This window comes from Papaver somniferum, chromosome 8, assembly GCF_003573695.1.
Source record: "Papaver somniferum cultivar HN1 chromosome 8, ASM357369v1, whole genome shotgun sequence".
NCBI lineage: Eukaryota > Viridiplantae > Streptophyta > Magnoliopsida > Ranunculales > Papaveraceae > Papaver > Papaver somniferum.
In genome coordinates this window covers 75,339,560-75,411,648 of record NC_039365.1, presented here as the reverse complement: position 1 = coordinate 75,411,648, position 72,089 = coordinate 75,339,560, and the positions used below count along the sequence as shown (strand labels likewise).

The window sequence follows — 72,089 nt, the reverse complement described above, 5'->3', positions numbered from 1 at the left end:
TCTACAGTTTTAGGTCCTATTTTGGTTTTCTTGGAACGAGGAGTGGCCACCTTGGCCAAACACCCCCACACTTTAAAGTATGCATAGGACGGTTGTCTTCCTTTCCATAACTCATATGGAGTTTTGTCGGATTTCTTAAATGGAACTCGGTTCAAGATATAGCAAGCAGAGAGAATTGCTTCCCCCCACAGGTTCGAAGGTAGCCCTGAACTAGCTAACATAGCGTTCACCATATCTATGAGTGTTCGGTTTTTCCTTTCAGCTACTCCATTCGACTCAGGTGAAGAAGGTGCAGTAGTTTCATGAATGATGCCATTAAGTTTGCAGAATTCTCCTATAGGTATCACATACTCACCGCCTCGGTCCGACCTAAGAGTTTTAATAGTAACACCTCTTTGGTTTTCTACTTCAAGTTTATATAATTTGAAAGCGTCTAAGGCTTCATCTTTACTTCTAAGAAGATAAACCTGACAGTATCTTGAGTGATCATCTATAAAAGTGATGTACCATTTTTTACCTCCTCTAGTTGGTGTTGATTTCAAATCTCCCAAATCGAGTGGATTAGTTCTAGGGGAGTTGTACTACGTTCAACCTTTTTGTTAAAGGGTTTTCTAGCATATTTAGATTCAACACAAATTTCACATTTATGACCTCTGTCAAAGTTTATTTTAGGAATGCAGCCTAATTTAGCAAGTCTTTCAATAGATTTGAAATTAACATGTCCTAGTCTATCATGCCAAACATGTGAGGAGTCACAAACATAAGCAGAAGAAGATGCATTATCATTCAAGTTCAAAGAAAGTACACTAAGCTTAATCATGTTATCAGTGACATATCCTTTTCCTACGAAGTCACCACCTTTAGAGATTACAACTTTGTTAGACTCAGCTACAAATTTAAAACCTTTCCCAAGTAAGATGGTTTCTGAGATAAGATTCTTGCATATGTCCGGGACGTGATACACGTCATTCAATGCGAGAGTTTTTCCTGAGTGAGTGAGTTCATTCAACCTTGCCTTTTCCTACCACTTTAGAGGTAGAAGAGTTTCCCATAAACAATTTCTCATCGTCTCCTACTTTGTTATAGGAGGAGAAAGCATTTCTGAACTTACAGACATGCCTAGTGGCTCCAGAATCAAGCCACCAGTCTCTCACATTGGTCACATTAGAGACAAGGTTGACTTCAGACACCATGCCAGTAAAATATCCAGAATCATCTACTACGTTTGCCTTATTTTTCTGTTTAGGATCATTTTTGGTCTTTTTAGGTGCCCTACAGTCTTTGGCCATATGACCAGTTTTCCCACAGTTATAGCAGTCGCCTTTGATGGTGTTTTTGGAGACACCACCCTTTGGCTTAAGATGGTTACCTTTGGAGTTACGTTGTTTGTTACGTTTACCATTTTTGCTGGATTCTCCTTGCCTTTTATTTGACGCAGCATTATCGTCCAGGACATGAGCTTTGTTGGACATGTCTTTGCTCAGCATCAGGCTTTTGTCCTTGCAGCACAGAAGTTCCTCCACCTGGATCTTTTTCCCCAGCTCCACCATGGTGATTTCGCGATTCTTGTGTCGCAGCCTCCTCTTGTACTCGTTCCATGAGGGTGGTAGCTTTTCAATTACTGCAGATACTTGTAGAGATTCATCAATATGCATTCCTTCAGCAAGAATTTCGTTGATGAGTAGCTGGAGTTCGACGAATTGTTCTACAACAGGCTTTTCATCAGTCATCTTATATTCCAGGAACCTAGCTACCAAGAACTTCTTGCTTCCAGCAGCCTCTGCAAGATATTTTTCTTCTAGGGATTCCCATAAATCAAAAGTAGTAAAATTCTCTTTTGCATTATAAAAGTCGTACAAGGAGTCATCCAGACAGTTAAGAATGTGGTTTTTGCACTTGTAATTCTTCCTAGTCCACCTATCCAGTCTATCTTCATAGCCACGGTCATGAAGTCTTCTTGAGGGTCTTTCTAAGGCAACTTCATCTAGCCTTTGGTCTTTTAAGAAGAATAACATTTTGGACTGCCATCGTTTAAAGTCTTTGCCACTAAACTTTGAGGGTTTGTCTACAGTACTCTTTCCCATGTTGTTACAAAATATAGTAAAGAGGATATTGCCTTTAGATTGTTGGGTAAATTACTAATAATGTAACTGAGAAGAAGATACTTAGCTCAAACCGATGTTGCTGGAGATGCACAGAAAATGTAGAGGCACGTATACGATACGCTGTCCTAAATGCAATATCGCCTGCCACTCCTCTGAGATGCTACAGCAGTTGGCGAGTCACCTCCAGGATACAACTACAGTTAGTACCCCTCAATGTAGCATACAATGAGGGTACCCTTAGAGCTTGGAAGAACTTAAAACAGTAGAAGAGATGTTTACAGAAAAACAAAGGGAGAGTAGAAGAGATGTTTCTCTGTGGTGTGTTTTCTCAGCTTACAACTACTCTCTTATATAGTGTTTGTGTAGTTACAAACAAGAAAGAAAACCCATGCTTATGACAGAAATACTGGTAATGTTGGGTTAAAGATAGTGCAAGAAAAGTTGTTTTGTCAGGCATGGAGCAGTGTGTTGCTGCCAAGCCAAATACGTACAGACAAGGGAGCCAGGACAAAACACGTACAGACAAAGAAGCCAAGACAAGCACGTTCAGACAAAGAAGTCAGGACAAAACACGTACAGACAAAGAAAAGATTCTTCTACTTGTGTGGAAAACACGTACCAAAAATTTCAGCAAAAAGATAGGATCTAATGAACCCACACCCGAACCCGACCCGACCGACCCAACCACCGGATGGGTGCGGCGTGCGAAGCACCGCGCGTACGAGAAAGGCAACCTTGCCCTAGTATAGGCCTTCCCTCCAAGCACAAAAGTCTAATGACCCAAGGGCCATGCCCTTATAGCCAATTCTATGGTATTTAAGTCTAAAACTCTTTAGATTTTAGTCAATGTGGGACTATTGTTTTATCTATTCAAATGGAAAAACAATTAATGAGTTATAGGTTTAGGGATCAAAACATAGTCCATGGAAAAATTGGTATTTTTAAAGCGTTTTTTTTAACAAAAATTACACCATAAGGCGGGAGAGGTTCAAATTTCCTAATAAGTTGTTTAGGAATATCCCCATATAACTGACAATGTCGTCACTGTCATTATCTATCGTATAGACGTAGTTCATGGAAGGAGCATTGTTTATATTATCATCTATAATCAAGAGATCTAAGCTGGTGACATCATTGGTCCCCATAAAGTCGACTTCGTTCCATGTTTCTCATGACTCAAGTCATCCATCCTTCCCCTTCCACCATTTCATTTAGTTGGTTGAACGTCTTGCAGTACTATACTGGGACAGATTTGGAAGTGCAACATGTAATTTGGTCAGCCGTTGGTGGTTTCCGCATTAGTCTGTAAACGCCATATTAGTGAGACATATACATCGAAATAAAATTTGAGAATAGGATAAAGATCACTCGCAATATTTACTGACCATATTATAATAACGAAATCAAAACAGTTAATCCAAAATAGCTAGGGTGGAGATCAAACAAAATATATATACATATTTAAAGCAAGGTTAGAAAAAAAATACCTGAATAGTTTTGACAATAACACGATGAGTAAGGATACGCACCAAGTTATAGGGTCCTAATTTTCCAACAAAATTTCGGATAGGTTTTTTCTTGTTTATGACCTATTATGATTAGTCATATAGGTTCAAGGGTAAGGCTTCTTCTGGTTGAGTAAGGAGAGGGTTTGGTGTTAGTGAAGCTTTTACGCGACATGCTAATGGTGTGGAGAGATGAAGCTCTATATATAAAAAAGATTGTGCTGTGAGCATACCTCTCAATAAATCTGTATCCATTAAAATTAAAATTAGCATATAACTAAAACCCAAAATTTGGAGAAAGATATAAGAACCCCAACTCTAGATTCCCAAATGAGTCATGCCTGAGATTGATCAACCTGTTAAAAACAGACTTATTGATGCTTGTGGGGTACACTATTCCATTCCTTTGATTGCAAAGAAGAGGTATAAGTTTCAATTCCATTAATTGCGAAGAATATGAAACGTCTGAGACATTTAGACCCCTGGGAGTGGTTAAGAATTGGAAGATGATATTAGGGTGGTTTTCATATCTGTAACGGCTGCATCATCTTCTGTTGAAGATGATATTTAGGGATAGATCATTAACATAAAGAAAAAAATATATTTGTTAACATTTTTCATTAAGTGTCTAAACCGTAACCGTTCTTTAAATGCCTAAATTGTACATTCCAAACCATTGGAAACCACAATAGCTTCTGATCTGGATCGTTCTTTATGTGTCCAAACTATAGAGAGTCATCGATGTAGTAAAACACCATTGTTCCTAAATAGCTGCTCGATCTGGACCGTCTTTTATGTGTCCAAACTGTAGAGAGTCGTCGATGTAGTAAAACACCACTGTCCCTTATAATATAGAAATGTCCTTCTAAACTTGTTTTTAAAATAAAAAAGACACTATGAAAAATACCGAAAATATCAAAAGAATAGAATAAGTTATATGTTAGAAAACAATTTACTAAAGTTGAAATATATACATAAATTTAAAAAGTTATCTAACAAAATGTCTTAACTAGTCATTCCCTCAGACTTTATTATCAAAGAACTTCTGAATATACATATGCTTTCTTATTCTATTGAATTACATTTGGAACAACATTATCTTTGTTTTACCATGTTATTTTAAATATGTCTGGATACTAGAAGTAGAAATGCTTCCATGAAATGAGAAGTAAAATGTTTTTTACTTGGTGCTTTTTGGGGCGACTAATTTTATTCCCATTCAGTAAAGGTGGCTATGGGGTGTCTTAAAAATATAAATTGTCTATACTGTCCTTCACCTTTGTACCAAATCTAAACCTATATCCTTTATTTTCATAATCATAATATTCATCTTCTCGCTCTCTATTCTACCTGTTGAATTTTTTTTTATCGTTCTCATTTTGATTGAAACCGTTCAAATAAATTTTAGGATTAATTGGATAAAATTAAAACTCAAAATTCATTAACCTTAAAGTTGAAACTTAGAACGCAAAAAAAAATTGATTTAAACAAACAAAATGGATCAATGATAATAATTGTGATCCAAATTTAGGATTTGATTGCTTAAAATCAAAAAATTGATCGGAATTTTTTGTAGGATTCACAGTTGCAGAAACATAATCAGTAGGTATAAAGTTGAGCTTATCCATCAATTATGGTTGATCTTCTTAAGAAATGAAGAACAACAACCATAATCGGTAGGTAAAATAGATTATTATCTATCGATTGCAAAGTAATGAAATCCGAAATTTTATTAGGTTTTGCAAAAATTATTTTTGGGGATACTATCATAATCGGTAGATATAGAACGTCACGAAAATATCGATTGTGAAGTGTTACTGATTAAGAAGAACCAAAGACCAATTTCAACTCATTCAAATCAAAGGGTTTCTTATGATCATCTTGTAGACAATTCAAATATAAAGTGAACGCAAAAAGAATGAGTTATTTCCGAGTTTGGACAAAGAAGTTGTTGGCAAAACAGTCGAAATAAAAAGCGAAACACACCGTAGACAATCGATAGATAATGGGGAACTCGAGCCTACCGATTATAGGCAGTTTCATACATAAAAAAAAAATCCGTTTTAGAGGTATTTCAATCTCTAGATATGATGGGTATCGATCCTACCGATTATGGGCATTTTTGGGTACAAAAAACTTGAGTTTTTGGGACATTTCAACCGGGAGAAAGATGAGGAACGAGATTACCGATTATGGCTAGTGAAAAGAGACGTCTTGGATGCATTTTGGACTACTAATAGGAGGAAACTTGGTCACAATGGATTTCCTAACCCCAGCAGAGAGGAGACTTGAAGGCCAAGCGTTGAAGACTATAGGTAGATAATGAGCATCACGAAACTACCAATTATGAAAACAGAGAAATTCAAAAGTGTATTAGTTTTGAAAAATTAGATTTGAGGATACTATCACAATCGGTGGATATGAATATCACGAAACTACCCATTGTGAAAATAGAGCAATTCAGAATTTTATTAGTTTTAAAAAAATTGAATTTGGGGCTACTATCACAATCGGTAGATAATGAACATCATGAACTACAGATTGTACAATCGTTAGTTAGAGAACATCACGAAACTACTGATTGTGAAAATTGAAAAATTCGAAATTTTATTAGTTTTGAAAAAATTGAATTTGAGGTTATTATGACAATTGGTAGACAATGAACACCATGAAACTACAGATTGCACAATCGGTAGATAGCGAAGATCACGAAACTATCGATTGTGTTTTTCTTTTGGAACAGGAGGGTATAGTCAGGAGATAACGTACTCCATAATTTACCGATTCTGACATGTTAATGACACTGAGTGTATTCAGTCATCATATCTAATCGTTATTACACCTTTAACATGATATTCTTCCTGATGATTCCCAGCCATTATGAAATATATATGAATACGGGATATATTAATATAAGCTATTTTGTTTTATTAATCGCCCCAAATTATTTTTGTGCCGCCTCTAAAAATGTTGGATTTTTTTACTTATATAAATCAATTTAAAGTAAAAACTTCTCACTTTTTAATTTTTAGTAGTCAAGACTCCAAATATGACTTCTGAGAATGTACCAACTGGCTGCAGAGATACAGTAAAAGAAAAAGAAGGAAGGAATGGAACATGCTTATTGATTTTTTTTCTTTACAAAATTAATAATTAAAAATCTGTGAAAATCCCTTTCAAAAGAAAAACACAAGTCCGTGTCTTTTCCCACCGACCACCGTCATAGCTGCCGCCACCTTCCTTTGTGTCAGCCCAACACCCCCACTAAGGTTTCTCTCTTTTATTTTCTTTCCTTGAAAGGAAGGACCCAAAATAAAAAGAAATAATGATTCCCTCCTTTTAATTTGCATCTGCATTGAATTTCATTTTAATTTGCATTTCATTTGTAATAAGATTTTAGGGAATTTCTCTTTTTAAGTTTTAACTTAAACCCCCATCTCCCATTCTCTTCTCTCTCTCAGAAAAACAAACAACCTTTTCACTCTATATATTCTCTTGCGTTTCTTCTTCTCTTTCAGTAGAGAAGAGAAAACCCAGAGGAGAAACCGTTCTCTTCTCACAAATTCAGCCTCTCCCTCTATAACTCTAGAAGGTAAGCTTTCTTAGTCTTCCTACTTTATATTTCTTGGTTTTCTCTTACGATTCGTTTGATCATGTAGTACTTTGATTTTTAATAACTGATGGATCTATTATGATGATGATCAACCTGGTAAAGTATCCAGTGAACCAGATCTATGTGTAGTCTTTTGTTTTGATCGTTAGATCAACTCTACGTACTGATGCTGACTGTGATTTATTGTGGTACTAGGTTTTTGTTAATTACCTTTTATGTGTATGTTGTAGATATATAGAGATAATTGCATGTACTGTTTATAAGTCAGTGGATTATGATGTATTGAACTAGATCTACTTTTTCTGTAACTAGTTAAAACGTTATACTGGTGTATTTATTGTCTAGGATTCATTTAGAGAGTTTTTGTTGTGTTTGAGCTAAACTTGAAATTTTTAGTTTGCTTGAAGTTTCTATTTAGGTGCTTGTTACAGATTGGTTTTGATCATGTATTTGACAATAATGCATGGTATTCGGATTAGCGTATAACTTGTTGCTGGATTGGTTGTTGGATATGGTTTAGAGTTCTTTTGTGCTTATTTTCTCAATCAGTTCATGACAACTGAGGATATGCTTGATTTTGGTAGTTCAATTATCCATTCATAATTTTCTTCATTGTCAAATTTGAACATTTGATTGCTTGTTTTGTTGTTCTTATAATTCACTTCAGGCACGCATTAAGCAATGGCAGACGGTGAGGATATTCAGCCCCTTGTATGTGACAATGGAACAGGAATGGTGAAGGTGAGGAAAACTGTTCTAAAACAATTTGTGTTCTACATCTCTCTTCATGAGATTAATGTTTTATTGACATCTCTTGTGCTAATTTCCTTCTCTATTTGACAGGCTGGATTTGCTGGAGATGATGCTCCAAGAGCCGTATTCCCTAGTATCGTTGGTCGACCTAGACATACCGGTGTTATGGTTGGAATGGGACAGAAAGATGCATATGTTGGTGACGAGGCTCAGTCTAAAAGAGGTATTCTTACGTTAAAATACCCAATTGAGCATGGTATTGTAAGCAACTGGGATGATATGGAGAAGATCTGGCATCACACCTTTTACAACGAGCTTCGGGTGGCTCCCGAAGAACATCCAGTTCTCCTTACTGAAGCCCCTCTCAATCCTAAAGCCAACAGAGAGAAGATGACACAGATTATGTTTGAAACTTTCAATGTCCCTGCCATGTACGTCGCCATTCAAGCTGTGCTTTCTCTTTATGCCAGTGGTCGTACCACAGGTTTGTATTCTTAAATTTTGTACTCCTGATTATTTTTATTGAAAGCTTTGGTTTCTGAAACATAACATGTTTGTAATTTGATTTCTGAGCGATTTTCCTCCCTCAGGTATTGTGCTAGATTCTGGTGATGGTGTCAGTCACACAGTCCCCATCTATGAAGGTTATGCCCTCCCACATGCGATCCTCCGTCTGGACCTTGCTGGACGGGATCTGACTGATTCACTCATGAAGATCTTGACTGAAAGAGGGTACATGTTCACGACTACTGCTGAACGGGAAATTGTCCGCGACATTAAGGAAAAACTTGCCTATGTAGCTCTTGACTACGAACAGGAGCTGGAGACAGCAAAAAGCAGCTCATCGATTGAGAAGAATTATGAGCTTCCTGATGGTCAGGTTATTACCATTGGAGCAGAGAGATTCCGTTGTCCAGAGGTTCTTTTCCAACCTTCAATTATCGGAATGGAGGCACCTGGAATTCACGAGACCACATATAACTCGATCATGAAGTGTGATGTTGATATCAGAAAGGACTTGTACGGGAACATCGTGCTCAGTGGTGGGTCTACTATGTTTCCTGGAATTGCCGATCGTATGAGCAAGGAGATAACTGCTCTTGCCCCAAGTAGCATGAAAATCAAAGTCGTGGCACCGCCAGAGAGGAAGTACAGTGTTTGGATTGGAGGCTCCATCTTGGCTTCTCTCAGCACCTTCCAGCAGGTAAACGTTGCACTTTTAACTGAACATAAGAGTGCCTTATACTCGTGGAACTACCTGAATTTAGTTATCTGTCCCCCACCCATGGATTCTGCCATGGCCACCTTACCTAACATACGCCAAAGCATCACAGCGTATGGACTTAGTAGCACTCTTTGTGATTGCCTGAATTCATCATTGATAGGAGCGGTGTGAGAGCTGTTCGGTAGTAGGGCTTTAGTCCCAATGTCACTACCAAAACCCTACCCTAACTTGATATATGAAAACTTAGTTGCAAAATCTGGATCTTCATTCAGGGCTAATTTCTTTCAACTTTTTTAACTTTTTCAAGTCATGTTATATGTCATTATAATGTCATCTTCATATTTTGGTTGCAGATGTGGATCTCAAAAGGAGAATACGATGAGTCCGGTCCATCAATTGTCCACCGTAAGTGCTTCTAGATTTGCAGGGAGTTTTGGTTTTGTTTGTTGTGAGTTTACAAGGGTCAGACTCCATGGTTTGATTTTATGTTTGAGTTGTTTCCTTCATTTTATTTGGTTCTTTTTTCCTAGCCCCGTGTATGAATATATTGTCAAAAGAGATACTTACAGGTTTTATGTGTACTTAAGATAAGAGCATTGTAGGTAAGATATGTGGTTCGATTTCATTGTTATTGTTTGGGATGTACCAGTGAATTTTATATTGGCTTTCTTATACTTGTAGTCTAGTGGTATGATCTGCATTCACTGTTCCATCTTAGTGTCTTGAAATTTCCTTTGGCCCCCCATTGTGTAGCAGGAGCAACAGCTACAGTAACCTGTCAGTTAAGCAGCCCATATGGATACTCGGTTTCTGCCCAGTGTTTGGCGGAAACTAAGTTTCCGTCTACCGATTATTATTTGTTTGACCTTTTTATTCTCATACTAGGTACTCGAACTGTTACGGTCCTATTTTCTAGGCTGTTAGATTTTAATGGGCTTTTTTATTTTATTTTTGGAAGACTAGCTGTTATTCTTTTCATCTCAAATACAAGAACCCACATTTGGGGGATACCTCCAGAAAAACCTAAAATTTAAATCTAAAGAAGTATCACCATTCTCTCTTCTCCATCGGTACCAATTCTTCCTCTCATGGTCCTTTTTTTCTTTCTTTCACCACTTATTCAATTTGAACAGGGTCTTAGTCGGCATTGCGTGTGTGATGAATGCAATGCCGGCAGTTGCATCGGTATAGTAATTTAGGTTGAATACAACTTTTATCATTGGCGTGTGTGATGAATGCAATGCCGGCAGTTGCGTCGGTATAGTAATTTAGGTTTAATACGACGATTCCACTGCAAGATTTTGAATTTTTTGCATGTCGAATTGATTTTATATTTGAATGTTATGTAGACAGAAATACCGATTTTCTGATGTAAAATTGTGGTGCCGTCATACTCGAACCAAATTTTAGCTATACGGATTTCAAATTTTAAGACAGTCGGGCATTTTGGTATTTCATCGATTATGCCGATTGTTTCCTGAAACTGGGAAATGCCTACTGTCGGCATAGCTGGATGATGAACATTATATCGATCTTTACAGTCGGCATAGCATTCTTCATTCGGCAATACCTATTGTGGGTCTATTTCACTTATATACCGTGCGAATCAAATAAAAAATTTCACATTTAACTGCATTTGGACCTGTAATTGATAGTTCATTCCTTGCTAGGGCTGCACATGGGCGGGTATAAGCTAAAACCAACCTCGCACCCATAGACTGCGGGTTTTTATTTTTATAACCAACCCCGCACCCACGAACAGCGGGCGGATGTTAATACCCGCCCGCTGCGGATTGGGCGGGTATGGGTTTAAGTGGATTTAACCCGCTTTATATTCAATGATCATCTAGTTAACTAAATTTTCTCTCACCTTGCTGCCGATGGCTCTGTTATTGAAAGCCATGTCCAGTAACGTGTGTTGTCCCCCCATGCGATATTGAAACTCCTTGAAAACAACATGAAGCAGTTGCGGCCAGAACTATCAATCCAGCGTTTCTGTGTATAGATTTATAGGTTATACATACAAGTTCATTCCAGTACCGAAATAAATAATAAAAATTTAGTTTGGACTTGCCTCTTTGTTTTGATTTGAGAAGATCCCAGACCTCCTACGTGCAAGAAGCTCTAGGTACATGTACGGATTCCGTGGTATGAGGCTCAGCGGTAAGGTAGAAGATCCATTAGCTGAAATCCCAATGTAAAATATGGAGGGAAATAGTTAGGCAAGTAATAATTTTCTGAAGTCAGTCATATATAGAGAGAGAAACGAGAAAAACCTATTAGGAGGGGGGTCAGGCGTTGCATCTGTTTGTCAGAAGGATGATACTCCAGCCTGCTGCAATTTTGAATCTCCAAATTCTTAGGGTTTCATAATGGATCGGACGACTAGGATTAATTTTATCTAAAGGTATATATTTTGCGGGTTTTTCGGGCGGGTATGGGCGGGTATGAGCTAAAACCAACCTCGCACCCACAGACAGCGGGTATTTTTTTTCATAACCAACCCCGCACCCACAACGGACGGGTATGGACTAAAAACCCACGGGTTTAGCGGGTACGGGTGGGTATGGGTATCGTGGGCGGGTCTTGTGCAGCCCTATTCCTTGCTGTAATCTCCCGTTTCCCTTAAACCTGTCAAAATGCTCCCTTTTCCTCTTTTTATTCTATAACCAACCCTTAAAACAATAAAATCAAAATAACTCAAAATCTTAAATTTAATCTTAATGTAGCTACACATTTCATCTTCCGCCACGTGCCCACAAAGACACACGTGGAGGACATGCGGCTAAGGGCATCAAGATATGATATCACGCGTGGACAACCAAGAGTCACTTTATCCTATCCCTAGAAAGATCTAAGATCTACGGCTGGGGATAGTCAGACTGACGCAGACAAGACAGGGGCAGAGGACAGCTGTCTACCGCGGACAAACATCTCAACTACCCGCATTAAAAACCCTCAAACAGCATACGTGTCAGTCAGCCAGTATTGGAAGCGCAGATAATACTGCGTATCTTGACAGAACACGCAGATGCAGCCGAGAACACGAAGACTTCTGCGTGAGTGGCACAAAACACAAGAGGATAAGGTTATAACGGGCTTCAGAAGTGGACCCCACGTAACCTCCCTATAAATACCCCTCTCTCCCAAGTGAAGAAGGAGGCCGAAAAACATTGAGAGGAGAATAGGAGAGAGACAAAGAGATAGAGAAAGTGTAAGTGAAGTTCCTCCTGCTACGCAGGCTTATATTAGTCTCAAAGTCATTCGACTATTTCTGTAACCTTCATACATATAATGAAAAACCCAAACCCGTAGACAGAGATCTGAGTGATGAATCATATAAGTTAATCGTTTCATCTATATTCATGCATTTACACTTTATATGTTCAATTCGATACTTATGGTATATCATGTTCGTACATTTTATATTTCATACGCTATTTATCTTATTGTATGAGCCAAGAACAATGATTGTAGTTGATGAGACGAGGAAGACTATTAGAACTCTGAGTCAAGGATTCGACATAACCTATCCATTCCCCTCAGGCGCAGCTTATTTACTGTATTGTCATGAGTCTGCGCGCATTATTTGTGAATACTCAGATGACACCAGATCTTTGTGTTCACAATATGGCGCTAGGAACAGGGATCTTCATCCCGGTAAAAGATGTATCTTCTCCTGTGACTTGTTTCAGGCTTCGTTTTCTGAAAATAACGATGTATGGAACACTACGGTTTTTTCCGTTCATGATTTCAAAAACCAAATTTTTTAACAGATCCGCGTTTATCTAAGTAGATCTGATTCTTCATGCATTTTCTAAGTTTTCACGTCTTTGAAAATCAAAATTATGAACAGATCCGCCTTTATCTAAGTAGATATGATTCTTCATGCATTTTCTAAGTTTTTAGGTCTTTGAAAATCAAAACTTCGAACAGATATGCGGTCATCTACACAGATGGACGCCTTAAGTATTTTCAATATTTTACACCTTTGAGGACTCAAAACGCTAATAGATATCACGTGGGGCCCATTGTCTTCGTGATTTTTTCTTTCTCTTTCAGGAAAATATTAAAATATGGAGAGAAGCAAAGAGGTCGGGAAGATAAAGCTCCTTCAAAAGAGATGCCAAGGACAACCCCAGTGTAACTGAGAAGCAGAGAGGTGAAAATCTAAAGGCAGGGATAGGCGCAGGAGATAATGCAGAAAGCATGGCCCCCATCATGCCAACATCATCGCAGCAAATGCAGTAAATGCCGCGGCAGCCCAAAGCAGGAGCTTCAATAGCTGGCGGATCCAAAGTTGGAGCTCCCAGAGTAAAAATGTCACTACAGGAACATCAGGAAAGTCGTGTCAGAGTCAGGAATACAACAACCCCTCTATGGGATGCCCTTAACCAACGAACAGAACATACCCTTTCCAGCCAAGCAACCGCTTCTAATAGCAGGCCAACCCTCACAACAACCGTCGAGGTCCCAAGGTGCACAGTTAGACCCACCAGAACCAGTAATACAGATCGTGGATGAGGAACAAACCATAGCCGCTGATGAGCAATTGCGGGCAGGAACACCAAATCAAGGGTCAAATCATTCCGCTCAGATGATGGCCGAGCTGACAGAATTAAGGAAGAACCAGAAGGCATACGCAGATGCTGTGGCGATATTAGCACAAGAGAACCAAACACTAAAGGAAAGAATCATTCATAGCGCAGAGGTAGAAAACCAACGCGACGAAGCCAACTCCAAGGTGTAGCACCTAATCAAGATAGAAGAATGGTGATCGCAAACAACCCACTTCCATTGAATCGAAGAGGAGCAAGGAGCAGCCAAAGATCAGACCCTGATTACAATCCCGAGAACTCGGACTACTACGACGGTACCACCTTCCCACGAGCAAAATCTACCATTCATGAGGAACACCAGATCGCAATGGAAAGTCTGCGTGCTGAGATGCTGGCAGAAATCAAGGAGCTAAAGACTAGGCAGGGAGGCGGAAGGCTAGAGCAAGTGATGAAGGAAAAACTACCCCGCTGACACCACACTTGGCCAGGGCTTCCATACCGCAGAAGTGTTCGGTTCCTGCTTTCGATTGCTATGACGGATCAACTGATCCTGCGGCTCATCTTCGATATTATAATCGAATGATGGCCCGTTGGGATAACGAAGACTCCATACTGTGCAGATACTTCCCATCAAGTTTAAAAGGGTCCGCGTTGTCATGGTTTGATAACTTGCCATCAAACTCCATCGACTCCTACGACCAACTCACAGAAAAATTTCTAGCAACATACATGTACAACAAGGTTGTCAATACCGGCATGGACAAACTATTCTCGCTGGAGATGAAATACAAAGAGACCATCAGAGAATATACTAATAGATGGCACAAGATTTCCAAGCTATTGGCAACGTAGATCCCGTGGTTAGTATCAACTGCTACAAATGGGGGATGGACAGATGAGTCCTTTATTTGTCGAGATCCACGGAACCATCCCTACCACCGAAGGAGATCTCCGGATAATCATAGAAAAGCATGCAAGGTTAGAAGAAATTCAGCGTGAAAATCCCAGAGCTCATACTCAACGTCCCACACGCACAAATTCCGTGGATCAAGCCAGCGGGTCCAAAAGAGGAATCACAGAAGAACGTCCCAACGAAGAAAGAAAAGAACGAAGGGATGATAGACGAAGAGGTGATCGAAAATTTGAAGATCAAATCTATACCAAGCTGAATACCAGTTATTCGCGCATCCTGAGAGAGATCAAAGGGAGGGAGAACTTCGATTGGCCATGGTCCAAGGGAAAGCAGCCTCCTAGATCAGAAAAATCCAAGGAATACTGTGAATACCACTGTTTCAACGGTCATCAAACAGAAAAGTGCAAAAATCTCAAGATAATGATTCAAAAACTAATCGACGCAGGAGACCTGAAGCAATATATACAGAAGATTGATAACGAAGATAGAACCAAGAGAGGCAAGCAGGTTCAATTACCAGAAGGCAACCGCACCCTCAACACGATTTCATGTTCAGAGATTCAAGGACCATCCCTAACCGCCCAGATTGGGAAGAGATTGAGAAAACAATTCGAAGATTATTGTGAGCTTTATAAGATCGATGGGAAAGAGGTAAACGAGCACGAACAATGGATGGACGCGCCCATGACTTTCGATGCAGACGATGTGGAAGAAGACATGGAAGACCATAATGATCCTCTAGTCCTCACACTCCCAATAGCAGGGTGCAATGTCAAGAAAATTCTCATCGATGGAGGAAGCTCAGTCAACGTCCTGTTCTATGACACGTTCAAACGTATGGAACTCAACGACGAGCAACTGCTGTCATCTTACTACACCATCTACGGATTCAACGGCGCAGCTACAAAGCCCCTAGGGGACATTGTCTTACAAGTAGACGCAGGGCCCATGAAAGTGGACACTCGATTCAGCGTCGTAGATGCACCTTCACCTTACAACGCCATCATCGGAAGAAGATGGGTTCACAAGCTCAAGGGAGTAGCGGCAACCTACCATCAATATCTCAGATTCCCAACACCCCAGGGAGTCATGGAAATTAAAGGAGACCAAGTAACTGCGCGGGAATGTCAGACCTTACAGAATCAGATCAATAATGAGCGGGAAGAAAAGCACCAGTCCCGAAGAGCCAAAAATAAGGAGATAACCATAGATACATATCTGGAAGAAATCTCCGGAAAAAGCCTTCTGAACGTAAGCACCACTGGCAGCGCAGAAGCAAGCACCTCCGCGACAAAAGAAGACGGAGAGCCCACCAAATAGCAATCAAAGAATGTTCCTCTCTTGGGGGAACCAAAACCCACGTTTACACCTGTCGAAGCAGCTAAAGAAGTCAACATAGGTACTGAGAGAAACCCGAAGATTATCAGAATAGGCACCTTGATGGATGAAGAAAGAGAAGCCTCGCTAATCAAACTTCTAAAGGAATACGCGGACATCTTTGCTTGGGAATTGGGGGACATCATCACGAACTTCGAATAAAACCAGGTACCCCCCCTTTTAGGCAGAAGGTGCGCAAAGTAGATCCAGAATACCATCGAGCAGTTGAAGTGGAACTCCGAAAACTACTGGACGCATGATTCATCAAAGAAGTTAAGTACCCAACATGGATCTCTAACATGGTCATCGTACCGAAGAAAAATGGCGGAGTAAGGATATGCATCGACTTCACCAACCTCAATAAGGCTTTCCCTAAAGATAGCTATCCACTACCAAGCATTGACCAACTTGTCGAGGCAGTTGAAGGATACGAAGAAATGTCATTCATGGATGGATACTCTGGATATAATCAATTATTCCTAGCAGAAGAAGATCAGCAACATACAACATTCTATACACCACACGGCCTCTATTGCTATGTAAGAATGCCCTTTGGACTGCGAAACGCAGGGGCAACCTACCAAAGAATGGTGGATGCAATTTTCAAACCATGGATTGGAAGTACGCTGGAAGTATATGTGGATGATATGCTCGTTAAAAGCAAGCTGCGCAAAGATCATCACCAAGACCTAAAAGATATTTTCCAAGCAATGAGAGTGCACAACATGAAGGTAAACCCAGAGAAGTGCACTTTTGGTGTCACTTCCGAAGTTCCTCGGATATTTGGTGACGAAGAGGGGCATTGAGGTCGATCCCGCTAAAATTGAAGCCATCGTAAGAATTCCATCCCCAAAGAATTTAAAAGAGGTTCAGAAACTCAATGGTTCGCTGGCTGCGCTGAGGAGGTTCATATCCAGGTCCTCGGACAGATGTAAGCACTTTTTTAACATTCTCAAAAAAGGAAGCAAATTCGAATGGACGGCAGAGTGCGAGGAAGCTTTTTGAAATATCAAAGAATACCTGGCTGAGATCCCTATATTACAAAAACCAGACCCTTATGAAGTGTTGGCACTATACATAGCAGCAACAGAAGATGCAGTCAGCGCAGTATTGGTTAAAACCAACACGAAGATAGAGCATCCCATCTATTACATCAGCAAGACTCTGAACGCAGCAGAAAATAACTAAACGAAGATCGAGTATCTCATCTTGGCATTAATATGGGCAACCTTGAAACTCAGTACTTATTTTTTGACTCACTACGTCCGCGTCCCATGCAAAGCTCCGCTAGAAGCAGTCCTTAAAAACGCAGGAAAAGTAGGCAGAATTGCAAAATGGAATACTCACCTAGATCAATTCAATATCATCCATGAGCTATAGCACTCTCAGAAGTCACAAGTATTAGCAGATTTCCTAGCAGACTTACCATTGGATAACTGCGAAGAAGTCATCATCGAAGGACGAAAGGCAGCAGGACTACCAGAAATGGACGAAGGTAAAGACCCTATAGACATCTTGGAACCAAAAAATCCTAGGCAATGGGAAGTCTTCGTAGATGGGTCGAAAAATAAAGATGGGGCGGGGATAGACATCGTAATCACCACCCCAACAGGAGACAGGATCATACATGCATTCAGGTTAGAATTCAAGGGCATACCAACAACATAGTTGAATATGAAGCAGTGGTGCATGCCCTTCAGTTGATAATAGAAATGGGCATAACGGACGTGCATCTGACAAGAGATTCACAGATGGTCATTCGACAAATAGGGTTGCAATATAATGTTTATGACAGAACATTGTCAGCATACATGGAATTGGTGCAAACACTGGCATCACAAATCCCAAACATCAAATTACGACACCTGGCAAAAAGGAACTAAGGCACGCGGATGCCCTGGCCTACATATCATCGATGCTCAGAAACGAGGACGTCAAAGCAATCAAAGTAACCAGGATTTACGAGCCTTCAATTGATATTCAAGAACTCTGCGCTGCACAGCAGAGGAACCACGCAGAAGAAGATATTGCATATGATGACGTGGGAGAATTCATTGCGGATGATTTACAAGAATTAGACATCATGGCTAAGGAAAATCAAGATGAAGACTTCAGCAAAGAAGAAATTGGAGACCTGAGATTCATCTTTTCCTAAAAGAAAGAATTTTACCCTCGGATCTAAAGCAAGCCAGAAAAATACAGTCAAAGGCAGGAAGATATGATCTGAGAAAAGAAATTTTGTACAAAAAATCTTTTCTCGGACCATTATTACGTTGCCTATCCAGATCCGAAGGATATTTGATTTTGAAAGACATACACCGCGGCGACGCAGGCAATCACAGCGGAATGAGATCCCTAGCAGATAAGGCGAAAACTCAAGGATATTACTGGTCAACAATGATACTAGACGCTGCAATAATGACACGAAGATGCGAAGAATGCCAGAGTTTCGCCAAAAAAATCCACGCACCCGCAACAATGTTGAACCCAGTAGACAGCCTTTGGCCATTCTCAAAATGGGGCATAGACATCGTGGGTCCCCTAATCGAAGGATCAGGGAAGAGAAGATTCTTGATAGTGGCCACGGACTATTTCATCAAATGGGTAGAGGCTAAATCCCTGGCAAGGATTCAAGACGCAGATGTCTTCACATTCATTTTTCAAAACATCATTTGCAGGTTTGGCATACCAGCTGAGATTGTATCTGACAATGGCAAGCAATTCCAGGGAAAAAACATCGACTTACTCTTCGATACTTTCAAAATTCGCAAGAACAAGTCAACACCAATTTACCCTCAAAGCAATGGTCAGGCAGAAGCCACAAACAAAACCCTCGCACTCATCCTCAAAAAGCAGTTGGACGAATACAAGAAGCGTTGGTGTGAGCAACTACACAACGTTTTGTGGGCTTATAGGACAACTCGAAGATCAGCCACGGGAGAATCCCCATTCTTACTCACCTATGGAGCCGAAGTTATTATCCCAACAGAAATAATCATGCCAACTACGAAGACTGAAGCATGGGAAAAGAACCTCACAGCGGACATGATGTTGGAAAGGTTGGATGATCTATAAGAGAGGAGGGAGGCAGCACTACAAAAAATGGAAAACTATCAAAGGAAACTAGCAAGGGAGTATAATAAGAGGTTTAAGCTTAGAAATTTCGTAGAAGGGCAGTATGTGCTGAGGACCATTCCCCAATACCAACGAGAAAAGAAGTGGGGAAAATTAGCACAAACATGTGGGGGACCCTTCGTCATACATGATGTTGCAGGAAATGGGTCTTATTATCTGCGTAACCTAAAAGGGGAGATCCTCAAACACCCATGGAATGCAAAATATCTCAAGCCATACTACCCGTAGAGGGCAACGCAGACCTGCATCTGCGTGAAGAGCGCCAGAAGAAGAAAACGACGCTTGCGATCGGCATGTTTCTATCTCTGAGAGAGGAATAGCAAACCTCAGCCTATCAATCAAGCAAACTTTTGGCAAAAAATAGCCAATACATGGAGCAACATAGTAACAAGACGACTGCGTGTAAATATAACACCTCAGGGGAACCCTACACCTGTAAATACAGCCTCCGCGTCAATACTTCATCCTCTTGTTTTTTACTATTTTCTACCTCAGAGGTTCCATCAATGGAATTCTTTTAAATGTAACTCAACAAACTGAATAGACACTTTAACCCTCTTTCACCCGTGGACGTAGACACTCTGTTGTCGAACCACGTAAACACTGGTGTTAATTGTTGTTCTATTTTACTTTGGGGAAAGTAGTCACCTACAATCTCTCGGGACTCCCCTATCAGCGTCTATAAGTGTAGGACCATGGGGAAGGCATCCAGCAGAAAGAGATACCCAACCAATCTTATGGCAGCGGGTTGACGGAATGAACGTACATTCCAAACAACTCATATCCTAGAACGCTGCCCCGACCCCCACCGTCTGGGAATCCTCTGGCCCAGGATTAGCCAGCGGGGTGACAGGTCTCAAGACGTTCACGAAGATACACATATCTTCGGGTTCGCACTCAAACACTTCGCTATCCCTGATTACATTCAGTTATATTCCAAATTAACCATAACAATGATCAATTCATTAAAAGTTGATTACAGGCTTGGCAATGATACGCGGAAACAAGAAAATACAAAAGGAATCTCACGAAGCGTCATAATCAACAAAGATCAACTCTCTACAAAAATCTACTTGGATGGTTCAACCCCACCAGCAGGTTTAGCAATCTTCCCCTTTTGCGTAGAAGGTACGCTCCCACCCGAGGAAGGCCCTGAAGAACCATATATAGGGGGTGGGGGTTTCTCACGGCGCGGATAGCTCTTGATAAGGCCATGCTCGGTCTTAAGATCATACTCGATGCTATCCAGAATTTTGTTAGTGTCTTCCACTAGTTGACACCGAGCCTTGTACGCAATAACAGTATTCATCATCTCAGCCTTTGACAACAACGAGGAAAGGCGACTCACTTCCTTCGAAGCGGCTTGGGCAGCCTCGTCCCTTGCTGTAGCTAAACCTTTGTGATAATTAATCTGGCTTTCCTTATGCACTAATTGAGATTGAGCCTCCGCAAGCTCTTCATTTGGAGTGCGAAGCTGTCCGTAGAGCTCTGTAAGGAAAAGAAAAATGCAGATGGTTAGGTCCAGGAAATTACAGAATCACACTCGATAATATAAGCATATACCTTCGACTCTCGCCGAAGCTATTTCATATTCGTTAACAACTGCATCACGGGGTTCATCAAGAAAATCATACTCATCTGACAACTTCTTATAATCTGCTTGAAGGGTTGAAAGGGCGTACTGACTCGCATCTAATTCTACCTGTTTCATTGAATCCAAGTAACGAAGATGGTTGACCTCATTGTTTAAACCCTCCAGACCCTTGTTGAGCCGATACATATTTACTTCAAGATTTCTCTCAGACTCAGCATGGCGTACCACATCATCCCTAGACGCAGCTAAAGCTTTGCTATGAGCACCAGCCTCAGCCCTAGCGTCACCTCTCTCCCTAGCAAGACGCTGAATGTAATCTTTAACATCAGAAGACTGAGAAGAACGAGCTTGACGCAATTATTCTTCCAAGAGATTGATTTTAGCTTCCAATGATGAGACCTGTTCTCGGTATTCACGAAGATTATCACGCGTCCACAACAACTTTCCATTAAACAAACGACGATCATTTTTATATTTGTTCTGCATATCAATCATTTGGACTCGTCTGACCCGCCACTCCTCTGCCAGAGCATTATGTTCATCGGCACGAGCATTCCACTTATCAGCCTCGCTCTTTATCTTCTCTACCAACTCTGCGATGCGAGATTTCTGAGGCTTCCGCTCTTTCCGAAGCCATACTAACTCAGGAACTCCACCCACTGAAGATAGGATGGGGGAGGGAGACTCAGACAGAACACTAATTACAGTAAAGGACAACAGCAAGGAAGAGAACAAATAATCAAACCTGTAACAGCCGAAAAATTCTTCTTGGCCTCCTCCAACTCACTACGAGCCATAACAAGATCCAAGCGAAGCTTATCCTCCTCCTTGCCTTGTTGCTCCTTAGCCTTGAGGATACTCTTCAACTCACATATCTCCCTATCCTATCAACAATGACAGTCTCAGACGCAATAAGCTCCTCTTCCCGAAGACGAAGCTTAGCCTCCAACTTAAGGGATTTGGCCTTAAAAAACTGGTACAACATGTGATTGCAATGCTCACTCCTCATCATCTGCGAATTAGAAGATTAGAACACCCTGACTCTAAAAATTGCTAAAAATTGATACAAGGCAAAATGATAAGAGAACTCACCTCTAACATCCGCTGTTGGGGAAATCCATACTGAAGCCTCCAAGGCCCGAAGATTCTTATCCCACGCTTCTGCAACTTGGTCCTCGGGAGACAATTGCATCATCTTACGGGTATAGGCATCAGATTTCTTCTCACCCTCCACCACAGGAGCTGGATTGGGTACGAACATAAAATTCTTCTTTTTAAACCAAGCTAAGATGGCATCATCACCCTCAAGGATCAGTGACTGAGGAAAATAATCTCCAGAAGACACAACCGAGGCCTTACCCATGTCCGTGAATTTAGCACCCGGAGAGTTCGAGGCTACTCCCGCATCCAAATCTGGAAGGTCTCTAGCACCGCTCCCCTCTGGAACATCACTAGCATCCACGACTCCCTTGACCTTTCCATCCGCCTTGCTAGAGTTACCAAGCACATCCCAATCATCGTTTTGGGAAAGCAGGTTGAACTCAGAAGCCAGGCCCAGGGCAGCGTTTATGTCAAAACTATCCTCCGCAGAATAAATCTGACCAAAGGAAAACTCCTGAGACATAGCAGGAATTTCACCACCAACACCCTCATCACCAAGGCCGGTGTTATCATCACCAATATCACTGCAACCCGCAGGATTAGCTTCGGCACCAGCATCATGACAACCTGCGGGATTAATTTCACCACCAATACCGCTGCCACCAACGGTAGTATTCCCTTCAACAAATTCTTCATCATCATGACCTGGAGGGGATGTATCAGTACACTCTTCCATATCAGACATATCTTCATCCTCTCCAAGCTCAGTCATAGGACTGTTAACATCTTCATAAACCTCCGCCTCCTCGATTGTTGCGGTGGTGGACTGCTTGGGATTTATCCTCCTCTTCTTCGTCGCCTAAAAAGACAAGGCACAAGAATAAAAATACCTGACTTTGAAAAGAATTAAAACTGCCTCAACTAAAGGACAAGGCATATGGAAATCTTACCTTGACAACCGCAGCATTCTTCGCCTGAAGATCATCATCGGAACTCTCTTCGTCATCTCCATCAACAACATCGAGGGCATATTGGAAATTCATGCCCTCAAAATTCAAATGCCAAGGACGGAAATTCCCATAACGAGCAGGAAGAGACGCACGTATCTGGCTATCTGCGGTAGGACGCCATCCTTGCGGACCTGGAACCCACCCCCAAGACAGGGACCAACAACCTCAATAACAGTTGCGTGCCATTCATAGTCATGATCACGCTTGATCCGCTCACGAGTAGGAAACACCAGTTTGTTAGTAGAATTATCTGTACCCGGGACGTACTTCACCTTAGCACCACTTACTTCACTCAGAAGGCGAATCTCACCACGAGAAGCGGCAATATTCCGAAGACTCACACTCCACGGTTTACGATTCCTACTGTTAATAGTCACCGAAAGATTTGTTAAAATTCTCAGGCGTATACCACTCCCTTTCCTCAGGATTGGGAACATAAAGAGTCATCATTGTCTCTCATTTGCTCCGAAGATAACACTCCCTCAGTGCACGAAGATAATTCCCATGAAGTTGGGAAATAGAGCGACAGTGTGCGTTCTTCGAAGAACCCTCTCGACCAGCCAGCACATCATAATAAAAAGAATCCCCAGACTTGTACAAAGGCAACATAAGACCCGCTTCAAAGGCCCCCACCGTGGTCAACAGATGAAATTCATCAAACTTATATGTCGATATCATCTCATAAGTAATATCATCATCAGCAGCGTAAAAACGAACATCGAATAGCTGAAGACCATGCTTTTCCTTGAAAACCTCCAGATTAATATGTTTGAAGGTCACTTTCTTCTCCCCAACAGCGACGCTACGTATTTCCTGAGAAATATCTTCCTCCTCCACGGGATCAGGCGCAGAACCCTTCGAAGGGTTTCTCTCGGAAGCTTTCCTCTTAGGATGAACCTTAGATACATCAGTCTTCGAAACCACTTCTTTCGAAGACCTCCCCTTGGGTTGAGACACTGGAGGGGGAAGTAGAGGATGTTGATGAGACGCGGAAGGAGGCGCCACTGACCGAAGAGGTAGGACATCCCGCGTTCTCTTAGGATCATCAGCGGATTAACTAAGGGACGAGAAACAACATAACGGGATCCAGGAGCCTCTATTGGCCGGTCCCCCTTCTGCGTATTACCTCTATGCGACTCACCTCTCTTAGAAGATAAGTGCCTCTGACCATAAGAAGACGAAATCCTATGAACGCGGGCATCACCTTGGGAAGATTTAGACGAACCTCCACCAGGCGGAGAAACATCAGGATCCCTACGCGGAGGAGATCTACGCGGACTACGCGGTGGAGTTTGATATGAAACCCGCGGACGGTCAGCCATGTATGCGTAGTACACAAACAAGTTTCAGATTTCCGCGAAGACAAAACAGAAATCAAAAAACCCAATTTCATCCAGTTCTTCATAATCATGAACCAGATGGAAAATAAGAACAAACCCTAAATAAAAGGGGAAATAACGAGTATGGGAAAGCATATACGAAGGAAGAAATCATTACTGTTTGTAATAACGAACAGGGGCAATCATACACACACTTATATATATGTTCTTCATCACAAACACATATAGCAACAGTTCATCCAAAGATAATCAAGACACAGTAAAACCACCTACCTATAAACAAAAAATTAAGCAAAAAGCCTCGACGAAGCAGAAAACCTCGACGAACAACAGTAGCAGCAGCAGAAAACCTCGACGAACAACAGTAGCAACAGCAGCAGAAAACTTTGAGGAGCAACAGTAGCAACAGCAACAATTAATAACAAGGATACAAAAGTAGAGAACAAAGAATGAAAATTCCGAGGAAAGAGAAGGAATGAAATTTATGATTAGAGAATTTTCACATTCCTTCTCATATATATATGCAAAGAGAAATAAAAACCGCCCCACTACCCAAGAAGAAGTTATTACAAATAGTGGGGAACGTGCCCTAAAATCTAGGAAAATAGTAAAGAGAAGATGAAGAGAGTAACACGTTTTTTCTTCCCACTTCGACTAACCGCTCATTAGGAGGAAAAGGGGAAAATTGTAGATACACATTTCATCTTCCGCCACGTGCCCACAAAGACACACGTGGAGGACATGCGGCTAAGGGCATCAAGATATGATATCACGCGTGGACAACCAAGAGTCACTTTATCCTATCCCTAGAAAGATATAAGATCTACGGCTGAGGATAGTCAGACTGACGCAAACAAGACAGGGGCAGAGGACAGCTGTCTACCGCGGACAAACATCTCAACTACCCGCATTAAATACCTTCAAACAGCATAAGTGTCAGTCAACCTGTATTGGAAGCGCAAATAATACTGCGTATCCAGACAGAACACGCAGATGCAGCCGAGAACATGAAGACTTCTGCGTGAGTGGCACAAAACACAAGAGGATAAGGTTATAACGGGCTTCAGAAGTGGACCCCACATAACCTCCCTATAAATACCCCTCTCTCCCAAGTGAAGAAGGAGGCCGAAAAACATTGAGAGGAGAATAGGAGAGAGAAAAGAGATAGAGAAAGTGTAAGTGAAGTTCCTCCTGTTACACAGGCTTATATTGGTCTCAAAGTCATTCGACTATTTCTGTAACCTTCATACATATAATGAAAAACCCAAACCCGTAGACAGAGATCTGAGTGATGAATCATATAAGTTAATCGTTTCATCTATATTCATGCATTTACACTTTATATGTTCAATTCGATACTTATGGTATATCATGTTCGTACATTTTATATTTCATCCGCTATTTATCTTATTGTATGAGCCAAGAACAATGATTGTAGTTGATGAGACGAGGAAGAGTATTAGAACTCTAAGTCAAGGATTCGACATAACCTATCCATTCCCCTCAGGCGCAGCTTATTTGCTGTATTGTCATGAGTCTGCGCGCATTATTTGTGAATACTCAGATGATACCAGATCTTTGTGTTCACAATTAACACACTAATCTATTAACTAATTAATCTTAACAAGCTAATTACTCAAGGATAACTTAGCCATTGCCAAAATTATTTGGGTAAGGAGTTCTTTAAATTACTCCATAATATATATTTTTTGTTTTTTTTTGTGTATCTCCAGATGTGGGTTCAAATACAGTATACCCCTGATTAATTGTATTCTTTTTTGTCAAAGAATTTACCATTTATTTTTGGAAATTCTTTTTTCCGGCCCATAAATCTAAATGTACACCCGTCCCCCATACCCCATATTGTTTTTTTGCAAATCCGAATTCTCAGCCTATCAATCCACAACGCCATCCAGCACACGAATAGATTAGAGTGTTGGGATCTTGGTTTTTTTAATTTTCATGTAGGAGGTGTCACAAGTTTTAACATTTCATGTGTCGAAGATGTTGTCGATGTTAATATTTCATGTAGAGGGTGTTGTAAGTGTTAAAATTTGTTCTTCATTTAATATACGGGCGTTTGTAGGTGTTGACATTTCACGTAGGGATGGTGTAAGTGTTAACATTTCATGTACGGGGTTTGTATGTGTTAACAACATTTGTTGAGACATATTCTGGGGTTTTTGTTTTTCATATATAACATTTCATGCAGGGGGAGTTGCAAGTGTTAGCAACATTTAGTGAGACATGTATGTGGTGTTTGTACTTGAATATCTTTCATGCATAGGTTGTTGTAGTTGTTAACATTTCATGTAAAGGGTGTTGTAAGTAATAACACTTCGCATTATAGGGGGTGTTGCTATTGTTCATCTTCTTCATGTTCTAGGTTTTCATCATTCTTTTTTCAGCAGAATTTTTTCCTCTCTAAAAATTCAATATAGAATCAAAAAATATCCGTTGAATCGTCAAATGGTGCTCAAACTTGTTCTAACATAAAATCACAAAAAGAACACCTAATTGCAACCATTTAGAAATCACTCAAGTTTAAGATGAGTTTTTCTAAAGTCACCCACTAGTGAGCGGCAGTTTAATCCAACCGGATCATTTTGATCTACAATCAAAGAGGAAACAACCCAGTGTTCAGTTTTACCTCCGGTTCAATAGATTAATGCATCGCTCCAAATCAAATTTCAATGGTGCAAAAAAAAACATGGGCTTCACGAGGATATTGAATAGTGAATTGGAGTTTGACATAGCCTTTATGCGTTCACTAAGTTAGTGCACTGTAGATTTAGATTTTAGGGGGGTGTAAAAACGAATATCCTTTTTCTTTATATTAAAAAAACTCTTTTACTCAAACTCTTTTAATTTTAATTCAATACAGTGAGGTACTTCGTTCAAAAGAAGATATCGATCTTATAGATGCTTACACCCGTATTGCTATTGATGAAGTTGTTGGTTTTGGATAAGGATTTGCTATGTTTTGGAAAAGTATTCATGAAATCTTTGTTCAACTTAACAAAAATGTAAATCACCGGTACTAGCGTTTAAAAAAAAGATTTTGTATAATTAAACATGACATAAGTGATTATGCGAGAATTCTTAATGTAATATATCGACTATGTAAAAATGACTCTTCACACGAATACTTAGAATTAAGTTTTTTCAATTGATGATAATAGTATTAACTTGTTTTTTACTATAATATTTCAAACTCGAAAAGTCATAGAGCAACTTTAAAAGGATACTAGTGGACCCTTTAAGTTTGATGCTAATTATGAGTTTTCACAGACAGTATTTCGTGGATTTGATTATTATGAATTTATTATCGAAAAAAATACTGCATTAGTAAATAACCGAAATGATTTTTCACCGGTCCAAGAGGTGGATGGAATCTAAGTACTACCTAATTGACAAGATTGTTGGAATTACAAGGAAATGGCGAGGTCCATAGGGAATAAAATTGCTAAACAAGAACTAATTAAGGTATCAAAATGATCGTGATGCAATGACGAGGCCATATGAAATAAAACTTCCAAACAAGAACTAATTAAGGCATCAAAATTATGATGCAATGATTATCCGGGAAGAGAAAGGTCTCCGTGGAAGTCTTCTTGCCAGACAGATGAATCAAGTATTGATAAAAAAAATGTACAACTATTTGAGTATCTAAGAGAAAAATAATTAAGAAAGAAGCAATAAGAGATTAACAAGATGCCCAATTCTTTGATATTTTGTCACATAATCAACAAAACAAATCATCAAACGCAAAAACAACTAGATAATGATGTAGTAGATAAAAATCTTAGTAGCCACAACACAACCAAGCGTAAATACTATGAACAAAGACAAAGATATTTTGAAGAGGTTGAATATATCTGGCATTGATGATTCCAACGATGATAAAATAATTAAAATGTAATCGTTTTCCATTGAAAACGTAATTTAGTTTTAATTATTAACTTAGTATAGTTTTTAATTTCTAGCTTCATCGTTACTTCCGTGAACTTCTAATGTGATTGTTGTTTTGATGTAATGAAAACTCCTTTGTTACACTCTAACACCTGATAATGGCTCTGTTTACTGAAAAATAACAACTATACTTACAAATTTTAAAGCATAACACTATATCTTGAGCTATAAAGACACACAAATCTTGATCTTCACCTGCAAATTCAATCAACTACCAAACCATTAATATGTATTCTCATAGTATAAACAAAGGGGGGAAATATTGTGCACATAAGCAAAAGAGGTTTATACATTGTGTTACACGATAATTAATGTGATTTTGATTGTTGTTGTAAAGTGGTAGTAAAGTATCGTTCGAAGATTTGATTTCAAACCTAAATATGTAAAGATGATAACAATATTGCGAGAAACTGGAACTCAGCATTCCACCATTAATCAAATTCAATTGGTTCATATAATGTTTCTTAACAATTATAGTTCTTTTATGGACTCTAGATCTTTGCCAAAAGTAGATATCTAAAATATTAATTGTAAATTATATGCATGGCGCATCAAAAACTCTCACATCTAAGCATACCCCATCAAACAAGATCACAACTAATTAAGAGAAATTATAAATCAATTAAAATAAGTGCAAAAATCCATAAAGAATCAAATATAATTACTAATCAATTGCGAAATATGACTTCTTCCATTGTCCCAGTGACGGGGTTTAGCTCATCATGTCAAACACTCTCTCAAAATATGAATACATAGCTCAAAAAGTGTCTAAAGGATAAAAATATAAGAAAAAGAATGAAACAGATCAACTACAACATTTATAAGCGTTGCAGATTGAACTGTTACAGAAATAAAATAGATTTGTCATAGATGAATAAGAATGTCAAATTAACGACCGTTAATTGGCCACGGTTGCTGCGACTGTCTGTGTCCGTCTGTAGAAAATTATCTACAGCTCTGGTTGCTTCTCTGCTTCACCCCCAAAACCTCCTTTGTGACTTTACAACCTTATTTATATCCAACAACATCCAAAATACCTCCAAGAATATTCACAAAATCTTTTTTTTCCCCACCTAAAGTCGCGGGATTTCTTTCTTCTCGCATTACTTTCTTTACGCATCTTCTGCGAGTTGGCAAAACCCTTCCCAAACTTAGATAGAGTCTAACTTAAGAGAGATTACCTCCTTTTTATCCTTCGCGTAAGATATTCAGTTTAAACCCCGAGAAACACTACTTCCCTGATTTGCGAGATTAAGAATAAAAACTTTTTTTTTTACGATTACAAATCAATTACATCCCCTGTTTTATCGAAACATGATGGTCGCAATCCAAACACCGGATAATCACATCAAGTCTATTTCCAGAAGACTTCGTTGTTGTTAACATTTTCCCGCCAAAATTTTCGATTAAAATAAAGAAGAAGGGGCGCCCATATCCATCTGCGGGGTTCCTTTAGGCACTGGGGTATAAATAGTAATTTTGGGATGCCCTTAATAATTCTTCATGGTGCCTTTATCAACTCTTCCAGGTGCCTTTAGCGCATATCTGGGGTGCCTTTAACCCTTTTCCGAGGTGCCTTTAGTAATTTTCCCTGGAGGTTCAAATACCATGTTTCGAGCCAATTTTTCTACAAAATTTTATTTCTCTAAAAACACCTACAATAACATAAAATAACACAATAAACACCAAATTGACCACTAACAATTATAGAGAATTGAGTAAAATCAGACACAAAAATGTGTATATCAATAATCATAGTTTGATGCAATACCCTTGAATATATTCTAGTGTTCCACAACTAGGTTATCTTGGCATCAAAATAGTAATTGAATCACAAAAATAAAAGAAAAGTTATTTGTAATTTCAATATCCTAACTGTGGTGAAGAAGCGCAGTGGCTAGATGATGTTGAGAACGTTAAAGAAGGTGAAAAGGAAGTAGAGATGTGCTAAAAACTTCAAACTTAAATCAAAATTGAAGAAGTTAAAGAGACACAATTTCGTATGAGTAGATCATCTTGTGTAACATTGTCCGCACAAAATTATTGAATGCACAAATCCTAATTGTAACCCCTATACAAATCCACACTTCTACAGTTAAAGCATTTAGAAAACATTTCCGGGAATGTCCAATGTGTGAAGTGTGGTAATTTTAGTGTAGTATTGGCTAAAAAAACAAGTGTTATTGAAACATAATAATCGAATGAGCGAATATAATTTCAATATCTTTTTATTTTTTGTTGATGTCTTCATAACTAGTCTCATATTCATCGGGATCGACATAATCCTTTTACACGTATCAATTTTCATGAACATATTCACTTGCATTTCTATCACCATCTTGAGATTCACCAGGAACTTGCACATAATAATCATAACCATTACCATCTTGAGCTTCATCTAGAACTTGTTGACCTTTATGTAATGGTTCTTCACCATCTTCCTCCCAATCCTCATCAGATCCAACAAAGTTTGACACATCCGCGGGTTGGGCCAACAATTTTATGTGCTCATTAAGATCAACTGGTAGTTAGTGGTACAAATCATGGTTTATCATACTTGACATATGAACGGTATGTCCAGTAGGCTCTTGAAACAGACCTAGAACAAATGCAGCAAGTGGAAAAATCTCTTTGGATATGAGTATGTTGTTGTTGTGAGAGCACTGCTCGTTCTACCGAAAAATGAGAACAATCTGAAACATATAGCACCACCATCTACCCCGTTGAAGATAAAATATTGAAAATTAATGATTAAAATAAAAATTATTTGTAACAACCCTACTTTCCATATAATCCCTGATGATGATTAAATAGAAAGTACGTCGTCAATTTCCTGCAAAGGGGTACATAACCCGCAAAAAACTAGGAACACAGTTCCATTATAATTAAATATGCATAAGGGAATTTTATTTCTTAACAAACATAACGATGTCGAGTAATTATGGTGTTCTTGACTTCGACAATATAACCCATCCTTAAATAACGTCGAACTAACAAAAGAAAATAGTAATGAAGTCTACCTGAAAGAAAGTATTCCCACTGCCTCACAATTAAATAACGAAAAAATAAAAGAAGAAGTGTAGATCTCCACCCTCAGTTAGATATCTTCTGAGCCAATACTGGAATCAATCAAACTCCTTCACGATCCCTAACAACATCTGAAAAAAATATAATCCACAGGAGTTAAACTCCAAGCAAGTTAACTCAATCGCCGAGTCGCAAAGACATATAAAAATGGTACACAAAATATATCGCAAGCCCGCATGTCACAACGAAAATACAATTTAACTACAAGTAGAATAAAGATCACCCTTTAAATATCTATGTCTCCCGTTCTAAACTTATTTGCAGTCTATGCAAAAAAAACTCATTTCAAGTAAAAATTCTACATCTCAATGCGATACCGGAACCTATCCGTAATCACAGTATTTGAGTTCGGGATACATGTGCAACGTCTACTGATTTTTGATGGGGTTGTAGTAAATAGGATTCGTTTCAGACTTGTGAAGGAAATGAAATTTTTAGATTTAATAAAAATATATATACAAAAATATTAACAATGGGTGAGAGGTACTGGGACTAAGGATTTGGCTGAATTCACTACACAAGATTCATTCATATATTCTTTGACAATTAAAACTCAATAAAATTAACATAGACTCTGATTTTGCCAAGATAGATTCTTAAAACATTGATTATAAGTCCTAAGCATGATGTATCAAAACAACTAAGCTAAGCATACATCATCAAATTAAATAAAAACCAATTAATTCAAATCATATTTCAATTTTAGATTAATGCAAAAGTCATAAAAAAGAATAAAATAAATTACCCCAAGGATGAAATTTAGCCTCCTCCGTCGTCCCAGTGTTGGGTTTTAGCTCCTCATGATGAAAACACGCTCAAAATATATTTTTATAGCTCAAATGGTGTTTACAGTGGAGAGAAAAGGAGAAAATGGTGTAAAACTGTAATCTGCGACGCACAAAAAACGTCACAGAATGAACGATAAAACAAGTGCTGCGCTGTTTAGACTGCACTGCGACCCACGGCTCCACGTCTTAGACATTGTTGATAAACGACTGTCCTTGCGAGTCTGTTCTTCTTGTTCTTGGTGTTCTTCATCATCAGCAACAGCAGAAACAAAGTTTCATCAACTCTTGATTTCTGCTTCTCTGGACCTCCTCTCGACCCCAAACTCTCGACACCCTTCTAGGACACCCAGGGAACCTATTTATACCCAACAACGACAAGAAATCACGCTCATTAACTCTCCATGATCCTCCATTACTTGGTGTTAAAAGAAAATATTTTCCGAATATTTTCTTCCATGAAATGATTCTCCAGGCGTAAACAGCTTCTGATACTCCCTTATTTAGCTTCTACACGCATCTTCAATGACTAAGTGTCATCCAAACACGAGCAACACACATCAAACTTGCTGGAAATCCGTGAATATCATTTTCAAACCCGTGTTGCCCTGATTTCTTCCACGTGATTATCCAGCCAAATTCAGTTGAAACAATCACCCATACCAGCTCTGTTATGATATATTACATGTTTCCACAAAGTTTCAGCGATTGAATCGCACAAAATCACGTCCAAATGCAATCGAGAAAATCTGCCAGTGAAGAGCAAATATTTTCCCGCCAATTTTTTTTTTTGAATTTGTGAAGAAGGTCACCCCTTATCCAATGGTCGCCCCCTTATCCAGTGGTCGCCCCCTTATCCGTTGCTGGAGTCCGAATAACACATGTCCCTTGGGGTGCCTTTAGTAATTTTCTGGGTTCCTCCGGTGCATTTCTGGGGTGTATTTAGTACTCTATCCTAGGGTGTAAAACACCACTTTTCGAGCCAATTTCGCCGCAAGAGCTTATTTTTCCAAAAACATCTACAAAAACATATTATAACACAATAAGTATTTAATCGAGTCTAACAATACAAAATATTGAGAACAAAATAGACACATAAATGCGTCTATCAAATACCCCCAAACTTATTATTTGCTAGTCCTCGAGCAAAACTAATAAAAAATAAATAAAACCGAGTTAATCTCGGGAGGGTTTACCAGAGGTGTGCCCACAAAACCATTACTCCAGACCCTAGCTATCTATGTAGAACCTTGGAAGTCACTAAAGAATCTCCTTGGTTGGCATACTTATTGACTACAGGAGGAAGTACCCTGATGCGAAATTCCAATTGATGTACACGAGTTTGCACTCAGGCATACTAAAATTCATATAAAGTGACAGAGCTCTACTCAGATAGTTTCTGGACATCATAAACCGGAGTCAACCAATCACATGGATGATTAAGAAGATGGATGTAGAGAAAAATGTGGATGATGTTGACTAAGGTGAACCTATCCTAATGGACTGAGATACTGGTCTGGACTAATATCAACACACTGGAAAATACAAGGGAACCAGTGGTCGATAATCCTAACTCTAGGTCAACTCAGCTGGCATATACAAGGGTACCAGTGGTCGACTTTATTGTATTTATTCCGGTTGGTCTGGTGGTCTGGTCTCAATTTTTTTTTTTCATCTCAGTCATTCTATGTCACCCTAGTAATGGTAAAAAAAAAAAAAGAAGTGATCAGGATTCTTTCGGTGTTTCCATCACGAGGATATGGCGAGACTACCATGTTTTATTTTTCTAACACCTGAGCTCTGTGCTTTTATGAATAGACTCTTTATATGTTTCCATCTAATCAGATTGGTTCCTCAACTCCTACAACCAAAATGCTTCCATCCACTTAGATTAGTTAGTGCCAACCTTAATAAGCATAAATTTCTAGTCTCTGGAACTTATTTATTGCAACTAAGAACTTTCTCCTATACCCCCAAACCTTAAATCTAACACTGTCCTCAATGTTCTAAAGATGAAATTAAAAGCATGAACAAGGAGAAACTGTTACCAATGAAGCAAAAGAGATAAGGAAAGATATTACCGTGTCGCATGAATATTGGGTTACCTCCCAAGAAGTGCTAAGTTTAAAGTCTTCAGCCAGACTAAGCAAGGATTAGTCACCATGTAGAATCATATAGTAGTAGCCGGAATAAGTGTGGGTCATCTGGATCAAAAAGTGCTACCCACAATAAGAGGAAACTGCAACAGACCAAGAAGATACCGAACATACCCTTGCTTAAGACAACTACATCTAGTTGTGGTTCAGGCTCTATAAAAGGGTATAAATAAAAGGTTTTCATCGGTTGAATTTCCTCAAATCTAAGATCCGGTTCAGGTATTAGAGTCTGGAAAAACTCAACTAAGAACTTAGAAGCACATAACAACAACCTGAATAATTGGGGATCCTCTAAGTCAATTAGATTTGACTCACAAAGTTGACCATAATAATGGTCATTCTTAAGAAAATGTGTCGACCATAATATCCTAAAGTAATTAGGTTTAGTCTCAAAACTTAATATCCGACGCATCTGAAAATCATATGTTCCCACAATTGGAAGAAAAGTTTTTGGTGGGAAAACAAAGTCAATCTTGGTATCATATCCTGGGTTAACCACATCAACCAGAGGATGGGTTTCTAACAACTGAGCTTCTCTATGGACATCATTAGGTTCGGGAAAACATGTATGAAGATAATCTTGTAATATGGTTGAGGCATAAATGTCAAGTCCTACACGAGGGAACTTTCTAAGAGTTAAAGCACATGGAGAACGATAATCACCCCCAAACTTAGAGTTTTTTGTGTCTCTAGAAAGACTAGTCACAACTTCCCTAATTTCTAGGTCATCAGATTCCTGGAAATGGTCAATTGATTCTTCTAAGTCAGGTTCATCCTCACTCATCTCTACGAGTTCATCTTCTTCGTCTAAGACTATTGTTTCTAAATCGCTAGACTATAAAACATTATTCTCAGAATAAACCCGTTCCTCTAAATCATTATCGGCTTTGTAAACATGAAATACTACATCTTCTAAAACGAGGGTATCTCTAGTCAAATCCTCGTCCTTTTGAATAGGTGAATAGTTATTAAAATTATTTGGATTTGAACTAGAAATAATATTATCATTGTAAAGCTCAATTGGAGTAACCATTTCCTGATCACTATTCCTACATAAGTATGATTCTCCATCAACACTATCCTCATCATAATAACATGAAAAAGATCGAACCTCATCAAAACAAGTAGTGTTACCAATTCTAACCTCGTCATCTTGATTATGCAAATAACTATCCTCATTTTTAAGGGTATTATTGGAAACACTATATTGGAAAGTAAGATTATTTCGAGCAAGTTTTTCGTTCGTCTCAGCCATCATCTTGAGGGATTCCTCTATAGAAAGTTCACACATTATTGTAGTTCTTTCGTCTATAATTATACTATTCATCTCAGCTAACTTACGCGTCGACTCAGCTAACTCCCTGAGGGACTCTTCTAAAGGAGGAATAGAAACAGAGGAATCATAAAAAGGACTACTTTTCAATAGTTTGATTGTATCCTCTAGAGACGAAGAACTAGTACTATAATCTTCTTGCTCGTAAGACTGATGCATGTATGGATAGTAATTGGGATCACCAGGGTATGACCCATATCCTTCCAAAGGATGGCGTTCCCAACCACTATTCCCAACATGGTCATAAAAAGGATGATGTCCATATTCAAATTCAGGTCGATAATCATTGTATTGGCTTCTATCATACCAGTTCGACATTCTTAATTGCAAGGGAATTCTACACAATCACAAACAAGGCTGACTCGACCAAATCAAACCTATAAAATCTAGCAAACAACAAGCATGATGGCTCCACTTAGATTGTTTCTAGACCAGCTTCTAATCCTTCGAAAGGGAATTCGTTACAATTTAAGCAAACCCCTCTGGAATCAATCCGAGTCAAAGTAAGTTGAATTGAGGCGAGGGAAGCTCAGTGGAGCTTTGATACCCAAGGCCTCACCGCTATCATAAGGCGGCGCAGTCACGCATTCAACTCACAGAAACCATCATGAACTTCGAAGTATGCTAAAAGAGTAACCTATATTTTTCGAACGACTTTCCTACTAAGCTCGTTACCCTATAGGTCTCGTTCTAGTCAAACTTTTAAGCTTAGGTTCGCGTTTGATTTCGTTTTCCTAAAGCGGGCAAGAAGGAAACAATGATGAAATCCGAGTCCTTACCTTAATTTGGCCAGGCCTTTCCCTTTACTAGGAAATTAAAAGAACCGTATTCAAATCCTCAGCATATATTCACCTTAAGGAATACAATAAACCCGCTGACAGGGGATTCGCGGGTGTTTCAAAAGCTTACCTCCCGTACCAGACGGGCGCAGAATCGCTGAAGTCGACTCGGGCCACGACTCCTATGTCATGTGCGAACCCGAGGGGCCGAGACGATATTTTAATCTTCGTCCTTCCCTGCAAACAGTTTTATATTTAATGTACCCTTACTTAGGGTTTAAAAAAAATAAAATAATTGTCCAAGTCCAAAGTCCAAATAAAGTGCAAAAGAAAAGAAATAAAATAATAAAATAAAATAATAATAATTACCAAAAACGGAAGGTCTCTAAAAAATAAATAAATAAATAAATTCTCTCTCTTTTTTTTTTTTTTAATTTTTTCTTTCGCTTTTTTTTTGCTTTGTCTTTTTCCTTCTCTTTTAGCTTTAAGCTTTGATTCCAAGTCTTTAGTATCCAACTTCAAACCTGTAATATAAAGACACACCCAAAGAACGTAAAAAGAACAAATGAAATAAAATAAAACCCCTAAAAATTCTACCTAAGCACAAATCCGCGTCGGCGGCGCCAAAATGATTTTTGATGGGATTGTAATAAATAGGATTCGTTTCAGACTTGTGAAGGAAATGGAATTTTTAGATTTAATAAATATATTTATACAAAAATATTAACAATGGGTGAGAGGTACTGGGACTAAGGATTTGGCTGAATTCACTACACAAGGTTCATTCATATATTCTTTGACAATTAAAACTCAATAAAATTAACATAGACTCTGATTTTGCCAAGATAGATTCTTAAAACATTGATTGTAAGTCCTAAGCATGATGTATCAAAACAACTAAGCTAAGCATACATCATCAAATTAAATAACAACCAATTAATTCAAATCGTATTTCAATTTTAGATTAATGCAAAAGTCATAAAAAAGAATAAAATAAATTACCCCAAGGATGAAATTCAGCCTCCTCCGTCATCCCAGTGTTGGGTTTAGCTCCTCATGATGAAAAAAAGCTCAAAATATATTTTTATAACTCAAATGGTGTTTACAATGGAGAGAAAAGGATAAAATGGTGTAAAACTGTAATCTGCGACGCACAAACAGCGTCACAGAATGAACGATAAAACACAAGTGCTGCTGCTGTTTAGACTGCACTGCGACCCACGGCTGTGTGTCTTAGAAACTGTTGATAAACGACTGTCCTTGCGAGTCTGTTCTTCGTGTTCTTGGTGTTCTTCATCATCAGCAGCAGCAGAAACAGAGTTTCATCAACTCTTGATTTCTGCTTCTCTGGACCTCCTCTCGACCCCAAACTCTCGACACCCTTCTAGGACACCCAGGGAACCTATTTATACCCAACAACGACAAGAAATCACGCTCATTAACTCTCCATGATCCTCCATTACTCGGTGTTAAAAGAAAATATTTTCCGAATATTTTCTTCCCTGAAATGATTCTCCACGCGTAAACAGCTTCTGATACTCCCTTATTTAGCTTCTACACGCATCTTCAATGACTAAGTGTCATCCAAACACGAGCAACACACATCAAACTTGCTGAAAATCCGTGAATATCATTTTCAAACCCGTGTTTCTCTGATTTCTTCCACGTGATTATCCAGCCAAATTCAGTCAAAACAATCACCCATACTAGCTCTGTTATGATATATTACATGTTTCCACAAAGTTTCAGCGATTGAATCGCACAAAATCACGTCCAAATGCAATCGAGAAAATCTGCCAATGAAGAGCAAATATTTCCCCGCCAAAATATTTTTTTGAATTTGTGAAGAAGGTCACCCCTTATCCAGTGGTCTCCCCCTTATCTGTTGCTGGAGTCCGAATAACACATGTCCCTTGGGGTGCCTTTAGTAATTTTTCTGGGTTCCTCCGGTGCATTTCTGGGGTGTCTTTAGTACTCTATCCTAGGGTGTAAAACACCACTTTTCGAGCCAATTTCGCTGCAAGAGCTTATTTTTCCAAAAACATCTACAAAAACATAAAATAACACAATAAGTATTTAATCGAGTCTAACAATACAGAACATTGAGAACAAAATAGACACATAAATGCGTCTATCATCTACCACACAAATTATACTTGTGTATACTGTTGTACTAAGTAGTACGCATCCAAGCCACATTCCTTATTAGAAATGTTATTAGCTTACTGAATTCCAGAGGATTACATAAAGCCGTTTACCCCAGGGTCTCACTACAAGGTCATGATTACCATTTCCGAACCCATCTCCATCTCATGCTAGCAAAACTCGTTAGAATTGCCTTTTTACAGCCTGGCATACAAGACAGACACTATTTATCCATTAAACAACCATTCACTAATTTTGTTATCATTGGAGATGCCATAATCTTCTCTAGTAATCAAGATGATACTCCCAAACTCCAGTCAAATGTTTCACTAGGCATTAATATCAAGACCTACGTACAGTGCATCATTACCCTTTCAACGTTATTATTATGACGTACATAAACTCATCACCCTACTCAAAACTAAAATCTTCATCACATCCAGTACTATTTATGCGCTTACATTTGGGTCCAACATCTATCTAGAGGTATAAAGAATCCAAATTAACCACACAACCACTAACCTCCACTTTGGCTCAACACTCAAACAATCAACTAACAGTACTAGCTATTAGTGCTCACCATTACATCGCTTAATTTAGGCACTTGATGTTAACCTCGTGATTTATGGGGTTTAGTATATAACTAGTAATATCCACAAAGGTCACCGTGATGTACTCGCACCACTAACACTGCTACCATTAACCCGATGACCAACACATCCTAACAAACAAGCAACTTACACAAGAAAATAATTTCCCATTGACTATTCGTACAGCTAGATCGGAAACTTGTAACCAGATTCTAGTGGAAAATCCAATTAGTACCCATAGTCACACACGTTAAGAAATCAAATTTTACACCTATATTAAGTACACAACTCCCTAACCTCTTAGCAAGCAACATGATTGGCATCTAACAAAATCTAAATTTAACTATTTTCCATACCTAACTCATCTATAACCACGATAACATTATCATTTCAATTAAATCACAAGCAACTGCCTAATCTAAAAATCAAGCATGAGTATATAGAGTTTACGAAATATCCAATTGCCACTTCTACATTAATCCGAAACTAAGAGACTGAATTAAACTTGCCTCAATCTTGCACTAACAAATCCCCTTCCACTTTTTCCGATTAGATTTCAGTGATCAAGTCTTAAGAAATCCAAACAACAAAACTCTCTTAAAAACAAAAGGAACTTGATTATATTTACCATAATGATTAAAACATACCAGATTTATAATTTATTCCTCGCTTATTACTTGGTACCTCTATTCACTCCAAATCTATCAATCTCACGTACAAGTACGGCGTCTGTATTTCTTATGTTTCAATTCTTGATATTTTATTCGATAAATATTAAACTTCCCAAACGATCAGGAAGTGGGAGGAAGAGGTCAAAGACCTAAACTACATAATCACTTAGGATAATACTAAATAAAATACTAGGTTCACGAAGGGCCTCCCTTGCATCTAAACCTAATTACATATATATAATTACGTTGCTAAAAATTTGAATATTACAATCTACCCCACTAGAAAAGGGATTCCGTCCCCGGAATCAAAATTACCTCGTTATTGAAAATATGCGGATGAGAACGACGAATAACATCCTCACGTTCCCAAGAATCCTCTCACTCGTCTAGTGGATTCCATTGCACCTTGAAAAATGAAATTGTTCATGATCGTAGTTGCCTAACTTGTCGTTCTAAAATACGAATACCCTTATCTTCATAGGTGGCATCCGGTTGCACAACCGACTCACTAAGGTCTGCTTGATGAGCTCTCTCCTCATCTCTTAAGTGTCTACGTAGCATTGAAACATGAAATACGTTGTGTACTCTAGCCAACTACGGTGGTAACTCTAACTGGAATGCCACGTTTCTAATCTTCTTAGTTATAGGAAAATGTCCAATGAACCTGCGAGCCAGTTTACCCTTCTTCCCAAACCTCATTACTCGTTTCATAGAAGACACCTTGAGTAATACATCATCCCCGACTTGAAGTGGTAATGGTCGATGCTTCCTATCTGCATAACTTTTCTGTCTACTCTGAGCTTTACGAAGACAATCCTTAACCACTAGGATCTTATACGTAGTAAGCTGAACCAAATCAGGACCCCAAAATCTCTTTTCACCTACTTCTACCCAACACACTGGTGAACGACAAGGTCTTCCATAAATATCTTCAAAAAGAGCCATACCGATGCTTGAATGATAACTATTATTGTAGGAAAATTCTTCCCACAGTAAGTATTCGTCCCAGTTTCCTTGGAAATCTAGCACACACGCCCGAAGCATATCCTCCAATGTTTGATTAACTCTCTTTGTCTGACCATCAGTCTGAAGATGAAATGAAGTACTCAAATCCAACTATGAACTCATAGCTTGTTGAAATCCTCCCCAAAATTTGGAAGTGAATTGAGCACCCCTATCAAAAACAATTGAGACTGGCACTCCATGCAATACCACAATCTTTTCTACATAGAGCTTGCATAATCTGTCTACACTATAGGTAGTATGCACTAGTAAGAAGTGTGCCGACTTAGTCAACTGATCCATTATTACCCAAATAGAGTCATGTCCTCTCTTTGATCTTGGTAGTCCAACTATAAAATCCATGGATATATAATCCCATTTCCATTCCGGTATTGGAAGTGATTGTAATTCTCCGTCTGGCTTTTGATGTTCAATCTTAACTTGCTGACAAGTTCGGAATTTAGAAACGTGTTCTGCAATCTCTCGCTTCATACTTTTCCACCAAAACTGTCTAAGCAAATCCTTATACATTTTTGTAGCTCCGGGATGGTGATGTGATTTGTAGATAGTGGTAAAAGTGGTTCGATTCTCAGACTTGTGAAGGATATTAATTAGACTTAAATTCTAATATTAAAATAGAAAACTCACTAAAAATTATAGCAAACTCAATCAAAGATGATATCAATACTAAAAGAAACACTGAGGCTAAGATTCCACTATTTTCCAAGTTCAAAGTGATTAAACCAATACTTATATTTATGCAATTTTCTCGTTTAGTTTGATTCTAAAATATTGCAACAAGTAGATTTTCAAAAGTAGTAATTGTAAATACCAAGTATGAAGCATCAAAAGTCTTAAAACTAAGCATACTCCAACAAAATAGATCACAATCACTCAAATAAAAATCATATTCAATAATAGTTCAAGGCAAATAATCATATATTTATTGGAAATAAAAAGATAAAATAGAATATACCACTTTTTGTTGGAAAAATAGCTTCCTCTATCGCCTCAGCAATGGGGTTTAGCTCCTCATATTATTCATGATCTCAAAATATGTGTTTGTTACTCAAAAGATGATTAAAAGAGTGAAAAGTAATAACACAGACTGTTTGCAACAGTGTATTGGTGTTTCAAAACAGCTGTTACAATGGAACTGTTACAGAAAACTGTTGTAAATACTGTTGCTTTGTCGCTGATTTTAAGACCCTAGAATACGACTGTCCTGCACAGCTTAATGTTCTTCAGCTGTTAAAAAACGACACTGTTCTGCGACTGTTTCCCGTGCGTCAATGTTCTTCATGTTCTTCCTCTTCAGCAACAGCAGCAGCAGCAGAAGCAGAGTTTGGTAGAGCTCTGATTTCTTCCTCTCTGGCTCTCCTTAGGTTCCCAAACTCTCGACACCCCTTCTATATGACCCAATCCATCTATTTATATCAAAAATACTGATTAAATCTCTCCCAAATCTTTCAAAATCTCTTTCTTTCTCTTCACGGAAAAGTTGCGGTAATTTCTTGTTTTAGAATTTCTACGCGTTTCTGAGCTTTCCTTTTTATTCTAAACTCTCCTTAGATAGATACAAATCTTTGGGAAGGTTTACATCACTTTAATCTCTCTAAAATTCCCTAAAACAGGTCACACACGTGACTTTCCATATTTTCTGTTGTGATAAAAATCAGTCAATTGAGCCCAGTATAATCGATTTAAACACCCATATCAGATTCCTAGACCCATAAGGAGTCTATCCTATGAAAATCAGAGGTTTAATTGACCTCAAACTCCTCCAAATCACGATTTCCAAAACTGCCAAATATTTCCCGCCAATTTTCTGTATTTGAAACCGTGAAGAAGAAAGGGCGCCCCCTATCCAGAGTAAGGGTTCCTTTAGCAGCTGCCTTAAGGGGTGTCCTAGGGTTGCCCCTTATCCAAGCCTGGGGTCCGAATAGAAAGTGTCCTCCGTGTGCTTTCCGTCAACTTTTCGAGCCAATTTTTTCCAAAAATGTTTATTAGCCAAAAATACCTACAAATAAATAAAACACCATAATAAGTACAAAAATGAGCCCTAACATATATAGAATCGAGACAATTCAGACACAAAAATGTGTCTATCAAATACCCCCAAACCTATTATTTGCTAGTCCTCGAGCAAAAATAAAATAGAAATAAAATCCTAACTCACTGTCGCAGGCATCGTCGATTGCATTTAGCGTATGTAATAAGCCTTTAAACCCCTAGGTGTCCCTAGTGGCGGAGTGTTGTCTCCGGAGGGATTACAAGAGGTATACCCACAAAACCTTTATACTCCATACCCTAGCTATCTACACAGAACCTTGGAAGGCACTAAAGAATCTCCTTAGTTGGCATACTTATTGATTACAGGAGGAAGTACCCTGATGCGAAATTCCAATTGTTGTACACGAGTTTGCACTCAAGCATACTAAAATTCATATATAAGTGACAGAGCTCTACTCAGATAGTTGCACTATGGACATCAATATTCAGAGTCGAAACTAATCACATGGATAGATCAAGAAGATGGGTATAGAAAAACATAGATGTTTTTGATGTTTACTAGGTGAACGGTGTTTCTCATATCTTTCTGAAGGCCTCCGCCAAAATGAATCTATCCTAATGGATTGAGATACCGGTCTGACTAATATCAACACACTGGCATATACAAGGGTACCAGTGGTCGATAATCCTAACTCTAGGTCAACACAACTGGCATATACAAGGGTTCCAGTGGTCGACTTTATTGAATTTATTCCAGTTGGTCTGATGGTCTGGTCTCTTTTTTTTTTTGTGTCTCAATCACTCTAATTCACCCTAACATTGGTAACAACTTGAATCGTGAACCCCACCTAATCACTTAGAGAAACATAGTTTAAAAACAAAACAAAATAAAAACAGAAGTGAAAAGGACTCAACGAGATATGGTGAAACTATCATGTTATTTCTAACACCTGAGCTCTGTGCTTTTATGAATAGACTCTTTAGATGTTGTCATCTAGTCAGATTGGTTCCTCAACTCCTACAACCAAAATGCTTCCATCCAATTAGATTGGTTAGTGCCATCCTTAATAGGGATAAATTTCTAGGCTTTGGAGTTTATTTATTGCAACGAAAAGGTAACAAGATTTTATGAATAGACTCTTTAGATGTTGCCATCTAGTCAGATTGGTTCCTCAACTCCTACAACCAAAATGCTTCCATCCACTTAGATTGGTTAGTGCCATCCTTAATAGAGATAAATTTCTAGGATTTGGAGTTTATTTATTACAACGAAAAGGTAACAAAAAGTTCTACCCCACCCCCAAACTTAAATCTAACATTGTCCTCAATGTTTCTAATTAAAGAACAATACCAAAAATATAAGTAACATGAGGAAATAGTAAAGAGAGAAGTCGGAAAGATAGTACCTGGGTGAAGAGTAACCAAAAACCTACAAAAATATTATACAACATACAAAATCGCCTCGATGGTCAATTAAGGTAAACAGGGTCCTCCAGAGGGACCTCCTCAACATCACCTGTAGGAAAAGGCTCTAAAAATGGCTTCAATCGCTGACCATTAACCTTCGAAGAACTACTACCATCTGGTGTCTCAATCTCAACAATGCCATGAGGAAAAACAGTACGGACCACAAAAGGACCGGTCCACCGAGAGCGCAACTTCCCGGGGAATAGATGCAAACGAGTGTCATACAGAAGAACTTTTTGACCTGGAGAAAATGACTTTCGTAAAATATTCCTATCATGCACAAGTTTCATTTTGTTCTTATACTCCTTAGCACTATCGTATGCATCTCTACGAATCTCGTCCAACTCATTGAGCTGGAGATTTCTTTGAGCTCCTGCCTTGTCAAGTGAAAAGTTTAAGTTCTTAATAGCCCAATAGGATCGATGCTCTAACTCAACAGGTAGGTGACATGCCTTGCCAAACACTAAACGATAAGGTGACATTCCAATGGGTGTCTTAAACACAGTACGGTAATCCCATAAGGCATCAGTAAGCCTCGAAGACCAGTCTTTCCTATTTGGATTAACTGTTTTCTCTAGAATACGTTTAATTTCCCTATTGGAAACCTCTACCTGACCACTAGTCTGAGGGTGATATGGGGTTGCTACTTTATGGGTAATACCGTATTGTTTCATTAAAAGAGCAAACGGTCTATTACAAAAGTGTGAACCTCCATCACTAATTATAGCTCACGGCGTACCAAAACGTGTAAGTATATTCTCTTTCAAAAACTGGACTACGACCCTGTGGTCATTCGTTTTACACGGAACCGCCTCAACCCACTTAGACACATAGTCTACAGCGACAAGTATGTAAAGATAACCAAACGAAATAGGAAATGGACCCATAAAATCAATGCCCCACACATCAAAGAACTCAATCACTAAAATAGGGTTCAAAGGCATCATATTTCTACGGGAAATGGTTCCTAACTTCTGGCAACGCTCACAAGAAACACAATGACTATGGGAATCTTTAAACAACGAAGGCCAGTAAAATCCACACTGCAAAATCTTAGCAGCAGTCTTCTTAGCACTAAAATGACCCCCACATGCATGTTCATGACAAAAGGAGATAATACTAGACTGGTCACTCTCAGATACACATCTCCTAATAATCTGGTCCGGACAATACTTAAAAGATAAGGATCGTCCCAAAAGAAATGCTTAACCTCGGCTAAAAACCTAGAACGATCTTGCTTACCCCAATGTTGAGGGGTTCGACCAGTAACAAGATAATTCACTATATTTGCATACCAAGGTGATTGGGAAACAGAGAACAATTGTTCATCAGGAAAGCTATCCCTTATAGGAAGGGAATCACTAGGGGAACTAACAACTAGCCTAGACAAGTGGTCTGCTACTACATTTTCTGCACCCTTTTTGTCTCTAATGTCTGGGGAAAATTCCTGTAACAATAGGATCCATCTAATCAATCTAGGTTTGGTATCCTTCTTAGATAAAAGGTATTTCAAAGCAGCATGATCTGTATAGATTATGATCTTAGAACCTAATAGGTAGGACCTAAACTTATCCAAGGCAAACACGATGGCTAAAAGTTCCTTCTCGGTAGTTGTGTAGTTCATTTGGGCATCATTCAGAGTTTTGCTAGCATAATAAATCACATGAAGTAATTTGTTTTCTCGTTGTCCTAAAACGACGCCTATAGCATAATCTGAAGAATCACACATAATCTCAAAGGGTAGGTTCCAGTTAGGTGCCTGGACTATCGGGGCAGTAGTGAGTAAAGTTTTAAGCTTCTCAAAAGCCTCTAAACAAGCATCATCAAAGACAAACTTAACATCTTTTGCAAGCAAATTGCAAAGAGGTCTAGAAATCAAGCTAAAATCCTTAATGAATCGACGGTAAAAACCTGCATGCCCTAGGAATGACCTAATATCTTTTACGGTTTTTGGGACCTGTAAAGTCTTAATAAGGTCAACTTTGGCTTTGTCTACCTCTATACCCTTTGAAGAGACGATGTGCCCTAACAATTCCTGATTTAACCATGAAATGGCATTTTTCCCAATTAAGCACTAAATTTTTTTCCTTACACCTAGTCAACACTAATGTCAAATGATGCAAGCACTCATCGAAAGATGAACCAAACACTGAAAAATCATCCATAAAGACCTCTAAGAACCGTTCTACCATATCAGAAAATATGCTCATCATACAACGCTGAAAAGTTGCAGGGGCATTACATAGCCCGAAAGGCATGCGTCTATACGCAAAGGTACCAAAGGGACAGGTAAAAGTGGTTTTCTCTTGGTCTTCTGGGGCAATAACGATCTGATTATAACCGGAGTAGCCATCTAAGAAGCAATAGTGACTATGTCCAGCTAATCGCTCTAGCATTTGGTCGATAAAAGGAAGGGGAAAGTGATCCTTCCTTGTGACCTTGTTCAATTTCCTATAGTCAATACACACACGCCATCCCGTGGTCACTCGGGTTGGGATTAATTCATTATTATCATTCTGGACTACAGTGATACCTGATTTCTTGGGGACAACCTGAACAGGGCTGACCCACTTACTGTCTGAAATTGGGTAAATAATACCCGCATCTAACAACTTAAGCACCTCTTTTCGAACTACCTCTTTCATGTTAGGGTTCAGTCGACGTTGCATCTCCCTAGAAGGTTTGGAGTCTTCCTCTAAATGAATCTGATGCATACACACAGTAGGACTTATACCCTTAATGTCTGCTATAGTCCACCCTAAAGCTTCCTTATTGTCTTGAAGTACATTTACTAGCCTACTTTCCTGATCACTATCCAAATTGGAAGCTACAATCACAGGTAAAGTCTCAGATGGGCCTAAAAACACATACTTTAGAGTATCGGGTAGTGGTTTAAGGTCCAACTTTGGGGGCTCTTCTAAAGAAGGAATTAGGGTAGTCTCAGAAACTGGTAACGGTTCGAACCTAGCTTTCCATCTATCAGTGTCTAACACAGGGGTAGAATCTAATAGAGCATTCACCTGTTCAATAGTGCTATCGTCGTCAAAATCTAAACCAAAATGGGATAGACAACTTTCTAATGGGTCTTCAGACAAGATGTTTGGTAATGACTCCTGAACTAAGGCTTCTATCATGTTCACCTCCTCAACACATGTGTCATCTAGCTCATGAGGTTGCTTACTGACATTAAAAATGTTCATCTCCATAGTCATATTACCAAAAGATAAACTCATCACACCATTTCGACAGTTAATGATCGCATTAGACGTAGCTAAAAATGGGCGACCTAAAATCACAGGTATCTGGTTCTCTGGGTCAGGGACAGGTTGGGTATCTAGGACCACGAAATCCACTGGATAAATAAACTTGTCGACCTCAATAAGAACATCCTCGATAACACCTCGAGGGATTTTAACAGACCTATCAGCTAACTGCAGTGTCATCTGAGTAGGTTTCATTTCACCAAGTCCTAGCTGTAAGTATACATGGAATGGCAGTAAGTTCACACTGGCTCCTAAGTCAAGTAAAGCTTTTTCTACCCGGAAGTTACCTATTGTGCAAGCAATGGTAGGAGAACCTGGGTCTTTGTACTTTGGAGTTGTGGTGTTCTGAATGATTGAACTTACGTGACTAGCTAAAAAGGCTTTCTTATGGACGCTAAGTTTTCGCTTTCGCGTACACATATCCTTAAGGAACTTGGCATAAGCAGGAATTTGCCTAATTGCATCTAATAAGGGAAGGTTTATGGTAACTTGCTTAAAAACCTCCACTATGTCATTAAAGTTCGATTCCTTCTTTGTTGGTACTAATAGCTGAGGAAATGGGGCTCTAGGCCTAAAATCAGACCTTTCAGGAACCGAATTCACATCATCAGAAACTTTATCAGTCTCTTCAGCTACTGGTCCTGAGAGGTGAGATCCTGAGGGGTGAACTACAGTATGTTCACTATCGGGCATGGTTACCTTATTGTCTACAACTCTACCACTTCTAAGGGTTCTAACAGCATTCAATTGATTCGATGGTTTTGCACCTAATTCATGAACTCCTCTAGGGTTGGGTTGTGTTTGACTAGGAAACTTACCTTTTTCTCTCAAAGAATCACTTATCAGACCAACCTGGGTTTTTAACTCGGAAATAGCCTGACTATTTTCTTGTCCTATCCTGTTACTAGCTTGTAGACTCTGTTCTACGGATAACTGGAATTTTGCAGTTTGCTGAGTTAACAAGGCGAGAGATTCCTCTAAACTTAGGATTTTCTTATCTGACTGATTCTGAAACTGAGCTAGTCCTGAAGGATTCTTAGTATAGCCAAAACCTGGGGGAGCATTAGAATTACTAAACTGACCTTGACTTTGGCCCTTAGACCACGAAAGGTTCGGATGGTTTCTCCAACCAGGATTATAGGTTTCTGAATATGGGTCAATCTTTTGACGGTTATCAAATCTAGTGTTATTATAAAGAGCATTGGCCTGCTCTTCAATATTCTGGCCTTCCCAAAAAGGCTCCACTCTACCACTAGTCTGGCCCACTTCTAAGGCTTCTAACCTTTTTGCTATAGCAGCAATTTTGGCATCTGATTCATAGCCTCCTTCTACCCTATTAACGTTTCCTCTACTTAAAAGAATTGTTTTCTGGGGTGCCCTACTATTTTCCCATTGCTGGGTTTTTTCGGCGATTTCATTAAAAAATTCCATCGCCGCATCAACAGTTTGGTTTTCAAATCCACCAGTGCATAGAGACTCAACCATGGTCGTTGTGGAATAATCTAAACCCTCATAAAGGATCTGAACTAGCCTAACCTTTTCTAAACCATGATGAGGACACTGGGATAATAAATCATTGAACCTTTCCAAATACCTATATAAAGATTCTCCCTCTTGTTGTGAAAATGTGCATATTTGCGTCCTAATAGACGATGTTTTGTGCCTAGGGAAAAACTTATTGAAAAAGGCAGATGTAAGTTGTTCATATGTCTCAATTGACTCGGAGTCCAAACTATACAGCCACGACTTGGCCTTATCTTTCAGGGAAAATGGGAATAACCTAAGTTTCAAAGCATCATCATCTAAGCCTCTAATTCTTAGAGTACTACAAATTTCCTCAAAATCCCTAACATGGTAATAAGGGTTTTCATTTTCTTTCCCTAAAAAGATTGGGAGCATCTGTAAGGTCCCAGGTTTCAGTTCATAGGGTGCCTCCGTTTCAGCTAACTTAATACACGAAGGACGGTAGTCCTAGTTGGATTCAACAAAGCTTTCAAAGTTGCCATTTCTGGCGCTATCGGAGCAACAGGATTCTCTCCTCAGTCAAAGAACGTTCAAAAACAGACTCTTCAAAAGCGGACTTTCTAGATTAAGGTAATCGAGACGCTTCGAACTACTAGGTTTCTCTTTAACAAATCTACCTAGTGCGTCTCTTTTACGTTCAGGCATACAATAGAATTTTCTAAATTGGAAGGGTAAGCAAACACAGATCAAGGCCGACTCAACCAAATCAAACCTATTGATTTCTAGCAAACAAAAAGCATGATGGCTCCACTTAGATTGTTTCTAGACCAGCTTCTAATCCTTCGAACGGGAATTCGTTACAATTTAAGCAAACCCCTCTGGAATCAATCCGAGTTAACGTAAGTTGAATAGAGGCGAGGGAAGCTCGGTGGAGCTTTGATACCCAAGGCCTCACCGGTATTACAAGGCGGCGCAGTCACGCATTCAACTTACAGAAACCGTCAAGAACTTCGAAGTATGCTTAAAAGAGTAACCAATATTTTTCGAATGACTTTCCTGTTAAGCTCGTTACCCTATCGGTCTCGTTCTAGTCAAAATTTTAGGCTTAGGTTCGCGTAGGTTACGTGTTCCTAAAGCGGGCAAGAAGAGAACGGTGATGAAATCCGAACCCTTATCTTGTATGGCCAGGCCTTGCCCTTTACTAGAAAAATAAATGTCCGTATTCAGTCCTCAACATATATGCATACGAAGGAGTCCAGTAACTCGCTGACAGGGGATTCGCGAGTGTTTAGAATCTTACCTCCCGTTCCAGACGGGGGATGAATCGGTTGTAGTCGACTCGGGCCACTGACTCCGATGTCTAGTGTACGAACCCAAGGTGCAGAGACAATATCGTAATTGTCCTCCTTCTCTGCAAACAGTTTATATTTAAAGTACCCTTCCGTAGGGTAATAAAAAAAAATGTCCCAAAGTCCAAAAGTCCAAAAAATAAAGAAAAATTACAAAAATAATAAACCCTAATACAGTTTTTTTTTTAAATAAAATAAACAAACCCTAAACTAAAATTGTCTAAAATAAAATTGTCTTCTTTTCTGTTCTTTTTGCTTTAATCTTTAGCTCCAAGTCTTTATGAAATCACCAAACTCCTTGGCTCAATTTTCTTTATGATCCAGAACCTGTAGACACAAGATAAATACCCAAAAACATAAAAAAGGACAAAAATAATAAAAAATAAAAAATAAAATAAAAAATCTAAAACCCTAAAAACAAGTCCGCGTCGGCGGCGCCAAAAATTGATGTGATTTGTAGATAGTGGTAAAAGTGGTTCGATTCTCAGACTTGTGAAGGATATTAATTAGACTTAAATTCTAATATTAAAATAGAAAACTCACTAAAATTATAGCAAACTCAATCAAAGATGATATCAATACTAAAAGAAACACTGAGGCTAAGATTCCACTATTTTCCAAGTTCAAAGTGATTAAAAATACTTATATTTATGCAATTTTCTTGTTTAATTTGATTCTAAAATATTGCAACAAGTAGATTTTCAAAAGTAATAATTGTAAATACCAAGTATGAAGCATCAAAAGTCTTAAAACTAAGCATACTCCATCAAAATAGATCACAATCACTCAAATAAAAATCATATTCAATAATAGTTCAAGGCAAATAATCATATAATTATTGCAAATAAAAAGATAAAATAGAATATACCACTTTTTGTTGGAAAAATAGCTTCCTCTATCGCCTCAGCAATGGGGTTTAGCTCCTCATATTATTCATGATCTCAAAATATGTGTTTGTTACTCAAAAGATGATTAAAAGAGTGAAAAGTAATAACACAGACTGTTTGCAACAGTGTATTGGTGTTTCAAAACAGCTGTTACAATGGAACTGTTACAGAAAACTGTTGTAAATACCGTTGCTTTGTCGCTGATTTTAAGACCCTAGAATACGACTGTCCAGCACAGCTTAATGTTCTTCAGCTGTTAAAAAACGACACTGTTCTGCGACTGTTTCCGGTGCGTCAATGTTGTTCACGTTCTTCCTCTTCAGCAGCAGCAACAACAGAAACAGAGTTTGGTAAAGCTCTGATTTCTTCTTCTCTGGCTCTCCTTAGGTTCCCAAACTCTCGACACCCCTTCTATATGACCCAAGCCATCTATTTATATCAAAAATACCGATTAAATCTCTCCCAAATCTTCCAAAATCTCTTTCCTTCTCTTCACGGCAAAGTTGCGGCAATTTCTTGTTTTAGAATTTCTACGCGTTTCTGAGCTTTCCTTTTTATTCTAAACTCTTCCTTAGATAGATACAAATCTTTGGGAAGGTTTACAACACTTTAATCTCTCTAGAATTCCCTAAAACAGGTCACACACGTAACTTTCCATATTTTCTGTTGTGATAAAAATCCGTCAATTGAGCCCAGTCTAATCGATTTAAACACCCATATCAGATTCCTAGACCCATAAGGAGTCTATCCTATGAAAATCAGAGGTTTAATCGACCTCAAACTCCTCCAAATCACGATTGCCAAAACTGCCAAATATTTCCCGCAAATTTTCTGGATTTGAAACCGTGAAGAAGAAAGGGAGCCCCTATCCAGAGTAGGGGTGCCTTTAGCAGCTGCCTTAAGGGGTGTCCTGGGGTTGCCCCTAATCCAAGCCGGGGGTCCGAATAACAAGTGTCCTCCGGGTGCTTTCCGTCAACTTTTTGAGCCAATTTTTTCCAAAAATGTTTATAAGCCAAAAATACCTACAAATAAATAAAACACCATAATAAGTACAAAAATGAGCCCTAACAATATAAAGAATCGAGACAAATCGGACACAAAAATGTGTCTATCAGATGGATAGTGTAGCGACTGCGATGAGCTCCATAAAACACCTCACATCTCAACTGAGCGTCCATGGGTACACATAACCGACCTCGAAGCCGAACACCACCATCCATACCTACATAAAAATCTCCACTTAAGTCTCTAGATCTAAGTAGTTTCGAACACCAATCATCCTTGGATTGAGCCTGAAAAATACGACTAATAAGTGCATGTTTTACCATAATATTTCCCAAAAATGCTTGAGAAGTAGAAGGATTCTTGACGTCTAAGATAAACTCAGCGAATGTCTCTAACATCTTCCACTCTTCCGCCATCATGAAAGCTAACAAAACCCTTGGTTTTCTACTTAAGGCATCAGCTACAACATTCGCCGCACCAGGGTGATATTGTAAGCCAAAAGTGTAATCATTGATGAGCTTCATCCATCGATGTTGTCTCATATTCAAATCCTTCTGGGAAAACAAATACTTGGGACTCTTGTGATCAGTGAAAAACTCAAATCTCTCGCCATATAAGTAATGTCGCCACATCTTCAGAGCAAAAACTATCGCTACCAACTCCAAGTAATGGGTTGGATAATTCTTCTCATGGACACGCAATTTCCTAGAAGCATAATCAATAACCTTACCTTCTTGCATCAAAACACATCCCAATCCGAGAAGTGAGGCATCTGTGTAAACCACTAACTCCTTTCTTCTTCAGGTAAGGTCAAAACTGGTGCCGAGGTAAGCTTAGTCTTAAGCTCCTGAAAAGCGTCTTCACACTTAGAATACCAAACAAACAATACTCCTTTCTTAGTTATCTTAGTAAGTGGTCCCGAAATTCAAGAAAAATCCTTAATGAAACAATGGTAATATCCAGCTAAACCAAGAAAACTTCGAATCTCTGAAACCGTTGTAGGTTGTTTCCAACTCAACACTGCCTCAATCTTGGAAGGGTCTACAGAAACTACGGATTCAGATATCACCTGCCCCAAAAACTTAACTGATTGTTGCCAAAACTCACATTTCGAGAACTTTGAAAACAACTGATGCTCTCTCAAAGTATGCAACACTAAGCGTAAGTGTTCCACGTGTTATTCCCGAGTCTTAGAGTACATAAGAATATCATCGATAAAAACAATAACAAACCGATCAAGAAAATCTCTAAATACTCGATTCATCAAATCCATAAAAACCGCTGGTGCATTCGTAATCCCAAAAGGCATCACCAGAAACTCATAACAACCATAACGAGTCAGAATGCAGTCTTAGAAATATCTTGCTCTCTAACAATAAGTTGATAATAGCCTGATTGCAAATTGATCTTCGAAAACCATTATCCCCTTTCAACTGGTCAGATAGATCATTAATCCTAGGTAAAGGATACTTGTTTCTTATCGTGACCTTGTTCAGTTCACGATAGTCAACACACAATCGTAAAGAACCATCTTTCTTTTTCATAAATAAAACATGAGCACCCCATGGTGAAGAACTACGTCGAACAAATCCTTGACTTAAAAGCTGGTCAATCTGAGACTTTAATTCTTGCATTTCCTTTGGAGCCATTCTATAAGGAGCACAAGAAATAGGTGTCGTACCTGATTGGAGTTCAATGCAGAACTCTACTTGCCTAGTTGGAGGTAACCCAGGAACTTCTTGGAACAAATCCTCAAAATCAGACACCACAAGTATACTCGCAATCAACAGAGACTCATTATCTACTACTTCACCCTCAGTATGGCTAAGAAAAGCTTCTACAAACAGACTTCGAGATGTAGTATGCCACTAGCTTAGATGACCCAGCTTTGCAAAAGTGATTGACCTTTCAGCACAATCCAATTGTACAAAATTAGAAGATAACCAATCCATTCCTAATATTACATCGTAAGGAACCATCTCTTACACATAAAGATCCGCCAAATGCTCAACATCTCCAATCATAATAGGAAAAACATCAACCTTTTTTCTCAACTCTACCATACTACTAGTAGGGCTAGCACACATAGAGGAAAATCACACACTACCATGGAAATATTTATTATGCCAACTAACTTAGCAGAAATAAAAGAATGAGTAGCTCCGGTATCAAATAAAATACTAACAGGTTCACTTAAAATGAATAAAGTACCTCCCAAAGTATTATTCTCCGTCTCTCGAGGTTGCACGACAAAGAGTTGACCCTGACCACGAGGCTGCACATTACAATTTGCAACCCCAATGTTTGGTTGGTCAGTCTGTCTGCTGTTTGAACCTTCTCTTTGGTGTATTCTGATGCCTTATGTCCCATTTCATGACAGTTATAGAAAAACCCATATAAATTAATTGGTTTGGCAGTAAGAGCCTCGCCCTCAACTGGCACTACAACCCGTTCATTAACACCAGTTTTCTGACCTCAGTTCCCTTGATTCCAATACCCCTTCATTTTCTTCCTTGGTTGATCACCTTGTTGAGTGACATTCTGGGTCTTCTGGTTCTTACCACTTCCATGTTGAATCGACGAAGACTTTTATGCACGGTCAATCTTACTCTCCTTCTTCAGGTATTCATCATCCCTCTTATGAGCCAAAAAGTCTTGCTCAAGATCTCTCGCACATTCAACAGCCCTAACATATGTGTCAATCATATGATTTCCAACAATATGCCTCTGATACATAACATTCAAACCATAAACAAACCTACTTATATTTTTTTCTTCAGTATCTACAGAGTGAGTACGAACATCGACAATCTTGTACTCTGTAACAGATAAAGTACCCTGCTTAAATATAAAAAACTCTCTCTTCTTAGCATTTCGAATACTCTGAAGGAAATATTTGTCATCAAACATATGAACGAAGTCTGTCCATATGATGGTGGCATGATCCAAGCCACGTGAAGCTGAAGTTCACCAAGTATGAGCATATCCAGTGAGCTGAAAGATAGCTAATCTCAGCTTAAATACTTCTGTGCAAGAAGGTCCTATGGCCCTAAAAATCTTGACCATCGCATCCTTCCATTCATGGGATATCATTGGGTTATCATACTTTCCAGAAAAATCTTTCGGGTTCAACTTCTTGAACTGAAACTCCATCTTTCTATGCTATTTTACTCAGTGTTAGCAGGCGGTCTTGGTTCTGATGATTGTTGACTTGTCCAACATTTTGATTCATAGCAGTAGCGACTGCTTGGGATATTAACTGGATCAGCTATGCCATATTCACATTCACAGTCTGATTTCCTAATTGTGGTTCATCTCCATCAATAGGACCACTATTTCCGGTACCACCTCTCCCAGTACCAGTACGTCTCCTAGAACCACGCCTTGACATTCATATAAGTCAATGATAATCTTAAAAAAGAATAAAAATATACTAATAACATTCATAAATCATATCCAAGCCATGGATATACATAACGAAGCGTCCTAGGCTCACTCCTCCCAAGTCTTAGAGTTACTCTAACCTAAGATCTGATACCAACAGTAACAACCCTACTTCCCATATAACCCCGGCCGATGATTAAATAGAAAGTACATCGTCAATTTCCTGCAAAGGGGTACATAACCCGCAAAAAACTAGGAACACGGTTACATTACAATTGATTATGCAGAAGGGAATTTTATTTCTTAACAAACATAACGATGTCGAGTAATTACGGTGTTTTGACTTCAACGATATAACCCATCCTTAAATAACGTCGAACTAACAAAAGAAAATAGTAATGAAGTCTACCCAAAAGAAAATATCCCCACTGCCTCACAACTAAATAACGAAAAAATAAAAGAAGAAGTGTAGATCTCCACCCTCAGTTATATATCTTCTGAATATCCACAGATACTGGAATCAATCAAACTCCTTCACGGTCCCTAACAACACCTGAAAAAATGTAATCCGCGGGAGTTAAACTCCAAGCAAGTTAACTCAATCTCCGAGTCGCAGAGACATATAAAAATGGTATACAAAATATATCGCAAGCCGGTATGTTGCAACGAAAATACAATTTAACTACAAGTAGAATAAAGAGCACCCTGCAAATATCTAAGTCTCCCGTTCTAAACTTATCTGCAGTCTATGCAAAGAGAACTCATTTCAATTAAAAATCCTATACCTCAATGCGATGTCGGAACCTATCCCCAATCACATTAACAGAGTTCGGGACACATCCGCAACGTCTACCACACAAATTATACTAGTGTATACTGTTGTACTTAGTTGTACGCATCCAAGCCACATTCCCTTTTAGAAATGTTATTAGCTTACTGAATTCCAGAGGCTTACATAAAGCCTTTAGCCCAGGGTCTCACTACAGGGTCATGATTACCGTTTTTGAACCCATCTCAATCTCATGCTAGCAAAACTCGTTAGGATTACCTTTTTACAGCCTGACATACAAGACATGCACTATTCATCCATTAGAACCATTCACTAATTTTGTTATCATTGGAGATGCCATAATTTTCTCTAGTAATCAAGATAATACTCCTAAACTCCAGTCAAATGGTTCACTAGGCATTAATATCAATACCTACGTACAGTGCATCATTACCCTTTCAACGTTATTATTATGACGTACCTAAAATCATCACCTAGTCAAAACTAAAATCTTCACCACAGCCAGTACTATGTAAGCGCTTAATTACATTTGGATTCAGTATTTAGCTGGAGGTATAAAGAATCCAAATTAATCACACAACCACTAACCTCCACTTTGGCTCAACACTCAAACAATCAACTAACAATACTAGCTAATTAGTGCTCAAAATTACATCGTTTAATTTAGGCACTTGATGTTAACCTCATGATTTATAGGGTTCAGTATATAGCTATTAATATCCACAAAGGGCACCGTGATGTACCCGCACCACTAACACTGCTACCATTAACCCGATGACCAACACATCCTAACAAACAAGCAACTTACACAAGAAAACAATTCCCCATTGACTATTTGTACAACTAGATCGGAAACTTGTAACCAGATTCTAATGGCAAATACAATTAGTACCCGTAGTCACACACATTAGAGAATCAAATTTTACACCTATATTAAGTACACAACACCCTAACCTATTAGCAAGCAACATGTTGGCATCTAACAAAATCTAAATTTAACTATTTGCCATGCTCATACCTAACTCATCTATAACCACGATAACATTAGCATTTCAATTAAATCACAATCAACTGCCTAATCTAAAATCAAGCATGAGTATATAGAGTTTACGAAATATTCAGTTGCCACTTCTACATTAATCTGAAACTAAGAGACTGAATTAAACTTGGCTCAATCTTGCAGTAACAGATCCCCTTCCAGTTTTGCCGATTAGATTTCAGTGATCAAGTCCTAAGAAATCCAAACAACAAGACTCTCTTAAAAACAAAAGGAACTTGATTATATCTACCATAAAGATTAAAATGTACCAGATTTATACTTTACTCCTCGCTTATTACATGGTACCTCTATTTACTCCAAATCTATCAATCTCACATACAAGTACAGCGTCTGTATTTATTATGTTTCAATTCTTGATATTTCTTTCGATAAATATTAAACTTCCCAAACGATCAGGAAGTGGGAGGAAGAGGTCAAAGACCTAAATTACATAATCACTTAGGATAATAGCAAATAAAATACTAGGTTCACTAAGGGCCTCCCTTGCATCTAAAACTAATTAACTATATATATATATAATTACATTGCTAAAAATTTGAGTATTACATTGTAGATGGTGAGATTTGGCATCTCGATTTTCGATATGAATGTTAAACATTGTAAGAGGAGCATATCATAAAAAAATACTTCAAAATTCATTGGATTTATGGAATAATTAATAATATTAATGGATCAATGACCATGGTAGTGAACCCTTCATCATTATGAAATTCCATGGGTTTACGAAAATCATATAAAACAAAACAATTCTCAGTATCAGATTGTCCATCGAGTCACGAGGATGCTCGTGTTTGTATCTGTTGACACTAGTACAATATCTTCAGTTTATATGTATCCTGGGTATCCCATATGTATCTGCCGATACATATCGTATTTGTCCGTATCGACTTGTATCCGTTAAATACTGCACTATATTAACAGACAAGGAATATAAAATCCATATAAACGTTACATCGTGCTCAAAATTTTATACCAACTTGATTAAAAAAATTATTTTTATTGTTGTAAACACGAATGAATTGGAGACAACAATTTTTTTTACAACTATATATATATATATATTTCTGATGCTTGTGTGTTTCCAGTACATATTGGAATTATTTTTGAGCACCGAGAAGGAGAGAGGTATCTTATGAAGATTCATATAATTCCTAAAAGTATCATCTATAGCCGGGATATCAACCATAAGAACAAAGTCAACCATCTACTAGTTATTCAAATTTTGGAGAAGAAGTTAACTCATATTTGAATATATTTTCACACCATTGTTATGAATAATGGAGACAGTGAAATATGCTAAGTCATTTCCAATGTAATACTTTATTTGAATTATAATATTTTTTTAAATTCAATTGTTATGAATAATGGAGACAATGAAATATGCTAAGTCATTTCCAATGTAATACTTTATTTGAATTATAATATTTTTTTAGATTCAATGGTTCAATCAACTTATTTAATTTATCTATTGTACTTGAAAGTGTATTTAAACATCTATATATACAAATCTATATGATGGAGAGACGATAATTCCTAAATTAGATAGATGGTTAATTATGGTCAGCATCACCGACACCACTGAATTGTATCTATATCTGTAATGGCTGATACGATAATGATACCCGATACATGCCAATATCTTCCGTATTGTATGTTGTTGACACTGATCCAAGATCCTCATTATAACCGTATCCCCGGGTATCCGATATGTATCTCCTGATATAAATTGTATATGTGTAGTATCGGCCCGTATCCGTCGATATTGCCGGATACTAACAGATACAAAATATGAAAGCATATAAACATTAAGGCATGCACGGATTTTCTATGCTTAATGAAATCCGATTTACACACTTAGGATGGGAGCAAACATACATATCAAGAAAGTGGTAGTAATGAAACCAGAAATGAAACTAGAAGTGAAGGAGAATAAGGTTCTACTGCTGGATAAAGTCGTTTTGGAAGTAACATCCTTGGTAATCCTATTAGTACTCAAGATCAAGTTCATGGTAACATCCTTTACATCGTAACAAGTTAGCTTTATTTGCTTGACTATCAAGGTTAGATTTTAACTAACCTTGATAGTCACGATGATGCATAGTCTAAGTATCCAAATTATGAATCAAATTTTAATTTTTTAAGCCAGAAAATGCATTCAATGTCATTCAACGATCAATCATTTTTCCGAATAAAGAATTATTGGAATTTCGATCAATAATCTCAATATCCAATGCATGAGTGTTGTGATAGACGAGAAGGATTCTTTAAAGATTCATCTAGTACCTAGTACATATAAATATATTCTACTAATATGATAACAGTTAGAAGAGCAAAGCCAATCATCTACTATTATTTAAATATTGAAGAAGTCAACTCCAACTTTAATATTTTTTCATATTATTTAATGACCGGTGGAGACAATAAAATACGCTCAGTCATATCTAATGTAATATAATTTATTATTTAAATTATAATATTTTTCGCATCTAATCGTTCAGTTACTTCTATTGAACTTATCTATTTGAACATCTATTATATGCACATATATATGATAAAGAATCATAATACCTTGACTAGACCAAAATTCGCCGTATCAGTCAGTTTTAGTTAGTATAACTGGCATCACCATCGTTTATTATACTTGAAAGTCTATTTGAACATCTAATATTTGCACATCTATATAATAGAGAATGATAATACTTTAACTAGACCAAAATTCGCAGTATCGGTCAGTTTTAGTTAATATAACCGATATCACCATTGCTTATTGTACTTGAAAGTATATATGAATGTATGATATATGCACATGTATATGATAGAGAACGATATACCTTAACTGGTGTAGTAGCACTTAGTTGACAAGTATAGGTGGCACAATCCTAAGCAGTGATGTACCAAAAGAATGATCAAGGCGAAGAATGTGATTACCCTTTAATCTCGACACAGTAAAAGAGATATCTACCATGCTCATGAGAGAAGCGAGCACGTGTAAAGCAAAGGTTACATCCAACGGTGGAGTTTGAATTGTGGGACAAAGCATTAAATGCGATGGATAGAGCACGCTTAGGAAGCAGAGGGGTCGAATCATGGTGGACCCAAGTGCAGAAGATGGCAGGTTCGGGTCGGTGGACTATTGATATAGGATCAAGGGATATCAGAATCACCACCACCAGAAAGAGAAATTATCGGATATTACATACCATGCGAGGATGTATCGGAATACATATGTTTCAGGTGTGTTGGTATCCAGAAATATTTCCAGGCACTAAACACGATGATTTTGATGATGGTGATCAGAACTAGGGATATACACAAAACAAGCTTAAAGATGATAGGCACAGATTTAATGTGGTTCGGGATTGTTTACCTACATCCACGGATGAATCCCCGTAGGGAGAGATATTTTATTCATGAATGTGTTACAATGGCTTTATGATGTATATTCTTCTCATCCCTCGCCCCCTCTAAGGGTTATAATAACCCTTATTTATACAGTTGCGAATTAGGTTCTTCCTCTAATTTTATGGTAGGCATAAATTGTATTAAGTTTCCCTGCATGCCTCCTGGCATTAATCTGCCTTGCATGGCTCCTGACATTAATCTTCCCTGCATGCCTCGTTTCTGCTATTGACTATGACTGTCAAGCTTTACATGGTGTGACCTGCTGGAAGACTGCCTTGACTGGTTGACATGACTGGTTGACATGACTGGAAACTGGATGGCAGCACAACTGTCAGCATGGATAGAGACTGGCTAGCAGTGCGGCAGAGTACTGTAGATGGTGAATTTTCAACAAGGGTTAAAATCGTAAAACCGTAATTGTAATGCTCCTGATCCAGCAATCAGATGAGTATTGAGGCTCATATATCTCATAGAAGCATGAAGGATTATGCCACATGAATCTCTGACTGAGAATACTATCTCTCAGAGTATATACAGATGTGCAGTATCTCAGCTGAGGCAATGGCGTATCTCATGAATACTGAGCAATTTCGGTAATTACTTCTATATGGAATCGAAAGATTAGACGGCTCCTAGACGACTTACCTGCTAGTATAAAGCAATAACGTCTTCAAGATGTAACAATGTTTTCCCTGACTATGTATAGAAAATATGACGCTCCAACAAGCTCATATCGCTCAATTCTCAGATAATTAATGCTCCTAGAAAGCATGCCTGCTAGTATAGAGCCATCAATTAATTATTTATAATCTTTAAAATTCATTAGCTGAATATTTGGAAACATTCTATGTTCTTCATAATATTTCATTACTTCAATTCATGGTTTTCCCAGCATAATTCCATGGGTTAGTAATAAATATTCAACAAACGGGCATCTGAGCAGCTATCGAGTAAGCCCCGGCTAAAATGGTACATGTGTACTCAACAATAATGCACAAACGAGCACCTGAATGCACGGACGAGAATTCCAAAACACGAAGGAACGATGAACCTATGCAAAATAGGAAGAAAATAATAATAATAAATTATTAGCAAAGGCGCTAGGAGACTGGGTCCACCGGCCGGCCAGTCACGCCGTGGCCAGTCCCACGACCAATTCTTTATTTTATTATTTTTTATTATTTTTCCTGATCTAATGAAAATCCCTTCATTTGAACAAATCTCCTTCGTATCAAGGAAACTCCTCAGTTTTATGGTGTTTCCTCATATCAAAGAAATAATAAAAAATTAGGAAATGTGTCGTGGGACCGGGCTCACTAGCCGGCGGCCGTGCCCTAGCTATAGCTGGCCCCACACCTCATAATTCTTTATTATTTTGTTATTATTTCCCTCATCCCATGAAAATTCCCTGATTTCATGATATTTCCCTCAACTCACGAAAATTACATAAAATTAGGGAAAAACTCACGGGGTCGGGCTCATTGGCCGGACGGCCATGCCCTAGCCATTGCCGGTCCCACACGCCCTTGTTTTATTATTTTAATATTATTTGTTTCCCTCATCTCATGGAAACTCCTTCACTTCAAGAAAATTCCCTTGTTTCAACAAACTCCTTTATTTCATGAAAATAATATAAAATTAGGGAAAGTGCCATGGGACCGTGTTCATTGGCCGACCGGCCATGCCTTGGTCGTAGCCGGTCCCACACTTCATGACTCCCTATTTTATTATTATTATTTTCATAATCTCATGGAAATTCCCTAACCTCATGAAATTCCTCAGTTTCATGGTATTTCCTTCACATCAGGGAAAATACTTAAAATTACATAAAATTGGGAAAGGTGTTGCGGGACCGAGCTTGCTAGCCGGCCGGCCATGCTCTAGCCGTGGCCGATACCACAACTTACAATACCCTATTTTATAAATTATTTTTCATCATCTCATGAAGATTCCCCAGTCTCAGCAAAACCCTGAATCCTTCATATTTTCTCAAAATGTTGCTCAAACGCGCATCGGAAAATATCGAAACTTTCAGGACTGAGACACGGACATTATGGTGACACGGGCATGTCTCCTTGACCTACCAAGGCCGGCCCTAGGGCTTGAAAATAGCCGGTCCCACATTTTTTAATAATTTTGACTTAATTTGCTTAATTGCTCATATTGGGTCCAAACTCTTCTCAAACAACTTGGAGTTTGAACGACCATCAGCTGGTCCCACGACCACCAAGGGTCGATCTCATGCCCTCTTGGCCGGTCCCTCATCTCTTCATAATTAGGTTTCATCACCTAAAGCTGAGACGAGCACCATTTTAATAAATGATTAAACCAGCATTTAATTATCCTTTCGCCAACTGGTCTTCGAGAGACTTTGGTATTTTGCTCACTTGAGCATCTGGGCGTTACATGGTCGACTCGTCATCCCATGTAGCCGGTCCCTCCTCCACTCTGTGGTTGATTTTCAATAAATCATCAATTGATCAAAAATTAGGGTTTCGAATCCAGATCTCTGCAAAAACGTAATTCTGAGCAGATTCAAACACTAATAATTTTGCGTTGATCCCTTGATCAACACTTTAATAATTATGCTCAGCTAAGATGTCAGCATCTTAAATTAACATTTTCATTTGATCTTTACACCAACAATTCATCAAACGAGCAATATTTTCTCAGACTAAGGAATATTGGTTCAACTATCAATATTCAACGATTCAGCAACATTTGCTCACCTTAAGTTATCAGCATTTATCCGATACCTTTGTCTCAACAGACATGTTCAATTCATGAGTCTCAGAACATTTGCAAATCACGTTCGACTCAATAATACAAGGACTCATCGTTCTATGAAGTCAACAACTTGCTCCACAATCACGAGACATCAATCGTGTCACATGGGGGATATTAACTAGGGTTTTGGTCTGGTGGTCTACGACACGTGTGTTTATACACACGACGAGAATATGAGCAAGTCGTGCAATCAGTTGGAGGAGTTAGCAAAGTAGTGAGTAGAAAATCAACCAAGTCTCCGCACGATGAGAAACTGGTTTTAACACGTTTTCCACTTCCCCACTCTTTGACTCCAACAACTTTCACACTTCATGGGATCAAGGTGTTTACAATTCTAGCAATATAAATAAGTCTTTGAATCATGATTGAAATAACGGACAGTCTCTCGTCAACAGACAACAAGAGATTAAGAACTCAACGTATGAGCAATTACTCTCAATAGAGAAAAATTCAATCAATCAGAGCTTATCTTATTTCTTCACGCAGAATACACAACACACCTACAATCTTCGATCACCAATGATCTCACACATTTCTCAGCTTCCCTCCTACAGATCGACCCATCCTCTCTTGTGACCGAATTGACTCTGGAACGACCATTGTCTTGGTTTAGGCCAGAGTCCTACAGATTGATCTCTCGAACTTAAAGCACTCCCTTCTTGCAGTGCATCTGTGTGAGGTTAAGCATTTCGCTCGGTTCAAGGAGTCTCCTCCGCCCTGTCGTCTCCTCAATTCCGTAAAAACCAGCAAATCATTTTTCCACATCTACAAATTGGCGACCACAGTGGGAGATCATTCTCTCGTTTGCAATCTCATTTCTCACAAAGATGGTCGATCTTAGGTATGGTTTAGTTACAAACTCGGGTTCAACACCCAACCCTAAAATTACAAGCTCTAGTGGTATCGCTAATACCACTCCTATAGTGAAACCTGCTAATACTACTCCTATGGATATTGGTTATCCAGTGATCACCCCTGCAAATGACGGTAATGACGCCATCAACAATCCTCTATTCGGCCGGACCCCTGAAGAAGTTAGAGAAAATCCGCCTACCATGGTGATCTCATGAAAGTGCAAGAAACTCTTGCCAAGAATCAGGTTGACATGGCTGCCACTCAGAAGGAATTATGCAATTATGTCAAGAATCTTACAAAAAAGATGTCAGAGAAACCTCAAGAGAAAGGAAAAGCCAAAGAAACATCTTCGGCTGTTGATATTGAAGTCACTCTACTACATGTTGTAGATGATGAAGAAATCTGCAGGGCTGCAGATGACTCGCCAGCAAAGGAACCTGTAAGTTTCATCACTCGTGAAGACCTGGAATGCTTTTTGGAGGATTGAAGAAAAGATAAGACATCATCTGTCCAACATCACCAACCTCCATATATCCTGCTGCCACACAGAGAACTCCTCTCCTGAAAGGCTACACTTCTCCAACGTTCACGCTTTAAAACGGAAGAGGAAATGCTCGAGAACATGTCTCCCGATTCTTAGAATCATTAGGCATGATCACAATCATGTCGTCCGTCTGAAGGAATTCTCAAAGTCTCAGGAAGATCATACATCTGATACAACAACATCGCACCAGGAAGTATCACCAGTTAGGGAGAAATGATTAATGCTTTCTACAGAAAATATTTCTTCTTTTCATAGCAAATCACCCTCTCTGATCTTGGATTTCAAAGGAGCAAAGAACATCCTAATGATTATGTGAAAAGGTTCAGAGTTCAAGCCCTGGACTGTCATGATCCAAATGTCACAGAGAAGCAACTTGTAGACTTGTGCATCAATAGAATGATCCCGGTCTACAGAGATTTACTGTAAAATCTCCGGTTCTATAGCTTTTCAGAACTTCATGAAGCAGCTAAGAGATCAACAACTACCGCACATGCTTTACTGGAAAGATCAAGCTACAAAAACTGAGGAACCACGAGAAACTCGAGGTAACATACGTTTGATAAACAAACAGTACAACCTCCAACCTTCCACAAATGTTGTTGCATAAGGGAGCAAATGGAAAGCTGAGTCACAACGCAAGCACGCTTCTCCATCTCCTCTGAAAGCACCAAAGAAAGATAAACCAATATTGAAATGCACAAACCTTGACCCGGCATCAACGGACGGGGAAATGATCAGACAGACTCAAACTTATCTCTTCTCATGAAGGAGTGATCGAGTTACTGGAAGTTTGGGTTCAATATGGTGCAATCAAATTGTTGCTTATCATAGAGAGCCAACTGAAGAAAAAATGAAGAATCCCAGGTACTGTCACCTTCATAGATTTATCAATCATCCGACAAGTAACTTCAATATTTTGAAGCACGTCACCAAAGAGAAGGTTGATCCTGTTAGAGCATTGCCCGGTCGAACTCGCATGCGTTTCTATCTCAAGCATGTTTGTCAATGTTAGTGATCAAAACTATAAGTCTTGATTTCTTGTCTATTATAGCTAAGTCTCGGACTAGGATAGAATGTGTAGTTGAGCTCAAGGACTTCATGGCGATTCATCATACAAGTAGAAGAACTAATCAAGGAACCGGTGGAACTTCTCGGAAAAAAGGTATATGAAGACTTGAACTTATATATCACTCAAAAGTCTATCTACTCTATCTCCTACTCTTTGAGACAATAAGTCGTATGCTATATATATATACTTTGATTATACACATTTGGTATTTTGAGCCGAGTATACCTCGCCTATCTATATCTCGAAATATGAGTTTGTAAGCTTTTCGCTTTAACCAAGTTTATCTTTACCATGTGACGAAAGTCATGATATGTTTCAATCATCTTGAAAATTGCTTTGACGAGAAATGGTGTAACAACTGTATAACGTCCTCTAAGAATGTTTCAATTATTGAAATGAGAGTTTAGATTATATAACCAATGGTGGACATAAGCATTGTTGTGAAAACACATTTATGTATAAGTCTTATTCCTTAAACCAAAGCTTGCGAACTTTGTTGATCAAGAGAACCGGAAGAATGACGTGAGCCAAGTCCGCGAACTCAGTCCGCGAACTGCCGAAGTTTTCAAACCCAAGAATTTCTGCTGGAGTTGACAAAATATTTGCGTGAAACAAAGTCCGCGAACTCAGTCCGCGAACTGGCGAAGTTCTCATTTCCGAGAATTTTTGTTGGAGTTTGTAAACTCTGCCCGGTAACTAAAGTCCGCGAACCTAGTCTGCAAACTTGAGAAGGTTATATATCTGAAGATGATTTCTGAACTTAAACTTAAAAAGACTAAAGAATGCAGTTTTCAAACCGTGGCTATAAAGTTCATGAACCAATTCAAGTGAATCAAATCATTTTTGCTTCAATTGTGTCTTGTGTAGTACATGATATTTCCTTTCAATTGAACAAATCTCTAACTAGTTCATTTGAAGTCATTCGAACTAGTTACGATGAAGAAGAACGTGGTTGATATGAAATGCTCATATCGCTAACCATTTGGTTAACTATTGTTGAACCAACAAGTGCATACATTTGGGTACGGTTAACAAACCTAGAAGCGTGCATTTTCAAGTGTGTGTAACAAACTAAGTTTTCGATCTAACGGTTGAGAAATATTAGCTTGAATCTAAAACAGGTTTTCATCTAACAGTGGATATTGATTACTTTGTTACCAAGGTAACTTAATTGCAAACCCTGATTTGAAAGACCATATAAGGGAGACATCTAGTATTGTGCAAAACTAATCCCCACACCTCACTGTGATACTAGTTTGCATACTAGAGTAGGTTCTCCTTTAACCTTTGGTTTTCTTCTTTTAAAACCAAATTAACGACTTAAAGGCTTCATTGAGATTGTGAAGCCAGACCGATACTACTTTTATCGTAGTTGTGTGATCTGATCTTGCATCTTCTATCGTACGAGTACTATCATATTGATTGGCTTGAGATTGATATCTCCGATAGGCAAGATATAAAAAGTAATCACAAACATCTTCGTCTCATTTTTTGTGATTCCACAACATCTTGTTTCGCTACCATACGATTAAGATTGTTGTGAGGTGATTGATAACTCTAAGATGTTCTTCGGGAATATAAGACCGGATTATCAATTGGTTCCTGTTCAACTTGATTATTATCAAAAGACGGAACAAAACCTTTTAGGGTTTATCTGTGGGAGACAGATTGATCCTTTGATAGACTTGTCAATGTGAGACAGATTTGTTTATTGTCAAAGCCTGCGATTTTGGGTCGTAGCAACTCTTAGTTGTGGGTGATATTAGCTAAGGGAATCAAGTGCGCAGTATCCGGTTGGGATCAAAGGCGTAGGGAGTACAACTGTACCTTGGATCAGTGGGAGACTGATTTGGGTTCAACTACAGTCCAGTCCGAAGTTAGCTTGGAGTAGGATAGTGTCTGTAGTGGCTTAATACAGTGTGTTTTCAATCTTGACTAGGTCCCGGGGTTTTTCTGCATTTGCGGTTTCCTCGTTAACAAAATTCTGGTGTATGTGTTATTTCTATTTCCGCATTATATTGTTTTATATTTATAATTGAACTAATACAGGTCATGCGTTAGATCATCAATTAGAGTAATCCAATATTTGGTTGTTGTTTGTCATTGATTGATCCTTGGATATTGGTCTTTGGTACCATCCAAGTTATTCCTTGCTGTTGATGGTGGTTTTTAGCATAGGGTTAAAATCGTAAAACCTTACATCTGACATGACGTCACTAGGACCACTAGCGCCTTTATTGAATCATTCAACACGCCTACGTAATAATTACCAGGGTACCTTTTTTTTTACATATATATATGTAATGTTCCATGGTAGAACCCTTAGTATTGACCGACATCACCTTCGTACACCAAACCCTAAATTCTTACACCATTGTGCCAATGGCAAACCATGCCAGCCACGTCTCCGCGCCAAGGCATGCCAGCCGCATGTGCCAATGGAATGCCGTGCCAACCACATCTCCACACCAAGGCATGCCAACCATGCCAGCCGCACCACCATGCCAATGTCAAACCATGCCAGGCACGTCTCCGCGCCAAAGCATGCCAACCATGCGCCGCCGTGCCAGCCGCATCTCTGCGCCAAGTCATTCCAACCATGCCATCCGCACCTTCGTGCCAATGGCAAACCATGACAGCCACGTCTCCGCGCCAAAGCATGCCAACCATGCCAGCCGCGCCACCATGCCAATGACAAGCCGTGCCAGCCACATCTCCGCGCCAAGGCATGTCAACCATGCCAGCCACACCACCGTGCCAATGGAAAATCATGCCATCCACGTCTCCGCGCCAAAGCATGCCAACCATGCCAGCCGTGCCACCGTGTCAAGGGAAAACCATGCCAGCCATGTCTCCGCGCCAAGGCATGCCAACCATGCCAGCCGCACCACATGTGCCAATGGCATGCCGTGCCAGCCACACCTCTGCGCCAAGGCATGCCAGCCGCGCCACCGTGCCAATGGAAAACCATGCCAGCCACGATTCCATGCCAAAGCCATGTCGGCCCCGCTACATGCCGCTGGCTGCCAAAACGAAGGGTTGCAACAATCAACGGTCACCCTTCTATCTGAGATGCAGATCTTAGCCAGCCAACGCATGGTAACCTTTGGCCCAACGACAAAACCCTAGTTTTGTCCATGCTTAAACCGCGCCAAGGCATGCCGACCATGCCACATGTGCCTATGGCATGCCGTGCCAGCTACCTTGCCGCGCCTTAACCATACCATGTCGGCCTTCCCTTTACGGCTGCCAAAACGAAGGCGTGCGACAATCAACAGATATCCTTCCATCTTAGATGCAAATCTTAGACGTCCAAGGTCACCATCCAACGGATGGTAACCTTTGGTCCAACGCCAAAACCCTAGTTTTGGCCACGCCTAAACCGCGCCAAGGCATGCCGACCATGCCACATGTGCCAATCGCATGCCGTGCCAGCCACCTTGCCGCACCTAAACCATACCATGCCGGCCTTCCCTTTACGGCTGCCAAAACGAAGGCGTTCGACAATCAACGGCCACCCTTCCATCTTACATGCAAATCTTAGCCGTCCAAGGTCAGCAACAAACGCATGATAACCTTTGGCCCAACACCTACGCCTAAACCGCTCCAAGGCATGCTGACAATGCCACATGTGCCAATGGCATGCCGCACCAACCACCTTGACGCGCCTAAACCATACCATGCCGGCCTTCCCCTCACAGCTGCCAAAACGAAGGTGTGCGACAATCAACGACCACACTTCCATCTTGGATGCAAATCTTACCCGTCCAAGGTCAACAAACAACGCATGGTAACCTTTGTCCCAACGCCAAAACCCTAGTTTTGGCCACGCCTAAACCGTGCCAAGGCATGCCGACCATGCCACATGTGCCAATGGCATGCCGTGCCAGCCACCTTGCCGCGCCTAAACCATACCATCCCGGCCTTCCCCTCACGGCTGCCAAAACGAAGGCGTGCGACAATCAACGACCACCCTTCCATCTTAGATGCAAATCTTAGCCGTCCAAGGTCACCAACCAACGCATGGTAACCTTTGGCCCAACGCCAAAACCCTAGTTTTGGCCACGCCTAAACCGCGCCAAGGCATGCCGACCATGCCACATGTGCCAATGGCATGCCGTGCCAGCCACCTTGTCGCGCCTATACCATACCATGCGGGCCTTCCCTTCACGGCTTCCAGATCGAAGGCGTGCGACAATCAATGACCACCCTTCTATCTTAGATGCAAATCTTAACCGTCCAAGGTCACCAACCAACGCATGGTAACCTTTGTCCCAACGCCAAAATCCTAGTTTTGGCCACGCCTAAACCGCGCCAAGGAATGCCGACCAAGCCACATGTGCCAATGGCATGTCGTGCCATCCACCTTGCTGCGCCTAAACCATACCATGCCGGATTTCCCTTCACGACTTCCAAAACGAAGGCTTGCAACAATCGATGGCCACATTTCCATCTAAGACGCAGATCTTAGCCGTCGAAGGTTACCAGCTAACGCAAGTCAAACTTTTGGCTCGACGCCAAGCCCTAGTTTTGATCGCGCCCAAACAATCTAAAACCCTAGCTTTTGGCCACGCCTAAACTAGGCCATATTAAAGCCATGCCGGCCATGCTTTCATGCCACTTGCTACCAAACAAAGGGTTGCAATAATCAACGGCTACAATTCCTCTCAAGATGCAAAATCTCGACCGTCGAAGGTCACCACCGAGCCGGCAAGTCTCCCAATATCAACTTTCCAAACAACAGCAACATGCTACATGTTTTCCACGAAACACTCGAGACATCAACACATGTCACAAACTGGGGGATGCTCATTGGGTATTGGTTTGGCGGTTTACAGCGTGCGGCGTATACTACACCCGTTACAAGACAGTTTCATAGGGATGAGGCGGTTAGTAAATACAGGGAGTAATGGTAAAATGCTTTTTTTTATGGAACATCAATTCCAGGCGTTACCGGTTACCACCTCCTCCCATTTACTCACCCGTTTTCCATTTCTTACGAGACCAGAGTACGTTTCACTTTGACTTGTATAAATAGGTCATACCTATTTCCACCGAACAACAAGTTCTGTTTAGGAGCATACAACACTCAGAAAACGTTTGCTAGCTTTCTCACCTGTTAGCTTCCCACTTTCTGATGCAAGTCACAAAACAACTACTCTTCCAGGATCAACTATTCTGGTCTCAACACTCTCTTCGCTTTCCTCCCCAAAATCAACCCTTCTTCTCCTCTTTGTGACCGAAGCAAATATGGAACGACTATTTCTTGGTTAAGGCCGGATTTGTACAGATTGATCTCTTGAATCTAAAGTACTCCCTTTCAGTATATTGTTTAGGGTTTAGACTCGTTTCTCACCCACACACCTGAAATTACCAAATTCAGCAGAAACCGTTTTCACCCTCAAACACTTGTATTTGATTAGAACTCGCAGTTCTTTCTTTAGTAAATCAAATCAAGAAGAGGGATATAAAATCTTTGATATACTTTTAATTGATTGAGTTTTGTTGATTTTTTTAAAAGTATATTCTAGTTTGTCCATACAGATTTCTAAGCGAAACATTGGATGGTGTTGTTAGACCCCCGCTTTTTCATATCCACAATAGCTTCAACTGGGGACTGAAGGAGTACACAAGAATCCTCTCCCAATCATAACCTTTACACTCTCTGAACAACCTAGAGGCAGTTCAATCCTTGGTCGAACGTGAATTGCTCTATCTGTCGAAGGCACAAAGGAGAGACATGTTCACAGCACTGAACCACATCGTGTCAAGAAGCCTATTCTGGAAATACTTTTTGAGCCTACAGCCACAGACCAAGAGATGTACAACTGTGGACTGCTTACCATAGTTAATATCATAAGAAACAAATTTGGAAGAACGTTGATCGATGTTGGCACCGCCATCAACAACATTCCACTGAAAACCGTCGGATCTACGGGCATCACTAGACAAGAAGCTTCTCATGCTACCATCTCAATCAGAGACCTTGAAGGAACGCTC

General features: G+C 39.2%; 1 protein-coding gene and 2 pseudogenes across 1 annotated transcript; 2 read left to right on the top strand and 1 right to left on the bottom strand.

Annotated features, from left to right (window-relative positions):
• Positions 1-6,935: 6,935 nt before the first annotated feature.
• On the top strand, positions 6,936-9,900 carry LOC113301617 (actin-7). The gene is made up of 5 exons (XM_026550398.1): positions 6,936-7,202; positions 7,891-7,964; positions 8,067-8,460; positions 8,567-9,180; positions 9,555-9,900. The coding sequence occupies exons 2-5, from the start codon at positions 7,905-7,907 to the stop codon at positions 9,618-9,620; spliced, it is 1,134 nt and encodes a 377-aa protein (XP_026406183.1). The 5' UTR covers positions 6,936-7,202; positions 7,891-7,904; the 3' UTR covers positions 9,621-9,900.
• A 20,599-nt stretch (positions 9,901-30,499) lies between these two features.
• On the bottom strand, positions 30,500-53,507 carry LOC113305674 (annotated as a pseudogene).
• LOC113307177 lies at positions 49,037-49,136 on the top strand (annotated as a pseudogene).
• Positions 53,508-72,089: the final 18,582 nt, after the last annotated feature.

Bases quoted from the DNA above. Each gene is read 5' to 3' on its own strand.
- LOC113301617 (XM_026550398.1), top strand. From the start codon at position 7,905: ATGGCAGACGGTGAGGATATTCAGCCCCTTGTATGTGACAATGGAACA. The intron at 7,965-8,066 runs GTGAGGAAAACT...TCTATTTGACAG, and splicing joins ATGGAACAGGAATGGTGAAG to GCTGGATTTGCTGGAGATGA. The intron at 9,181-9,554 runs GTAAACGTTGCA...TTTTGGTTGCAG, and splicing joins CTCTCAGCACCTTCCAGCAG to ATGTGGATCTCAAAAGGAGA.